The 56,026-nt window shown below is 42.5% G+C and overlaps 3 protein-coding genes, 1 long non-coding RNA gene and 1 other non-coding gene across 5 annotated transcripts; all 5 read left to right on the forward strand.

Moving 5' to 3' along the window:
• Nucleotides 1-14,928: 14,928 nt before the first annotated feature.
• klf11a (Kruppel like factor 11a) lies at nucleotides 14,929-27,028 on the forward strand. The gene is made up of 4 exons (XM_020455142.2): nucleotides 14,929-15,106; nucleotides 17,076-17,327; nucleotides 24,965-25,928; nucleotides 26,069-27,028. The coding sequence occupies exons 2-4, from the start codon at nucleotides 17,085-17,087 to the stop codon at nucleotides 26,353-26,355; spliced, it is 1,494 nt and encodes a 497-aa protein (XP_020310731.1). The 5' UTR covers nucleotides 14,929-15,106; nucleotides 17,076-17,084; the 3' UTR covers nucleotides 26,356-27,028.
• Nucleotides 27,029-34,614: 7,586 nt separating this feature from the next.
• On the forward strand, nucleotides 34,615-40,731 carry rrm2 (ribonucleotide reductase M2 polypeptide). The gene is made up of 10 exons (XM_020455146.2): nucleotides 34,615-34,929; nucleotides 35,184-35,252; nucleotides 35,854-35,997; nucleotides 36,099-36,215; nucleotides 36,309-36,442; nucleotides 37,022-37,116; nucleotides 37,192-37,325; nucleotides 37,521-37,625; nucleotides 38,169-38,282; nucleotides 40,231-40,731. Exons 1-10 carry the CDS (start codon nucleotides 34,837-34,839, stop codon nucleotides 40,381-40,383), a joined length of 1,158 nt encoding a protein of 385 aa, XP_020310735.1. The 5' UTR covers nucleotides 34,615-34,836; the 3' UTR covers nucleotides 40,384-40,731.
• LOC116356264 (small nucleolar RNA SNORD94) lies at nucleotides 39,941-40,075 on the forward strand. Its single transcript, XR_004204749.1, has one exon. It is a non-coding gene; the product is annotated as a small nucleolar RNA SNORD94 (small nucleolar RNA).
• A 1,499-nt stretch (nucleotides 40,732-42,230) lies between the features above and the next one.
• lgals8a (galectin 8a) lies at nucleotides 42,231-51,993 on the forward strand. Its single transcript, XM_020455038.2, has 9 exons — nucleotides 42,231-42,495; nucleotides 43,093-43,181; nucleotides 43,336-43,546; nucleotides 48,280-48,399; nucleotides 48,630-48,683; nucleotides 48,905-48,931; nucleotides 49,429-49,517; nucleotides 49,710-49,875; nucleotides 50,382-51,993. Exons 1-9 carry the CDS (start codon nucleotides 42,457-42,459, stop codon nucleotides 50,529-50,531), a joined length of 945 nt encoding a protein of 314 aa, XP_020310627.1. The 5' UTR covers nucleotides 42,231-42,456; the 3' UTR covers nucleotides 50,532-51,993.
• Nucleotides 51,994-52,086: 93 nt separating this feature from the next.
• Nucleotides 52,087-55,816, forward strand: LOC109866519 (uncharacterized). The gene is made up of 3 exons (XR_002251700.2): nucleotides 52,087-52,272; nucleotides 53,330-53,434; nucleotides 53,530-55,816. It is a non-coding gene; the product is annotated as an uncharacterized LOC109866519 (long non-coding RNA).
• The last annotated feature ends 210 nt before the right edge of the window (nucleotides 55,817-56,026 follow it).

A 56,026-nucleotide genomic window follows, 5' to 3' on the forward strand; every position in this document is an offset into this window, starting at 1 on the left:
CAGCTCTTTTAGTCCTATCCTGAACATCATGCAGTCAGGCTGTCCCATGCTACTTGTTTCAAAAACACCTAGGCCCGTACACATTAAGTTGTACACTTTTGCCACAATGGTTGTGATACAACAGAGAGATAATCGGAACCAAAAGAATGACAAAAGTGCTGTAGAGACCCATCGGAATGGTTGTGTAATAATCTTTGCACACAGACGAAGTCTATTGCAGCCATACTTAACAGGCGGATCTTGACCCGGAACAGTGTCAATATGGACCACGGGTCCTGACTTTATTTTTGTTATATTATTTATTTTTGGGAAATCAGTCTTGCTTTTTAACTTACTGATGTTGCAATAGTAGAAGGCAGACGGTGCCTTGAAAATTGGTAGTGCATGGGCAGTTTTCCTCTTATGTCATTCACTGACTGTCTGACCTTAGAGAGCTTTTACTAACTTGTCAGCAGAGATGGGCAGTATTTCAATTACTTCTGAGTATTCTGTCATTCGTATTACACTGGGTTGAACTACAGTCCAATGTATTTTGTAACAAGATACTTCTGAGAGTTGTAATTTGTATTTTCAATACCATTTTGTTTTTAATGGCAGTTCAATTTTGTGGACCCCTCTCACCCTGCATTGGTATCAGAACCCTGATGGCACTATGGTGTGATTAGAGCATCTTATAAAATAATGAAATATAAGTGTAAATGTAAAAATGGACAATTGCAATTCAATGGGGCACCTTAAATTACATTTTGTGGGAAAAAAGCCAACTCGGCTCCTTCATTCATTGAATCAGATGGCTCATTCTTCACAAAGCCCACTGATATTGCAAACTACTTTAATTACTTTTTCATTGGCAGATAAGAAAACTTAGGGATAACATGCCAGCAACAAACGCTGACACAACACATTCAAGTAAATCGAACCAAATTATGAAAGACAAGAATTGTACTTTTGAATTCCGTAAAGTCAGTGTGGAAGAGGTGAAACAATTATTGTTGTCTATCAACAATGACAAGCCACCGGGGTCTGACAGTCTGGATGGAAAATTACTGAGGATAATAGCAGACGATATTGCCTCTCCTATTTGCCACATCTTTAATTTAAGCCTACTAGAGAGAGTGTGCCCTCAGGCCTGGAGGGAAGTTAAAGTCATTCTACTACCCAAGAATAGTAAAGCCCCCTTTACTGGCTCAAATAGCCAACCAGGTAGCCTGTTACCAACCCTTAGTAAACTTCTGGAAAAAATTGTGTTTGACCAGATACACAATCACAAAATGAAAACAGAATTTCAGCATGCTTAGGGAAGGACACCTCAACAAGTGCAGCACTTAAACAAATGACTGATGATTGTCTGAGAGACATTGATCATACAATGATTGTGGGGGCTGTCTTGTTAGACTTCAGTGCAGCTTTTGACATTATCGATCAGTCTGCTGCAGGAAAAACGTATGTGTTATGGCTTTACAAACCCCTTGCTATAATGTGGATAAAGAGTTACTTGTCTAACAGAACACAGAGGGTGTTCTTTAATGGAAGCCTATCAAATATAATCCAGTTAGAATCAAGAATTCACCAGGGTAGCTGTTTAAGCCCCTTGCTTTTTTCAATTTTTACTAACGACATGCCACTGACTTTGAGTAAAGCCAGAGTGTCTATGTATGCGGATGACTCAACACTACACGTCAGCTGCTCACTAAGCCCTAAACCTGAACTAAATCTTATAATAAATCATGTGGAAATAGAGCAAGTTGAGATGACTAAACTGCTTGGAGTAACCCTAGATTGTAAACTGTCATGGTCAAAACATAATGATGCAGTAGTAGCTAAGATGGGGAGAAGTCTATCAACAAGGCAGGTCCTACAGACCCTAGTTTTGTCGCACCTTGACTACTGTTCAGTCGTGTGGTCAGATGCCAAAATAAAGGATTTAGGAAAATTGCAATTGGCTCAGACCAGGGCAGCACGGCTGGCCCTTGGATGTACACAGAGAGCTAATATTAATAATATGCATGTCAATCTCTCCTGGCTGAAAGTGGAGGAGAGAATGACTTCATCGTTACTTTTATGTATGAGAGGTATTGACATGTTGAATGCACCGAGCTGTCTGTCTAAACTACTGGCACACCCATGCATACCCCACAAGACATGCCACAAGAGGTCTCTTCACAGTCCAGAACAGACTATGGGAGGCACACAGTACTACATAGAGCCATGACTACATGGAACTCTATTCCACATCAAGTAACTCATGCCAGCAAACGAGATTTAGGGAACCGATTAAAAAAAACACCTTATGGAACAGCGGGGATTGTGATGCAACACAAACATTGGCACACACACACACACACATGGATTTAGTACTGTAGGTATGTGGTAGTGGTAGAGTAGGGGCCTGAGGGCACACAGTGTGTTGTGAAATCTGTGAATGTATTGTAGTTTTTAAAATTGTATAAACTACCTTAATTTTACTGGACCCCAGGAAGAATAGCTTCTGCTTTGGCAGCAGCAAATTGGGAACCATAATAAATACAAATACAAATGCTGAGTATTATTCTAATGAGCTCCGCCCAACATAATGCCAATAATAATACCCAGTGTGCTTTGCAGTTCATTTTGATATGTTCATTTTCATTTATACATTTACATTTTTGTCATTTAGCAGACACTCTTATCCAGAGTGACTTACAGTCAGTGCATTCAACTAAGGTAGATAAACAACAACATATCACAGTTATAGCAAGTAAAATGTTTCTGTAACTGTTACTGAGAAGGTTGACATGGCAAAATGTGTAGAATTGTAGGAAAATAGCTTTAATAAAACAGCAATATTTTCTCTCCACCCCATGCCAAAATATGTAGAATTGCAGGAAAGACTTATTAAAACTGTAAAACTTTCTCTCAACCAACAAGAGGGGTGTTAACAGTTTGGGCTTACCTGTGTTGCGAGGTGGTGGTTTGTTACTACGCCAATAAATAACAATATCTATCCGGACCTTCTCAAGTAGTAGTACACCTGAGTACATTGTATCACAAAAATATCAGTTGTATAAGTCACAGCCATTGTGTGAAGTACATTGTACAGCTAGCCATATGATGAGCCTGAGTACCAGGATGTACTGTAGGCAGGGTTGGGTAGGTTACTTTCTAAATGTTAGTTACTAGTTACCTGTCCAAAATTTCAATCAGCAACGTAACTTTTGGATTACCCAAACTCAGTTATGTAATCTGGTTACATTCTGTTACTTTTAGATTACTTTCCCCTTAAGAGGCATTAGAAGAAGACAAAAGTGTATGTTACCAATTGAATGACATCTATTGCAGGATAAATCAATGTTAAAGTTTACATAGCTGGCCATATATGGATGTAAAATGTTACTTTATGGGTTGGTTATGTAGGCTTCTTCTAACCCATCGCTTTCTATGACATAATAATACGATTCAATTATATCTTTACATTAAAAACCAAAGTCTATCAGAATTCCAGTCATTCCAATAAATGTTATACCCCTTGATCTTCAAGAATAGGACTTGAAACTATGGAAGTATAGATTAGCCAAATTGTTTAACCTGAGCATGACCCCAAAACTAAGGACTTTTTAGCCAACCCTACTCTGTTGTTTATGATTTTATTGTGTGGGAGATTGTTATAATACTGTTTATGCATTGAATAGCTTTGATGAGTACTTCCTCTTCTGTGTCTATGGGACTGAGTTGGGCCCTCTGGAGCTTGAGCTGACAATTGATTAATGACTTGGTGATTTAAAAAAACTACAGCTATGATTCCATATATAAGATGTGGTGTGTGTGACCCGAGATAGAGATAGCCTGGAAAAGTAGAACAATCCCTTATTGTCTCTAATCATCCTGGTATCTGGGAAACTAAGCCAGGGTGGGATTAAAACAAGACCAGGAGCAGATGACCACAGGATGGACCCAGGATGGCTTGTGGTGTCCCCCAATATGCATGGGAGGGAGGGAACCAGCCATGACTAAGCATTTCTTCATCTACTATATAAGAACTCTGCATTGTCTGTATAACTTCAGCTCTCGGCAACACACTTGCCCGAGTGTGTGATCGACCAGCTTCATTATTGCAATAATTAATCAATATTAAATCAAGATAAATATTTGAAGAAATTACAAAGTCTCTCTCTGTATACATGAATTTCCATGACAGTTGTCATGGAGGACTGATTGGGCTCATTGATTCGAGTTGGCATGCTTTGAGCTCTACTGAAAAGTGCTATTTACATGTGAAAAATGAATGCCATATGCTACATTTGCATTAGGCCTATTGTTGACCTTTTTGTTGGTGACACTTTGATATCTTGATAATGTGCAGCTGTTAAAAAAGGGCAAATCCACAGATAACCAAACGGTTGCCCCGCCTGTTTTGGTAAAAAATAAGCTGAGGGATGGGCCTGGAGAAATGGAATCACTCTCAGATGAATAGACAGAGCTATGGATGCAAGGACTGACCATCCATGATATAACAATTATTGTTTTAACCATGTAATGAGGCTATACAGTATTTGTTTACATTTCCAATGTTTCCAAACATTGGAGTAAAACAAACTTATATTTTGGGTTCTCATGGAGTGTGACAGTTAAACTAAACTCATGAGGCATTTATAAGTTATATTCTTCAATAATCAATGGATATATATATATACAGTACCAGCCAAAAGTATGGACACACCCACTCATTTAAGGGTTTTTCTTTATTTTTACTATCTTGTACATTGTAGAATAATAGTGAAGACATCAAAACTATGACATAACACACATGGAATCATGTAGTAACCAAAAAGTGTTAAACAAATCAAAATATATTTTATAATTCAGATTCTTCAAAGTAGCCACCCTTTGCCTTGATGACAGATTTGCACACTCTTGGCATTATCTCAACCAGCTTTACCTGGAATGTTCCACTCAGCGCAAACCAGATGGGATGGCATATCACTGCAGAATGCTGTGGTAGCCGTGCTGGTTAAGTGTGCCTTGAATTCTAAATAAATCACAGACAGTGTCACCAATGAAGCACCCCCACACCATCACACCTCCTCCATGCTTCATGGTGGGAACCACACCTGCGGAGATCATCCATTCACTTCCTCTGCACCTCACAAAGACACGGCAGTTGCAACCAAAAATCTCAAATTTGGACTCATCAGACCAAAGGACAGATGTTCACCGGTCTAATGTCCATTGCTCGTGTTTCTTGATAAGTTCATTAGAGTTAACTGCACCTCAGATTGCAGCCCAAATAAATGCTTCACAGAGTTCAAGTAACAGACACATCTTAACATCAACTGTTCACAAGAGACTGCGTGAATCTGGCCTTCCTGGTCGAAGAAACACCTTCTAAAAGACACCAATAATAAGAAGAGACTTGCGGAAATATGTCCTTTGGTTGAAATTTGAGATTTTTTGTTCCAACCTCTGTGTCTTTGTGAGACGCAGAGTAGGTGAACGGATGATCTCTGCATGTGTAGTTCCCACCATGAAGAATGGAGGAGGAGGTGTGATGGTGTGGGGGTGCTTTGCTGGGGACACTGTCAGTGATTTATTTAGAATTCAAGGCACACTTAACCAGCATGGCTACCACAGCATTCTGCAACGATATGGCATCCCATCTGGTTTGCGCTTAGTGGGACTATCATTTGTTTATCAACAAGACAATGACCCAGCACACCTCCAGGCTGTGTAAGGTCTATTTGACCAAGAAGGAGAATTATGGAGTGTTGCATCAGATGACCTGGCCTCCACGATCACCTGACCTCAAGCCAATTTAGATGGCTTGGGATGAGTTGGAGCACAGAGTGATGGAAAAGCAGCCAACAAGTGCCCTTCAAGATTGTTGGAAAAGCATTCCAGGTGAAGCTGGTTGAGAGAATGCCAAGAGTGTGCAAAGCTGTCATCAAGGCAAAGGGTAGCTACTTTGAAGAATATAAAATGTAAAATATATTTGGATTTGTTTAACACTTGTTTGGTTACTACATGATTCCATATGTCTTATTTGACCGTTTTGATGTCTTCATTTTCATTCTACAATGTAGAAAATAGTTTTTTTTTAAAACAACTACTGAATGAGTAGGTGTATCCAAACTACTGACTGGTACTGTATATAAACTCAGCAAAAAAAGGAAAGTCCTTTTTTCTGGACCCTGTCTTTCAAAGATAATTTGTCAAAATCCAAATAACTTCACAGATCTTCATTGTAAAGGGTTTAAACACTGTTTCCCATGCTTGTTCAATGAACCATAAACAATTCATGAACATGCACCTGTGGAATGCTCGTTAAGACACTAACAGCTTAAAGACGGTAGGCAATTAAGGTCACAGTTATGAAAACTTAAGACACTAAAGAGGCCATTCTACTGACTCTGAAAAACACCAAAAGAAAGATGCCCAGGGTCCCTGCTCATCTGTGTGAATGTGCCTTAGGCATGCTGCAAGGAGGCATGAGGACTGCAGATGTGACCAGGGCAATAAATTGCAGGGAGACAGGATGGACAGGATGGACAGCTGATCGTCCTCGCTGATCGTCCTCGCAGTGGCAGACCACGTGTAACAACACCTGCATAGGATCGGTACATCCGAACATCACACCTGCGGGACAGGTACAGGATGGCAACAACAACTGCCCGAGTTACACCAGGAACGCACAATCCCTCCATCAGACTCAGACTGTCCGCAATAGGCTGAGAGAGGCTGGACTGAGGGCTTGTAGGTCTGTTGTTAGGCAGCGCAAACTGTCTCTAACCAGAATAGAAAGAGGAGTGGGAGGCCCTGGTGCACAACTGAGACAGAGGACAAGTACATTAGAATGTGTAGTTTGAGAAACAGACGCCTCACAAGTCCTCAACTGGCAGCTTCATTAAATAGTACCCGCAAAACACCAGTCTCAACGTCAACAGTGAAGAGGCAACTCCGGGACGCTGACTGTAGGACTCCTGACTGTAGGCCTAGGGATGCTGACTGTAGGCCTAGGGATGCTGACTGTAGTCTTAGGGATGCTGACTGTAGGACTCCTGACTGTAGGCCTAGGGATGCTAACTGTAGGCCTAGGGATGCTGACTGTAGGCCTAGGGATGCTGACTGTAGGCTTAGGGATGCTGACTGTAGGACTCCTGACTGTATGCCTAGGGATGCTGACTGTAGGCCTATGGATGCTGACTGTAGCCCTAGGGATGCTGACTGTAGGCCTAGGGATGCTGACTGTAGGCCTAGGCTATGTGCTGAGGGTGGCAAACTACAGGTGAGCAAGGTAGCCTTGTCTGTGTGCAGTCTCAAATGGTCCCTATTTAGTTTAGTTCACCACTTTTGACCAGGGCCCACAGGGAATAATGTGCCAATTGGGACACATCCCTTCTCCTTGTGTAATCAGAGCCAGTCTCTGGCCTCACTTCACCCCACCGCAGGGCCGTGGGTTACATTCATCCCAGTGTGTTTTAGCAAGGCCTTGTAGGTCTCTGCTCGGGCCCAACTCTCCTGACTGTGTGAATTGTTAGGTGCATGGTCTAACTGGCAGTCACAGTGCTGCCTGCCTGCATGCCTCAGCTAACCGAAAGCGCATGTGAGGGTGTGAGAGACATCCCACTGGGCTAAAACTGGTTGAATCAACATTGTTACCTGGCCATAAAAATGTTTTTTTTAAATCAATGTGATGATGCTGAATCAATGTGGAAACTGAATGGATTTGAAAAAAGTAATCAACCTAAGTAAATGTACCATTTTTTTTCACAGAAATTTGAACCTAAATTTTTTTGCGGATTACCCGTTGACAACTCAACCAAATGCAAATCAAACTTGTTGTTGAAATGATGTTGAAATGCCCAGTGGGATGCTTGGAGTGCTGTGTAATTGTTTGGTGTGGTTAAAATCTGAACCAAAGAGATATTTCACCTCATGGGTCAACAGAGAAGCATTCCCCACATACACTTCCACTAAGGGAGTTTGGGGTGAGAGAGAGCGTGGACAGTATGCAATACAGCAAGCATGTTACATCTCAGTGCTTGAGTCAAGCCCTCCCTTTTTTTGGGAGTGGGGTGACCAACATTCCAGAACCCCACCCACCACAACACACTCCACTCTCTGTTAGTTAGGCTCGCTGAAGTGATGTTCATTTTCCTGTGTGCATGTTTGTGTGTGTGGTGTGTGTGTGTGTGTGAGTGTGAGTTCCCCCTTGGTTGGTGAGCCCACCACTGTTCAGTGTCCCTGGGGGACGTCACATCTGTTGCCCAGAGCTCTCAGCAGCCTCTCTCTTCTCACACCCACCCACTCTGCATTGCCTCTGGGCTCACTGCGGACCAAATTAGTGACAACCTTAAAAGTTTATTTTCTGAAGTCTCTCAATCATTTGGGGATCAGCAGGGCTCTGGTCAAAAGTAGCACACTATATAGGGAATAGGGTGCCATTTGGGATGCAAGCCTTTGTGATGAGTAGGATGAGGATCCACACCTGTGAAAATATAGTGCGTATTCTGTAGCATTACACTACCAAAGTTGAAGGATATTGATTGTCTGAGTTCCTGGGCTTTAGACGTTCTAAAGGGCACAAATGTGGGGTTGGGAGTAGGCTTGAAAGCGCGACCTCTGACCTCTGGGTAATGTGCACAACTGCTAGGACAACAGAACGTGACCTTAAGCACCCCTCGAGCATTCCACTCACTAAAGTCCTAATTTGCACACAACCCAACAGGTCAGCTCAATAACTAATGCAAATGATCCATTATAGATAATAAACAAACCTTGATATGGACAGCAGCTTATGATTCCATCCCTTGCCTCCTTCCTTTCTGTTTTTTTCTCACCGTAATAAGTTACTATCCCATCACATGCCAAAACACCAATCAAGTCTCCCCATTAAGTCTAGGTGGAGTCTAGCAAGCAAAGTGTTAGTTTACTCCATATTCCAGCGTTTCCAAGACAACAGCCACCCAATTAGAATTTCCTGTAGCTTGGGGTGATGTCATGTGTTGATGTCATTGTGGGATATTGGTTCATATATCTCTCCATGTTCTAGAATTCTCATTTGATTCACAGAAAAGACCATCCACTTAGCTTAACATGACATGCTCCTATATAGCAAAAGCATGAGGTAAGGTAAAACAATTGAAATGTAGGTTGCTCACACTCAGAAACTGGGGTTGACATTTGGCTGTGTTGAACAATGACTTCTTTGTTCGTAAGAAATTGCACGACTTTCGTCTCCTGGCCCCCAAAGGATGTCTTGGAAAACACTACATTTCATATGTGATCCTATTGAGGTCCAAATGAATTTGTTTAAAAGCAAGGCAATGCTTTAAACATTCTGTGGTTAGAAAATACCAGAAGTGTATATATGCTGGGTCAGGAGGTTAGTGGAGGAGCCAGATCTGTTATCCCTCAGTGTATTTTAGCATGGAGGGGCTGTCAGCTAAAGAGGTTATATATGTGCACTACACTACACTACCGCCCCTCTACTGGAGTCTGGAGGCATTGTGTGTGTGTGTGCATGAGGGTGTGTGCATGAGCGTGTGTGCGTGAAATGAAAGTTCATTCAGTTTACCTCCCCTCCCACCAACCCTCTCTTTCTCTCTTTCTCTCTAGGTCTCTTGGCTATCAGCTGCCTGCACAGCGGCCCCTTGGCTTGCAGTGTGGCGTCACCCTGCAACTCCCTGCCAAACAGCTTCCCTGCTCCCTGCCCTACACACAACATTACAATGCCTTCTACACCCACAGCCTCAACAGGTGCTATGCGTTGCCTTAAAACAACACAATCTATAGAACAAACTCACTGTGTGAACAAGGTGAGACTGGATTGATCTGGAACTTAGTGAGAAGAAAGTTGCACAATGAGAGAAAGATATGTGTGTGTGTTTGTTTTAGCGCTACAGTCTAACCCCTGCATATACATCCTCGCATGAACCGCAGGTACACTATATATATACCTGGGGTGGCAGGTAGCCTAGTGGTCAGAGCGTTGGGCCAGTAACCAAAAGGTTGCTGGATCAAATCTCCAAGCTGACAAGGTAAAAATATGTTCTGAACAAGGCACTTAACCCACTATTCCCCAGTAGGCTGTCATTGTAAACTAAGAATTTGTTCTTAACTGACTTGCTTACTGACAGTTGAATAGCCCTTCTAAGGGTAGCTTTTCCACTCTCTATTTAATATTGCTACTGGGTTCGAAACAGGTCTCCTGCATGTCACAAGACTGTGTTAGCCCACTTAGCTTAGCTAAAGCCCAAAGGGATGAGTTCAGGAAGCTTATACAAATCTTCAAGTCTCCAGCAAGGTTACTCAGCAAAAGAGCTTGGACCTCGGTTACATTTCACCCCCCTTTGACCTCATACTCAGAGATCACAGCACCAATATAACTGACTGGGTTAGAACTCAGGCCTACTGCACAAGAACACCTTCTGTGTCAAACAGAAGCAGAAGGATCTGTGCGCCCCAATGAGAGTGCAAAATAGGTGGTTTTCTGATCCATGCATTGTGATGAACAACCTTATAAGATAGCATGGTAGCATGCTATCATGGTGAGCCATTTTTGTCAAGGGTGTCAATAATTGTGGAAACCAAAGATAATGAAATTGCCATTTATTTGACATGTATTCAGGTGTTTGACAGCTTTTCTGTGTTTTAAACGTGTAGATCAGGGGTACTCAACTCTGACCCTACAATGTCCGGAGCCTGCTGGTATTCTGTTCTACCTCATCATTAATTGCACCCACCTTGTGTTCCAGGTCTAAATCAGTCCCTGATTCGAGGGGAACAATGACAAACCTGTGGTTTTAATTGAACAGAGCAGTCATTAAGTGCATACAAAGGATATCAAGGATTCTGTATGGAGGAATGGTCTAAGATCCTTTCCAATGTGCTCTCCAACTAAATTTTTTTTTTTGAAAAAGGCTAAAATCAAAATGTATTCGTCACGTACAGTTTACAACAGGTATAAAAGGTGCAGTGAAATGCTTATGTGGTAGCTCTCTCAACAATGCAGTACATTCATGAATAACAACAATTGAAATTAGTCAAAATAACAAGTAATAGAAGTAATAGAAGGAGTAGTATGCATAGTAATAATGGATGTATTTACAGTTTGTGTAAGTTTGTGTGGAAGGATTGGATGTGTGGGTAGTCAGTGCAAATAATTTCTAAGGTGTATATAGTCTCTCTGGTGCAAATAGTCTCTAAGGTGCAGGTCTGTGACGAGAAACAGCTGGGTTTAGCTTTTCAGAAGTCTGATTGTCTGGTGGTAGAAGCTGTCTTGGTGACTGTTGGTTCAAGACCCGATACTCCGATACTGCTTGCCAGATGGTAAACAGAAACAACAGTCCATGGCTCCTTGACGATCTTTCGGACCTTCCTCAGGAACCGCCTGCTGTAGATGTCCTGGATCTCAGGTAGCTTACCCCAGTTATGTGTTGGGCCGTCTGCACCACCCTCTGTAGAGCCTCCTGGTTGAGGGTGGCGCAGTTGCCATACAGGCGGTGATGCAGCCGGTCAAGATGCTCTCAATAGTGCGGCTGTAGAGCTTCTTTAGGATTTGAGGGCCCCATGCCAAATTTCTTCAGGCACCTGAGGTTGAAGTGGCGCGGCTGCAACTTTTTTACCATGTGGTGGTGTGGTTGGACTATGTGAGGTTCTCTGTGATGTGCACACCGAGGAACATTTTATTATACCCTCTCCACTGCAGCCCTGCCCGTTTCCTGAAGACCGCGATCAACTCCTTGGTTTTGCTGATGTTATCCTCAAAAGGGGAGGTATTGAAAGGTATTGAAAACAGAGGAGTCAATATTTCTGACCCCTACCTTTTTGAAAAAATATATATATTACATTGTTAAACAAAATCTCTTGCTTCTGAGCAATTGTATTAGTATAAAATAATATAATTTCCAAATGTTTTGGTGCATACAATATAGCTCAGTATTTGTATTTATTCTATAAAGACATTTTTGCTCATCTTTATCAAGGGTGTCAATGAATTGGGATCCCACTGTAGATCGAAATGAGGGTTATTTCTGTGAGCTTAATACAACCTCCAGGGAGCCGGTGGGGAATGAGAAAAAGCTCTTTGTCTGCTGCCTCTATCTCAGACTGAATGACTGATGTATTCTCTCTCACCCCTCCAAGATCGCACAACATGGAAGACTTCTGCTGCATCTCTTATTTACACAAGTGGTGCTCATTTTCTGTGCTTCAGTTCACTGTCAAATGGAGCAAAGTCCATTGGACCTGGATGTGCTCAAGCCTGGGCAGCACCAAGTGAAATCAAAAAAGTAATTTTAAGGGTTAATGTAATGTACAACCACAACAAAAGGGGTGAAGCGAGCTCCCTTCCAGGCCCCACCCTGAAATTATTTATAGGAAGCCTGTTACCAACCTCAATGAATAGGAGTCCTTGGGTTCACCAGCTGGAGGGGAGAAAGGAGGGAAAAGGGGGCGGGAGAGAGGGAAAGAGGGCAGGAGAGTGGGGTGCAGATTCGGGATTCAGTCATAAGAGACTGGAGAGGAGGAATACGGCACAGCGCACAGGAAGACAATAAGAGACACAGAAACAGTGTAGGCTGCTGAGGGGAGGACGGCTCATAATAATGGCTGGAATGGATTCTATGGAATGGTATGAAAAACATCAAATACGTGTTTTCCATTTGGTTGATACCATTCCATTGACTCCATTCGAGCCATTATTATGAGCCGTCCTCCCATCAGCAGCCTCAACTGCATAGAATGTATATACCTAAACTGAAATATACACTCACCCTGTTTTACGAAAATGGTTCTACAGACAGTGAGTCATGTGCCTGTGGCTTGCTATATAAAGCAGGCAGACAGGCATTGAGGCACTCAGTTACTGTTCGATTGAACATTAGAATGGGCAAAGCGAGTGATCTAAGTGACTTTGAACATGGTATGATTGTCGGTGCAAGGCACGCCTGTTGTAGTATCTCATAACCAGCCTCCTGGGCTTTTCACGCAAGACAGTGTTTAGGGTTTACTGAGAATAGTGAGAAAAACTAAAAACGTCCAGTCAGTGGCAGTCCTGTGGGTGAAAACAGCTTGTTGATGAGAGATCGAAAGAGAATGGCAAGAATCGTGCAAGCTAACAGCGGCCCACAAACCGGTAAATAACGCCGCAGTACAACAGTGGTGTGCAGAATGGCATCTCGGAACAGACAACTCGTTGGTCCTTGTTACGGATGGGCTATTGCAGCAGACGACCATACCGGTTTCCCCTCCTATTTGCTAAAAACAAAAAGAAGCGGCTCCAGTGGGCACGCAATCACCAACACTGGGCAATTGATGAGTGGAAAAACAACGCCTGGTTTGATGAATCCCGGTTCCTGTTGTGTCATGCTGATGGTAGAATCAAGATTCGGCATAAGCAGCATGGCCCTTTCCTGTCTGGTGTCAACAATACAGGCTGGTGGTGGTGGTGTAGCAGCATGGCCCTTTCCTGTCTGGTGTCAACAATACAGGCTGGTGGTGGTGGTGTAGCAGCATGGCCCTTTCCTGTCTGGTGTCAACAATACAGGCTGGTGGTGGTGGTGTAGCAGCATGGCCCTTTCCTGTCTGGTGTCAAAAATACAGGCTGGTGGTGGTGGTGTAGCAGCATGGCCCTTTCCTGTCTGGTGTCAACAATACAGGCTGGTGGTGGTGGTGGTGTAGCAGCATGGCCCTTTCCTGTCTGGTGTCAACAATACAGGCTGGTGGTGGTGGTGTAGCAGCATGGCCCTTTCCTGTCTGGTGTCAACAATACAGGCTGGTGGTGGTGGTGTAGCAGCATGGCCCTTTCCTGTCTGGTGTCAACAATACAGGCTGGTGGTGGTGGTGTAGCAGCATGGCCCTTTCCTGTCTGGTGTCAACAATACAGGCTGGTGGTGGTGGTGTAATTGTGTGGGGAATGTTTTCCTGGCACACGTTAGGTCCCTTGATACCAATTGAGCAACGTTTCCATGCCCCAAAGAATTCAGGCTGTTCTGGAGGCAAAGGGGTCCGACACGGTACTATATGGGTTTACCTTATAAACTGGCCACTGAGTGTACATTTATATTTAAATATACATTGAAATAAATATAAATTACATTTCAGTATATTATACGTTCTGTAATTTGTGAATTTTAGAAGTGTTTCAGTGGGCCATTTGTTGATATTTTCTATTCTTCCACACACTACTCTGTGATCCTATTTGATCATGTTGCATAATTTCATTATTTACTTAAAAAATTGTGGGATTGTTTTTGTTTACTATGGGTATTGACGTAATTGTTCAGAATGTCATAACGATGAAGCTCCATTTATATTTCAACATATATTCCCATAGATCAGAAAATGAAAACTATCATAATAGCCTAATTGTATAATCTTATTACTGTATATATAAAATAAATGTCAAATCTGTAATATGAATTTTATGACCCGGTTGATTCACAACATTTATTTACACTTAGAGTAACATCCATTTAATACACCAGATTTTTACAATGCAATTACACTAATCGATAATAAAACAATTTAGACGCTATAAGATATTATCGGATTTATAAAATAAAAAACACAGCTAATTCTTTATTTCGAAGCCAACGTATTGCATTCTGCAGTTTCCCTATTAATTTCTTTGTGCCCATTTCGCGCATGCCCGCTTAGCGCGCGCTCTCGTTCCAAAGCAAGCCAGACGCGTGCAAGTATCTCACGATTCGCCGTTTCAACCTTTCCCCTAGTTCTCGAGCATTGAGTTCACCGGGTTTACTCTGACACCACTGACTCCTTCGTCACCGCCTTCCAACAGCCACGCACCCTCTTTGCTCCAATCGCGACGCAGACACGTCCTGATCACGCGCTGCTTGCGATCTGATTGGACGACGTCCGCTACACCTTTGTTTTTGATTGGTAACATGTTACCACCCGCCAGTCTGCTCTGAATTTTGTTTCTGTTTTTTTCGTCTCCCCTTTTGATTCACTCAGCTAAGGCCAGTCTCAACAACTGGCAGCGGGAATACTTGTGTGCTCAGGGCTCGTTGAGTGGTTAAATTGCTACTGTCTCTACTATTATTGTTTTACTCATACTTTCCATATGGTGACTTTCACATCACCCCCGAATTCATAGCAATCTTGTCGGGTAAGTTGATTGATTTTTACTTTAAATGTTAAATCTTCAGGTATTTCAAGACCATCGATAAGTTACACACACACACAAACACAAACACACACACACACACACATTACAGCATTATATAACTTGAATTGAATGCATTGAAGCAAGCCGCCCAAGTTGAACGTGATGTTCTTTTAACCCAGGCAGTCTGGTTTATTTGAAGTCAGAATGAAACTAGTGTATCCCCGCGCAACGGCCAGTGTATCAACTGTGTAATCACACATTGCTACATTATATCCGCCTTATATCACTGCATTGTTACATTGTAATAATACTTTTTTAAATATGATTATACGTTGTTATTTTAAATTGTTACACACACACATTGTTACACAAACACACACATGCGCTCAGAACTCTCTCTCTCACACACACGACGCTGCTGTTCTATTATATACTATTTATTCTACTGCGTGACCAAGTCACTGCCCATTTTATATTTGTAAATACAGTCCATTATTAATATGCATACTACCTACTCCATTACTTGTTTTGTTTTTGACTTATTGTTATTATTGATTAATGTACTGCATTGTTGCGGGAGCTAGCGCATAAGCATTTCGTTGCACATGATATTATACCTGCTGTAAACTGTATGTGACGAATAAAATTTTATTTGATATCGTGTTACATTTTAATTGTGGCCCCTAAAAGCCAAATGGAACTGTACATCTCATTTAGCATTTTAGCGGGGCTCAACTAGACTACTGTGTTTGCTGTATTACTATGTGCCATTTATCAGTCTGCTTGGTTGAACATTTTGGACATAAATTGACGATTGATTCATAGATTAGCTAATTGATAAAAGCATGAAGATTGGAATTGGATTATGAGCTGCTTCCATGTGTGTCAATAAAACAAGTGGCTGGTTGTTATTGCTGGAGAGTGTCCTCAAGCAGTTCAATAAGAGGCGGGGGTTCTCAATTCAACCCAATACTTCCTGATGCGGCCCACACCCCCTCCACAGTTCTTGCATGTTAATCAAATCGACTATTCTGGGTTTTTGTTGTTGATGTAGCACATTACTCACATGTCTATTTTTGGTGATGTCCAATGTTATGTGAGCTACTGGGAACTGGGAGGATTGGATGCACCCACCTGCCCATCCACCCGCTCAAATGGCTGCTGTTAGCTTAGCGTTGCAGTGGGGCCCCTCTCTCTCTCCATTCCTCTAAAGCAGCTAGCAGCCTCACTACGTGCAGCTGAGCATTCAGCGGATGACAACAAACTGCACTACATAGCTACATGCACATCTAGAAGAATACCCAACCCTTGTTCATTGACTACTGTCTATGTGTTTTCCACCATTTTGAGGCTTATATGGTTCATAACTTGAGCTAAAACCATCTGAGGGAACCATTGCAGTAGTAGGACTCTAGATATATTTAGTGAGATAGATGTCAGCGTTGAAAAGAGTCTGCAGCCATCAGAAGCTATTGAGCTGTAATTGTGATCAAATTGTATTTGTCACATGCACCGAATACAACAGTGACATGCGTACTTACAAGCCCTTAACCAACAATGTAGTTTCGAAAAATAAGAGTTAAGTAAAAAAATAGATAGGCCAATTTTTTTTTTTTTAAAGAGCAGCAGTAAGAAGTGGACTGGCTAATGGGCAGTTTGGGCAAATACCAGATGGGCTGGTCCATCTTCATTCCACTGGGCCAGTCTCAATTTAAGTTTTTGCACAGAATTTTCTTTATTTGGGGGGTGGGGGAATAAATAGACTTGAGTGCATGTTAGTATTCCTTAAACTGATTTCTGGTCTGATTAATGGTGCATCCTCGCTATGGACTCATTCTCTCCCACACTCCGTCTGATCTAATGGCCCATAGGGCTCTGGTCAAAGGTAGTGCACTATATAGGGAAAAGGGTTCCATTTTGGGACACAGATGGTGATTGGCGGTGCATTTTCCCTGTGGCCTCCCATCAGGCTGATCTAATGGACATCAGGGTGATGATGATGGAGAGGAACAGGTACGACAGTGAGCAGTCCTGCTGCAGCACCTTTGAGTACCACGACCTGGAGGCCGCCGAGGCACTCGTCAGCATGAGCTCCTGGGGTCAAAGGTCACCAAACCACAAGCCACGCCCCCTGACACCTACCTCTGACTCCTGCGACTCTCTCCTCCTGCACCCTGAGAGCATGGAGTCCCCCAAGGATCTGATCGCACTCTCATCACTGGTGAGTTGAATCCCATTATGTAGGCCTCAGTGGTTTTGAATTTCTACTGTAAAATATCACTTTTCTATGCTAACGTAGTTAGTCTAGTAGCCTGAGTATAGAAAAATGAGTGGTTGGGACTAACCAGCGGCTGCCATTTTATTCAAAACTACAATCAGCTTTTTTGCAATAGAGAATCGAATGGGTTTGTGTCACATTTGAGAGTTAAAATGTTTAAAGCAGGGATCCGCAGGTGGTGGGCAACCTTATGCCGCCCCACTTCTTGTGTAGTGGGTTCAAATGGAACGAAAACAAGGGGATTGAGCCCTGAGTCGTTTTGGGCTGGCCTTCTGGGCTAGGTGTGTCTGGCTAATCCCGCTGCCCCGGAGCTGGAGAGGAAGTGAGATTCACTTGCAATCTAACATTACAGCTGCCAGACACAAACAGAGCAGACATAGTCAACAGGTATCATTCTCTGTTCTTGGATCTGAATCAATGACCCCAAAAGAGAAAAAGAAGCGAGAAAACGACTGTTCATGACCAATCCAGAAACCGGATTAACATTGGAGTTAATTTTGAAAGGTGAATGAGTGACGCCAACATGGCCACCGCTCTCATGGACTGGTAACGTTATGTACAGTGCATTCGGAAAGTATTCAGACCCCTTGACTTTTTCCACATTTGTTACATTACAGCCTTATTCTAAAAATGTATTAAATAGTTTTTTTCCTCACTAATCTACACACAATACCACATAAAGATAAAGCAATAAATAAATAAATTAATATCACATTTACATAAGTATTCAGACCTTTCACACAGTACTTTGTTGAAGCACCTTTGGCAGCGATGACAGCCTCGGGAGTCTTCTTGGGTACGACACTATAAGCTTGGCACACCTTTATTTGGGCAGTTTCTCCCATTCTTCCCTGCAGATCGTCTCAAGTTCTGTCAGGTTGCTGCAGCGCTATTTTCAGGTCTCCAGGGATGTTCGATCGGGTTCAAGTCCGGGCTCTGGCTGGGCCACTCAAGAACATTCAGAGACTTGTCCCGAAGCCACTCCTGCGTTGTCTTGGCTGTGTGATTAGGGTCGTTGTCCTGTCTGAAGGTGAACCTTCGCCCCAGTCTGAGGTCCTGAGTGCTCTGGAGCAGGTTTTCATCAAGGATCTCTATCAACTTTGCTCCGTTCATCCCTCGATCCTGACTAGTCTCCCAGTCCTTGCCGCTGAAAAACATCCCCACAGTATGACGCTGCCACCACCACGCTTCACCGTAGGGATGGTGCCAGGTTTCCTCCAGACTTGACACTGGCATGCAGGCCAAAGAGTTCAATCTTGGTTTCATCAGACCAGAGAATCTTGTTTGTAACAAATGCTTTAACAAAATGTGGATAAAGTCAAGGGGTCTGAATACTTTCCGAATGCACTGTAAGTGTTAGTTGCATTTTTAGCCTGCTAGCTACATTAGCTGCTAACCGTAGTGTGTTCAGTGTTCAAGCTAGCTAACACATACTTAGCTAGCTAGCTAACATTTTCTGTATTCTGACATTTTTGGTTGGAAAGGTCATTGACACTTGCGCAAATAAGGATTTCAATTTATTTGAGTGATATTACTTTTTCTTTCCAATCACCATCAACACTGTCAGTGTAACAGAACCATGTATAACTTGGACTACTTTACTGCATGATAAAATGACCACAAATCTGTTATGTAAAAATCCACATTTACATTTGAATTCACAATTAAAAACAAAAATGTTACTGATTTCTAAAAAGAAATGGGACAATTACAATGACAACTGAACACTTGTAGAACTTAAATGAAACACACACACAAGGCAGGCCATGTACAGCTAGCTACCAGCTCCCAGGAATAACGCCTCAAATTTGCTGAAGCGGATCACGGGAGGCCAGTACTTTCCACACACAGCAGCTTGGAATAACAACTCTGTTGCCAGGTCCCTCACCTCCAGGCCACAAACTGTTATGTGGTGTTCCTGGTTCCCACCTTTCATCTCCTACTAGAAGGTCATCAGAGCCGGTATAACCACAATGCATCCTTACTGCTCTGCTACAGAGGGTCAATTCTCAATGGCTGACACAAAACCTTATTTCTATCTTGAATTGAAATGTTGATTTGGTTGGGTTCTGGTGTAGCAGGTAGAACGTCACATGGACACTGCTGATGGCGACGCATGTATTGTAGCTGAAGGGTTAGGATATTCACATCTATGGCTGACTATCTTTCCTCCATCCAACAAGTCCAAGCTATCCTGTGCATTATAGGTTGACATTGGGAAAACATGAAACAAATTGTTATTTCATAGTACATGGTACAATACGTCATATCCCCATATGATGAACATCCTGCATATGCCAAAATAAAAAGGGATTTTGATTTGATAACTATACTGTACTCGCTAAATAGCCCTTACCCAGCTATCCAGTTAGCTAAACACTCATTCAAATAACTCAGTGAGAAACAGGGTGCCGTTTTGGAAGTTTACTTGAATCACAGTGTGAAACTGCAACAAACAGTAAAGTATGTTTTCAGTTACAGTAGTATAGAGCACAGAATGTATTCCACAATAACTGCACTAAATATAAGGAATAAGAGTACTCAATCTAGAGTCAAATATAAAATAAAGTTACTAGAATGCAACTGTATGCTTGATATTACTCAGCTAGATGTCCCTGGGGAGAAATAGCACTGAAGCTAATGCAAAGTAGCTAACCGTTAACTCAATTTTCAATCTATTACAGAAGCATGAAAATGATATGTGATAAACATTTATCTTGTGTTAATAAACAAATGTACTTACAGACATGGTGTATTACAAAGCTTATATAGAAGGATGTTGAAGGATTATAACTACTCTGTCAAACATTGCTTCACTTCAGAAACTGCTTCCTGTCACATGACACAAACAGTTAAATTCCACCCTGCTGCACTTAAACTGCCACTAGGGGGTGCTAAACAACTAACAGGTCCAGAACAATAACATAATATTGATAAAATATGAGTACATTAGTGAGAACGTACTAGAGGTCGACCGATTAATCGGAATGGCCGATTAATTAGGGCCGATTTCAAGTTTTCATAACAATCGGAAATCGGTATTTTTGGACGCTGATTTTTGTTTAGATTTGTTGAAATTTTTAACAAATACATTTTTTACAACTTTATTTAACGAGGCAAGTCAGTTAAGAACACATTCTTATTTTCAATGACGCCCTAGGAACGTTGGGTTAAAACGGCCTTGTTCAGGGGCAGAACGACAGATTTGTACCTTGTCAGCTCAGGGATTCAATCTTGCAAACTTACGGTTAACTAGTCCAACACTCTAACCACCTGCCTCACGAGGAGCCTGCCTGTTAAGCGAATGCAGAAAGAAGCCAAGGTAAGTTGCTAGCTAGCATTAAACTTATCTTGTAAAAAACAATCAATCAATCATAATCACTAGTTAACTACACATCTTTGATGATATTACTAGATTATCTAGCGTGTCCTGCGTTGCATATAATCGATACGGTGCGCATTCGCAAAAAAGGACTGTCGTTGCTCCAACGTGTACCTAACCATAAACATCAATGCCTTTCTTAAAATCAATACACAGAAGTATATATTTTTAAACCTGCATATTTAGCTAAAATAAAGGTTAGCAGGCAATATTAACCAGGTGAAATTGTGTCACTTCTCTTGCGTTCATTGCACGCAGAGTCAGGGTATATGCAACAGTTTGGGCCGCCTGGCTCATTGCGAACTAATTTTCCAGAATTTTACGTAATTATTACATAACATTGAAGGTTGTGCAATGTAACAGCAATATTTAGACTTAGGGATGCCATCCGTTAGATAAAATACGGAACGGTTCCGTATTTCACTGAAAGAATAAACTTTTTGTTTTCGAAGCTGGTGGTTCCTTTTAACATGAGTCTTCAATATTCCCAGGTAAGAAGTTTTAGGTTGTAGTTATTATAGGAATTATAGGACTATTTCTCTATACGATTTGTATTTCATATACCTTTGACTGTTGGATGTTCTTACAGGCACTTTAGTATTGCCAGTGCAACAGTATAGCTTCCGTCCCTCTCCTCGCTCCTACCTGGGTTCGAACCAGGAACACAACGACAACAGCCACCCTCGAAGCATCGTTACCCATCGCTCCACAAAAGCCGCAGCCCTTGCAGAGCAAGTGGAACAACTACTCCAAGTCTAAGAGCGAGTGGCGTTTGAAACGCTATTAGCACACACCCCGCTAACTAGCTAGCCATTTCACATCGGTTACACCAGCCTAATCTCGGGAATTGATAGGCTTGAAGTCATAAACAGATCAATGCTTGAAGCACAGCGAAGAGCTGCTAGCAAACCCACGAAAGTGCTGTTTGAATGAATGCTTACGAGCCTGCTGCTGCCTACCATCCCTCAGTCAGACTGCTCTATCAAATATCAAATCATAGACTTAATTATAACATAATAACACACAGAAATACGAGCCTTTGGTCATTAATATGGTCGAATCACACAGTTCGCAATGAGCCAGGCGGCCCATACTGCTGCATATACCCTGACTGCTTGCACGGAACGCAAGAGAAGTGACACAATTTCCCAAGTTATAAGAAATTCATATTAACTAAATATGCAAGGTTTGAAAATATATACTTGTATATTGATTTTAAAGAATGGCATTGATGTTTATGGTTGGGTACACATTGGTGCAAGGACAGTGCTTTTTTCGCGAATGCGCTTGTTAAAATCATCACCCGTTTGGCAAAGTCGATTATATGCAACGCAGACACGCTAGATAAACTATTAATATCATCAACCATGTGTAGTTAACTAGTGATTGTGTTAAGATTGATTGTTTTTTATAAGATAAGTTTAATGCTAGCTAGCAACTTACCTTGGCTTCTTGCTGCCCTCGTGTAACAGGTAGTCAGCCTGCCACGCAGGCTCCTCGTGGAGTGCAATGTAAGGCAGGTGGTTAGAGCGTTGGACTAGTAACCAGAAGGTTGCAAAAACGAATCCCGAACGAGTCGTTCTGCCCCTGAACAAGGCAGTTAACCCACCGTCCCTCGGCCGTCATTGAAATTAAGAATGTGTTCTTAACTGTTAAATAAAGGTGTAAAAAAAAAAAATACAGATTACCGGTTGTATGAAAACTTAAAATCGGTCCTAATTAATCGGCCATTGACATCTACTTTGTTTACTACAGCTAGGGGGGGGGGGGGGGGGGGCATTGCCACCAAATAAGCCAGTCACAACAGTATATTTTACATGCAGTGCATTCGGGAAGTATTCAGACCCTTTTGACTTTTTCCACATTTTGTTACATTACAGCCTTATTCTAAAATTAAATAAAAACTATTCTATACACAATATCCCATAATGACAAATCAAAAACAGTTGATTTATTTTCGCAAAAAACAGAAATACCTTAACATAAGTATTCAGACCCTTTGATCTGAGACTCGAAATTGAGCTCAGTTGCATCCTGTTGTTCCCATTGATCGTCCTTGAGATGTTTCTACAACTTCATTAGAGTCCACCTGTGGTAAATTCAATTGATTGGACATAATTTGGAAAGGCACACACCTCTCTTTAAGGTCTCACAGTTGACAGTGCATATCAGAGCAAAAACCAAGCCATGAGGTCGAAGGAATTGTCCGTAGAGCTCCGAGACACAATTGTGTCGAGGCACAGATCTGGGGAAGAGTACCAAAAAATTTCTGCAGCCTTGAAGGAACCCAAGAACACATTCTTAAATGGAAGAAGTTTGGAACCACCAAGACTCTTCTAGAGCTGGCCGCCTGGCCAAACTGAGCAATCAGGGGAGAAGGGCCTTGCTTGGTCAGGGAGGTGACCAAGAACCCGATAGTCACTCTGATAGAGCTCCTCTGTGGAGATGCGAGAACCTTCCGGGAGAACCTTCCAGAAGGACAGCCATCTCTGCAGCACTCCACCAATCAGGCCTTTATGGTAGAGTGTCCAGATGGAAGCCACTCCTCAATAAAAGGCACATGAGAACCCACTTGGAGTTTGCCAAAAGGCACCTAAAGGACTCAGACCATGAATCTCTGGTCTGATGAAACCAAGATGGAACTTTTTGGCCTAAATGCCAAGTGTCACGTCTGGAGGAAACCTGGCACCATCCCTACGGTTAAGCATGGTGGTGTCAGCATCATGCTGTGGGGATGTTTTTCAGCGGCAGGGACTGTGAAACTAGTCACGATCGAGGGAAAGATGAACGGAACAAAGTACAGCGAGATCCTTGATGAAAACCTGCTCCAGAGCGCTCAGGACCTCAGACTGGGGTGAAGGTTCATCTTCCAACAGGACAACAACCCTAAGCACACAGCCAAGACAATGTAGAAGTGGCTTCGGGACAAGTCTCTGAATGTCCTTGAATGGCCCAGCCAGAGCCTGGACTTGAACCCGATCGAAAATCCCTGGAGAGACCTGAAAATAGCTGTGCAGCAACCTGACAGAGCTTGAGAGGGTCTGCAGAGAAGAATGGGAGAAACTCTCCAATACAAGTGTGCCAAGCTTGTAGCAGCATATCCAAGAATACTCAAGGCTGTAATCGCTGACAAAGTACTGAGTAAAGAGTCTGAATACTTATATAAATGTATATTTAAGTTTTTTATTTTTAATAAATTAGCAAAACGTTCTAAACCTGTTTTTGCTTTGTCATTATGGGGTATTGTGTGTACATTGATGAGGGGAAAAAAATATTTAGGCTGTAACCTAACAAAATGTCAAGGGATCTGAATACTTTCCGAAGGATGTGATGTTGCGCTGTAACCAGTTTAACATGTGTAATGCTAATGTGACCATCCTATGACTTTATGGCCCATAGTCTACCAATGTGTCATGCAGATGAGCCATTGTTAACTTGTCTGACCACGCTGGGTATTCAGTCTTTCTGGTGGGTAGTTCACACTAGGTAGGAATCAATGCTTTATATAGGCAGGCAGTGTGCTCAATAGGCAAACATAGCTAACTATTTTGGTTGATTACCAACAAAATGACTATTGAATCACAAAGCATAACAAAAAATACCAACTATTTTTCAGTGAGATCCACTATTGGCTCCTTGATTAAGCTAGAAGTCGCTAGATCACGTTGCTGCGATGACATCCCAGCACCAATTTGCCTTGATGCGGCACAGCTGCAGTCCCTGACGTAGCGTTTCACCCCCTCTCCAGCCGCACACCCCCTCCCCTTGTGCTTCTCTGTCTGTGTATGCACCATTGATGTGACTTCTATTGCACAGACAGTTTCTCCCACTCACGTTTTCAGCAGAATTGAGTGGGGAAAGTCGCTAAATGCTATCAAAACCATAGAAACCCTCTGTGTCAAAACACTCCAAAGGCAACCTGAAAAGTAGCTGAAATTTTCGCGAGAAACCTTTCCTAGTAAAAGTTGCGAAATGTAACGACAAAGTCACTAAGTTGGCAACACTGGCTCCGGGGCAGCAGGGTCATTCGAGTAGGCGGTATTAGCGCAAAGACACACCTAGCCTAGAAGGCCAGCCCAGGGCTCAACCCCCTTGTTTTCGTTCAAAGTGAAAACACTACACCAGAAGTGGGGCAGCATAGGGTCACGGACGACCTGCGATTCCTGCTTTAATTCATCTTTCTCTTTCTTTTTTCCAGTGCATGACCCCCCCTCAGAGCCCCATCTTTGCCGAGACCTCCACCTCCACAGCTGTCCTCACCACCACAACCTCATTGGCCAGCTCCAGCTCAGGCCCCAGACCAGTCTTAACCCGGCCAAGACTCTGTGCAGGTCTGCCCCACAGGAATGCCCCTCTCCTGGGCCAACAACTTGGCACGGCCCCCCTCTTAGAGAGCTCTGGAGCTCAAGAGCTAGCCAGCAGAGCCATGGTGACCAGCGTTATCCGTCATACTGCTGACAGGGCCCTCTCACAGCACAGTATCAACATTCCACCTCAGTCCCTCATAGGGATACAACACACCTCCTCCAACAGAAACCCTACAGCAGCCTCTTTGGCCGAGACCATTCCCATGCAGACTGAACCACAAAGCTGCAGCACTGGTCCATGTGTTAAGGTAGAGAAGGACGTTAGTCCATCCTCACCTGACAGCAGCACAGGCCCCTCCACTCCTCCCACTGAAAGTTCCCCATCCCAAGCCACAGCCACCTCCCGGTCCTCACTCCCCATCCAAAGCTCCCAGGTCCTCTGCCAGGTGTTTCCAATCAATGGGCGGACAGGGATGATCTCTGCGTTTGTCCATCGGGGTCCGGTGCAGATGCAGACACAGGGGGGGCCCAAGCCAATACTAGCCCAGTCACCATCCTCCTTCCCCCAGCCACTGCAGCTGGTGGGCTCCTCAGTGACTCGCGGGACGGTGATGTTTGTGGTACCCCAGTCCCCTGTTTCCCAGGCCTCATCATGCCAACAGACTGTCATGACCCTCGGGAACACCAAGCTCCTGCCCCTGGCCCCAGCTCCAGTTTACATGCCCTCAGGGCAGAGTAGTAATGCCACACAAGCTGACTTCTCCCGCAGACGGAACTACGTCTGTAACTTCCTGGGCTGTAAGAAGACCTACTTCAAAAGTTCCCACCTCAAGGCCCATCTCAGAACTCACACTGGTAGGTACTACCTCCCCACCACAATTGTTAGACAATTTAATGGATATTCTAACCAATGGCAATTTGATTAATGGTCATGTTGAATAGGTAGTGGGGTTATCTTCTACTGATATAGTTTCCATTTGTCCCATGCCGTCCAGGTGAGAAACCATTCAGCTGCCACTGGGAGGGCTGCGACAAGAAGTTTGCCCGCTCCGACGAGCTCTCCCGCCACCGGCGAACACACACCGGCGAGAAGAAGTTTGTGTGTAACATGTGCGATCGGCGCTTCATGCGCAGCGACCACTTGACCAAGCATGCTCGCCGACACATGACCACCAAGAGGACCGCCACGTGGCCGACTGAAGTCAACAAGATGGCGGCATCTAAGGGTCCGTCGAGTAACTCCAGCCTTTCTCTCAGTGTGCTGGTCCCTTCCCCTAATTAGCTGGGTCTCAGGCCGTACGGTCATCTCAGGACAATATACCACCACCAACCACACAAGACCAGGGGTTTAAATTAAACAAAAACTATAGGCTGCTACTCATTCATGGACGGAGACAAACTGACCTTGCACTGGATTTTTTTATTATGCTTGTTTTGTACTTTCGATCTGTAATATGTATACAGTATGTAATGTTTAGCAAAATGTATGCACTCTTTTTGCCAAAGCCTTTGCATTGTGCTTTTCTGTTACTATTTGTCTCTGTGATTATAAATATGTATATATTAATATCTGTATATGAATGTTACGTGTATTCCAATCTGCATTTATTGAATATATGTTATTGATATTTTAAAATGTGTCAGTGGACATTATACCTCACTGTGATACTACCTACTTTCTTGCTTTGCATATTATTTAATAAACATTTGTCTTAAAAAGTGCTGTTTTTGATAGCTTGATGGTTTTTTTGAATTACAGATACAGTATATTATTACTTAATAAATACTTTATAAAGCCTCACCATACTAATAATATGAGTAATCAATTTATGAATGAATTCTATAGATATGCCATGTCCCAATGTGTAGTTTTACTAGCTTTCAATGTAGCCAATTGTAATTATTATGAGTCCCATTGTTTTTTCCCATAATAAAATACAACATAAAATACACTAGTAAACTTGGTCTCTATATTTTCTCAATAACATGATGATGAAACACCCAATCTTGCTATTTCTCATTCTCAGCAGTGTTGGCGACAATATTACGTATTCTGTTACACAATTGCACTCGATCCCCTTTGATTTCGAATACCAGTCTCATCCCACCACCCAGTAACAACATTCCTCAAATCACATTGCAGTATTTTAGAGTGCTAAGGGGGCGTGACCAATTGGAAAATGTCCATTCAGCTGGAATATGATCAGAGGATTTTAACTGGCTAACACAGTACCCGCCCATTTGCCTTACTGACCGACATTCACATAAGCAAAATATTGAAAGGTCCCTGTAAGCGCTCCCACTAAAATATAGGCCAACAGCACCACTCAGTGGAAATAAATACTTCACAACGTGTGTGAATAAAGTAAAGCCTTGTCAGGTTTCCAGTTCTTAACTTTATCGACACATGACACACCAGGTTGGGCATCCTCATCAACCGGGCCACGGTGGAGACGCTCAAAAACGTCAAGTTCCTTGGCGTACACATCTCTGGGGAGTTGAAATGTTCAAACCACACGGACACCATGGTGAAAAAGGCACCACAGCAACTCTTCGAACTCATGAGGGTGAAGAAATTCGGCTTGTCCCGGAGGACCCTCAGTGTTCTACAGGAGCACCATCTAGAGTATACTGTCGGCCAGCATCACAGCCGGATACGGCAACTCCTCCGCCACTGACTGCAAGGCGCTACAGAGGGTGGACACTCAGCAAAACACACAATTGGGTGCACACTGCCTGCCCTCCAGGACACCTACAACATCAGGTGTCGCAGGAAGGCAGCCTTCCCGGCTTCCATCACTCAGACACGGGCAGTCATGGCCTCATGGCAAAAACTAACAGACTGGCCAATATCTTCTACTCCCAGACCACCAGGCTGCTGAAAAGCCACCACTAGTCAGCAATCTTGCGACACCTGGTGTCCTGTACTCCCTGTTCACCCATGACAGCGGGGCCAAGCACGTCTCCAACTCAATCATCAAGTTTGCAGACGACGACAGTAGTAGGCTTGATTACTAATGATGACGAGACAGGCTACAAGGAGGAGGTGAGGGCTCTGGGAGTGTGGTGCCTGGAAAATAACCTCTCACTCAACGTCAACAAAACAAAGGAGATGATCGTCGACTTCAAGAAACAGCAGAGGGTGCACCCCCCTTATCTACACTGACGGGACCACAGGGGAGAAGGTGGAAAGCTTCAAGTTCCTTGGTGTACACATCACTGACAATCTGAAATGGACCACCCATACACAGTATGGTGAAGAAGGCGCAACAGAGTCTCTTCAACCTCAGGAGGGTAAAGAAGTTTAACTTGTCACCTAAAACCCTCACAATTTTTTTACAGATGCACAATTGAAAGCATCCTGTCAGGCTGTCTAACCGCCTGGTACGGCAACTGCAACCTTCCGCAACCGCAAGGCTCTCCAGAGGGTGGTACGGTCTGCCCAACGTATTACTGGGGGCAAACTATTCGCCCTCCAGGACACCTACAGCACCCGATGTCACAGTAAGGCCCAAAAAATCATCAAGGACAACCACCCTAGCCACTGCCTGTTCACCCGGCTATCATCCAGAAGGTGAGGGTCAGTAACAGGTGCATCAAAGCTGGGACCGAGAGAATGAAAAACAGCTTCTATCTCAAGGCCATCAGAGTGTTAAACAGCCATCACCAGCACATTAGAGTCTGCTGCCTATAGGCATAGACTAGGAATCACTGGCCACTTTAAGGAATGGAACACTAGTTACTTGAATAATGTTTACATATCTGGCATTACTCATCTCATATGTATATACTGTATTCTATACTATTCTACAGTCTCTTAGTCACTTAATGTTGACATATCTGGCATTACTCATCTCATATGTATATACTGTATTCTATACTATTCTACAGTCTCTTAGTCACTTAATGTTGACATATCTGGCATTACTCATCTCATATGTATATACTGTATTCTATACTATTCTACAGTCTCTTAGTCACTTAATGTTGACATATCTAGCTTTACTCATCTCATGTGTATATACTGTTTTTCTATACTATTCTACTGTATCTTAGTTCGTTCCGCTCTGACATCGCTCCTCCATATGTAAACTCAGCAAAAAACGAAACGTCCTCTCTGTCAACTGCGTTTATTTTTAGCAAACTTAACATGTGTAAATATTTGTATGATCATAACAAGATTCATAAACTGAACAAGTTCCACAGACATGTGACCAACAGAAATGGAATAATGTGTCCCTGACCAAAGGGGTGTTCAAAATCAAAAGTAACAGTCAGTATCTGGTGTGGACACCAGCTTCATTAAGTACTGCAATGCATCTCCTCATGGACTGAACCAGATTTGCCAGTTCTTGCTGTGAGATGTTACCCACTCTTCCACCAAGGCACCTGCAAGTTCCCGGACATTTCTGGGGGGAATGGCCCTAGCCCTCACCCTCCGATCAAACAGGTCCCAGGCGTGTTTGAGATCCGGGCTCTTCGCTGGCCATGGCAGAACACTGACATTCCTGTCTTGCAGGAAATCACGCACAGAACGGGCAGTATAGCTGGTAGCATTGTCATGCTGGAGGGTCATTTCAGGATGAGCCTGCAGGAAGGGTACCACATGAGGGAGGATATATTCCCTGTAACGCACTGCGTTGAGATTGCCTGCAATGACAACAATCTCAGTCCGATGATACTGTGACACTCCGCCCCAGACCATGACGGACCCTCCACCTCCAAATCGATCCCGCTCCAGAGTACAGGCCTCAGTGTAACGCTCATTCCTTCGAAGATAAACGCGAATCCGACCACCACCCCTGGTGAGACAAAACCACGACTCGTCGGTGAAGAGCACTTTTTGCCAGTCCTGTCTGGTCCAGAGATGGTGGGTTTGTGCCCATAGGCAACGTTGTTGTCGGTGATGTCTGGTGAGGACCTGCCTTACAACAGGCCTACAAGCCCTCAGTCCAGCCTATCTCAGCCTATTGCGGACAGACTGAGCACTGATGGAGGGATTGTGCGATCCTGGTGTAACTCGGGCAGTTGTTGCCATCCTGTACATGTCCTGCAGGTGTGATGTTTGGATATACCGATCCTGTGCAGGTGTTGTTACACATGGTCTGCCACTGCGTCCTGTCTCCCTGTAGCGCTGTCTTAGGCGTCTCACAGTACGGACATTGCAATTTATTGCCCTGGCCACATCTGCAGTCCTCATGCCTCCTTGCAGCATACCTAAGGCACGTTCACACAGATGAGCACAGACCCTGGGCATCTTTCTTTTGGTGTTTTTCAGAGTCAGTAGAAAGGCCTCTTTAGTGTCCTGAGTTTTCACAACTGTGACCTCAATTGCCTACCCCCTGGAAGCTGTTAGTGTCTTAACAGTTCCACAGGTGCATGTTCATTAATTGTTTGTTTGTGCTCCATTGAACAAGCATGGGAAACCGTGTTTAAAGCCTTTACAATGAAGATCTGTGAAATTATCTGGATTTTTAGGAATGATCTTTGAAAGACATGGTCCTGAAAAAGGGACGTTTCTTTTTTTGCTGAGTTTATATATTCTTAATTCATTCCTACTTAGATTTGCATGTATTGGATATATGTTGTGTAATTTGTTAGATATTACTTGTTAAATATTAATGCACTGTCAAAGCTAGAAGTACAAGAATGTTGCTACACCCGCAATAACATCTGCTATTCACATGTGGCCAATACAATTTGATTAGATCTTGTCCAGACATTTACCCTACAAATTGTGAATTGTAAATAAGAATAGAATGTTTCTAAATACTTCTACTCAACTTGTTCTACATTAATGTGAACGCCACAATCATTACAGATAGTCCTGAATGGATCGTGAATAATGATCAGTGAAAAAGTTATAGATAAATATCATACCCCCCCCCCCCAAAAAAAAAACGCTAACCTCCCCTGTTAATCACTGTAACGCTCCGGGTGTCGTGGGTGTGGAGTCAGACGCAGGAAACAGAGAGTGCAATACTGTCCTCTTTAACGCACTAACGCAACACTGGGTGCTCAAAACCAAATGCCCCAAACACGGGGGACGAACATAGTACAGCAGAATACAGGCCCCAAACACGTTCCTCTACTACATAACCAAAGGTAACAATAATGAATCCCGCACAAAGGAACAGGCGGGCCTGTCTAATAAAGCCCAACTAATGACTCACTAACAGGTGCAAACAATAAACATACAAGGAGGGGGAGGAAAGACAATCAAAAGCTAATAGGCCGGCGACGATTCATTCCGCACTATCCGTAATCATGGTAGCATCCACATTAATGTAATACTGTTTAGAAACATTATATTCTTATTTACAATAAACCTGACTCCAAAATGGCACAATACATTATTTACCATTCATTTCCATTGTGCACAAAATAATCTGAAACACAAAACAAACAGCAAATGCATCCAGTTTGTAGAGTCACAAGCTTGATGTAATCATTGGTGCTAGGAATTTGTGACAAAATACTGTACAATAGTGAATTTGTCCCAACACTTTTGGTCCCCTAAAACAGGGTTTCCCAAACTCGGTCCTGTACAAAATGGGCTATAATTTCTAAACGGTTCACCCGATATTGATGTAGATTGAAATACCCTCAAATGAACGTTTATAGTCTGCACTTTAACCTCATAGTCATTGTATCCTTTCAAATCCAAAGGCCTGGAGTACAGAGCCAAAACAACAAAACATTTCACTATCCCTATACTTTTGGAGCTCACTGTATGTCTCGGAAAACGTACCTCAATCCAGGGATGAGAAATGCGTTGTACTCTGAACTGTCCCATTATCCTATCTGTTACACGGAGAAGATTGAAGTTAGTTTGTCCTTTCATTCACAAAGGGGGATAACCGAGGTTATATAGCGGTTGTTGAGAATGCGTTTGCATAATCATTTCAGTCTTTGTTTTTTCTATGAGGTAAACACATACACACCCGGGAAAAAAACAAACTCTGTTCAACAGCACCATTTTGTTAGAAATAAATGTTATCACGATCAAAGTCGAACTGCATATATGTATTTCAATAAAGTAAACAGTGGTAAGACAAATAATACGTCTTTATCTTAGTTTTCAGAGCAACTTTACCTCCCAATCAATGATGAGTTTAATTCCAAACAGGACTTTGGCCAACTTCACTATCTTGACAAAATTTTGTCTACTTTTTACTCTTTTGCGTCCAGCAGCAGCTGACAAAACAAACGAGCAGTGTCAAAATAGGTACATGAATATGACTTCAATGAAACCAAAATAAATGTTAACAACTGTTTCAATGGAACGTTTTCATATTTATTTGGTTTCTTCCAGGTCTAATTATTTATTTCCAACTGTCATCGTGTTTGAGGACTACGGAAAAGATAGGTAAAGGCACGATTGGTAAAGGCATGCCAATCTTGCATGTTGATTTTCGTTTTTTTTTTTTTTTTTTGGGGGGGGGGGGGTGCTTTGTGCTTAAAATATCAGCAAATTTGTTACAAAGTATCAGCAACTTGTGAAAGTCGTCTTTTGTCTGCCATGTACTGTAAACAAACATCTCCCTGTTAAAAGCTACCAATTTTCATAGATAACAAAACTAGCTAACTACAGCCATTTATTTGTCGACTAATTAAAATGTAGGTTTGCTAAACAAGCCAGCTGGCTACGTCAACAGAATTGATTACATCAGTAGGCAGGAAGATAAACACAACTTGTGTGCAGGTTTAGCTTATTCTATAATGACCATTAATCAAAGTTGCAAGCAAGTAAGCTAACTAGTGTTACGAAATACCTATAACATGAACTCAGCAAAAAAAAGCAATGTCCCTTTTTCAGGACCCTGTTTTTCAAAGATAATTTGTAAAAATCAAAATATCTTCACAGATCTTCATTGTAAAGGGTTTAAACACTGTTTCCCATGCTTGTTCAATGAACCGTAAACAATTAATGAACATGCACCTGTGGAACGGTAGTTAAGACACTAACAGCTTCCAGGGGGTAGGCAATTAAGGTCACAGTTATGAAAATTTAGGACACTAAAGAGGCCTTTCTACTGACTCTGAAAAACACCAAAAGAAAGATGCCCAGGGTCCCTGCTGATCTGCGTGAACGTACCTTAGGCATGCTGCAAGGAGGCATGAGGACTGCAGATGTGGCCAGGGCAATAAATTGCAATGTTTGTACTGTGAGACACCTAAGACAGCGCTATGGGGAGACAGGACGGACAGCTGATCATCCTCACAGTGGCAGACCGCGTGTAACAGCTACCTGCACAGGATCGGTACATCCGAACATCACACCTGAGGGACAGGTACAGCAATAACAACTGCCCGAGTTACAACAGGAACGCACAATCCCTCTATCAGTGCTCAGACTGTCCGCAATAGGCTGAGAGAGGCTGGACTGAGGGCTTGTAGGCCTGTTGTAAGGCAGGTCTTCACCAAACATCACTGGCAACAACGTCGCCTATGGGCACAAACCCACCGTCGTTGGACCAGACAGGACTGGCAAAAAGTGCTCTTCACTGACGAGTCGCGGTTTTGTCTCACCAGGGGTGATGGTCGGATTCACGTTTATCATTGAAGGAATGTGCGTTACACCGAGGCCTGTACTCTGGAGCGGATCGATTTGGAGGTGGAGGGTCTGTCATGGTCTGGGGCGGTGTGTCAAAGCATCATTGGACAAGGCTTGTTGTCATTGCAGGCAATCTCAACGCTGTGCGTTACAGTGAAGACATCCTCCCTCATGCGGTACCCTTTCTGCAGGCTCATACTGACATGACCCTCCAGCATGACAATGCCACACGCCATACTGCTCGCTCTGTGTGTAATTTCCTGCAAGCCAGGAATGTCAGTGTTCTGCCATGGCCAGCGAAGAGCCCGGATCTCAATCACATTGAGCACGTCTGGGACCTGTTTGATCGGAGGGTGACGATGGGGCCATTCCCCCCAGTAATGTCCGGAAACTTGCAGGTGCCCTGGTGGAAGAGTGGGGTAACATCTCACAGCAAGAACTGGCAAATCTGGTTCAGTCCATGAGGAGGAGATGCACTGCAGTACTTAAAGCAGCTGGTAGCCACACCAGATACTGACTGTTACTTTTGATTTTGACTCCCCTTTTGTTCAGGGACATATTATTCCATTTATGTTGGTAACATGTCTGTGGAACTTGTTCAGTTTATGTCTCAGTTGTTGAATCTTGTTTTGTTCATACAAATATTTACACATGTTAAGTTTGCTGAAAATCTTGTTAGTTAGCCACTAGCCAGCCATCCAGCTTGTTAGTAAACTTTTTTTACTTGCTGTTCTGTCGTATTTTTCTACACATTTCTAACTTTATATATGTTTTGTAATTCAACGTTTTAAAAACATAGTACAGTCAACGTTTTTTGGGATAAATAATGGCATAATTCTATTGTTTCACTTTAGCGCGCCTTTCCTGACATTTGAACTTTTTCCTTTCTTGGTTATGTAACAGTATCAGCAGTTTTCCCGCAATCTTTAAAATGACGCGGGAGAAAAGTCAAATCTGATTGGCTGCACCCTCTTAGAAATTTAAATACCAACAAATGCTTTGACTCTATTGACTGCTTGGAATCGACCGCCAGAAATTCAATAAATACGGGGAACTCGAGTCGTTTGCGTTTGATTGTGGCGTTGATCTAGGCAATGGAATTGTGCTGTTGATAGTTGTGAATATATATATATATTTTTTGCAATTTTACTGACGTTTAACTTATCCTCAAATTGTTTCTGTTGTGTAACTCGTGTGTCTTTAAAAATGTTTGCAACTCGTTCACCACTCGTCAAGAAAGATGAAAACGCTATCACCACTCAAATGGACAACATTTCACTGGTTGACAAGGAAAACACGGTACGTTTGAAGTCGACGTGAACTCTATTTATTTTACCTAGCTATTTTTTGATGTCGTTGGTTTTATTTAAAAGGTGGTTAGGCAAACTCGCCTCAGCTGGTTTAGCTAAATGACGTTACTAGCCGTAACCTAACTAGGCAACGTTAACCTGTCACGTCTTACTTTCTGTCCAGCACATTAATCAATTGAATGTAAATTAAGGAAGCCAGTTATCTAATTTGTCAAAGGTAACGTGTCATTCCTCCCAATGCAGCCTCCCAGCCTGAACATGACCCGGATTCTGGCCTCGAAAACCGCGCGCAAAATCTTTGCAGATTCTGAGGTGCGTGAACAATGGCTACTTTTGCTTGAAGTTGTCAGTTTATGCAGTGCTCATTTTTGTAGCTCATCGACATGCGTAATTAACGTTAACATGGTAATTGGCTAGAATGTGTCCGAGGTGTTCATTTGCCGAGAATAATGTCGCCTATTCTAGCTACCTGCCGAGTCATCAAATCATGATGTCGCCTATGTCAAATGTAAGCTAGCAATCGAGGAACTCAAGTCAAGCATATGTTTGAATGGTTAGTAGTAGTTACACAAGCTGTCTACTCAAGTGTTTCATAAGGCTAACGTCAGTTGCTAGCCAGTAGCCTTCCATTCCAGCCATGTCACGAAAGCCTTTGTCTTGACTAGGTCACTAGCTAGTTACTGGTAACAAGCTAACTAATGTTACATAGCATAACTCAACCGTCTAACGTTGTGTTGTGGACAATATTAACATTCTACATAAACTGGTATGCCTTTTTGTCTTACTACATGCATGTATTTCTGCTTAAATGATAAGCACATTCTGTTTTTCTAACCATTGAGGAAAGTTGGTTTTTACCTCTGCAACATTTGACCAGTAATGAGATTAAACTATTTTTGTTATACTTTGTTAGCCTAAAGATGTCGAGAAATTCAATGCTGAAGAAGAGCCACTCCTGAAAGAAAATCCACGCCGGTTTGTCATTTTCCCTATCAAGTATCATGACATCTGGCAGATGTATAAGAAGGCAGAAGCTTCTTTCTGGACTGCAGAGGAGGTATGTCTAAGTTGCTGCATCATTAGTGGTGTTGGCATAAGTAAATGATATGTGAACTGGTTCATGAGATTTTAGTTAATTTTGTTAATTTTGTTTTCCAGGTTGATCTGTCCAAAGATACACAACACTGGGAGTCTCTGAAGGAAGAGGAGAGATACTTCATCTCTCACATACTGGCTTTCTTCGCTGCTAGTGATGGCATTGTCAACGAGAACCTGGTAAATTTCTTGTGTGTACAATACAACAGTCAATATTTAGCTATCTACACAAGAAATCACTGATCTAATGGGAGTCTCCTGTTTCTCTACTAGGTGGAGCGCTTTACACAGGAAGTCCAGGTGACAGAAGCAAGATGCTTCTATGGTTTCCAGATCGCCATGGAGAACATCCACTCTGAGATGTACAGCCTGCTCATTGACACCTACATCAAAGACCCCAAAGAGAGGTCAGGCTGTCAGTCAAGCTCTTACTTGGTAGTGCAGGGAAGTTCTGTATTTTCTGGCAGTGGTAAGAAGCGCTGGTTTATGTACCTCAGCTTTTAATGGGAGCTGAGTAGCTGCTAGTTCTTAGCTCGGTGGGCATGTGGTCTGCTGACTGGGTGGGGTCCCAACATGATATAGATGCCAGACTGTGCCTCATGATGATAAAATATACACCACCAATGCCCTTAATTCAAGACCCTACTGCAATATGTAGCTTTTAGGGTTACCTGACCAAATCTGCATAGGAATGAGTTACAGATCAGGAAATTCAAATTGAATGTGAGTCAGTTGCTGTTATATTTGCATTTTCTATGCTTCTGTTAGTTTTAATCTTATTTTCAGTTTTGTACACAGCTTCAAACTGAATAGTTTGAAAGTACAATACTATACGTTGCATGTTTTGTCACATAAACTGAAATTAGTAGACCTTAGTGTTCTTAGCAACCAGAAAATGGCAGTGATTTCTACACTTAACTTTTTTGAAGTCTTAAGCATTTTATTTTGTGACAATGTTGCCTAATTGACTTTTCTTTGTCTTACAGGGACTACCTCTTCAATGCCATTGAAACCCTCCCTTGTGTGAAGAGGAAGGCGGATTGGGCCCTGAACTGGATCGGCAACAAAAGTGCCAGATTTGGTATGTACATAACTTTTTTCCTAACCTGCACATGATTGGGTGGCCAGTTGGTAATGAGCGACGTTTGTATTCCAGGTGAGCGTGTGGTTGCCTTTGCAGCTGTTGAGGGGATCTTTTTTTCTGGCTCCTTTGCTGCCATTTTCTGGCTAAAGAAGAGGGGGCTCATGCCTGGCCTAACCTTCTCCAATGAGCTCATCAGCAGAGACGAGGTTGGTGTTTCTATTGCGTTGATTTACCTATGATCCCAGTATGCTAACCTAATTGAAATTAAATAATTACAACTATTTGGTTACTAAACTGCATAACGTTGGATACCTTTCATGTGCTTGTTTCACTGAAAAAGCAACGCTCTTCATGGCTAGTTGACATGACTAGTCTTATTAACTAGTTCCATATGAATACAGGGCCTGCACTGTGACTTCGCCTGCCTCATGTTCAAGCACCTGGTGAATAAGCCCTCAAAGGAGACTGTCACTAATCTGATCAGGAATGCAGTGGAGATTGAGCAGGTATGTTGATTAAAAGTGAAGGACATGTTTCCCTGATAAAAAAACTGCATTGGACTTTCAATCATTTCTGGGTAACAATTAATTATCTTACTGTGATTTTCAATTAAAATTCTCAAATGCATGGCTTCTTAGCAAACAGCTATTTTTAAAGCAGAGAAATTGCTGGGAGTGGTCTGGGGGGGACAACTAGCTGTTGGCAGAGGTTTGGTAGTCTTATTGTTCTAACTAATTTACTGCCTGGTGACATCACTGGGCTGGCCTAAACTCCATTCCACCAAAACTGGCTAACATTTCAGTCTTTTAAAATGATTACACTAAAAGGGCATAATTTTCAGTTATTCCAAACTGTGTATATTAAACAGGAAAATCTCGTTTGACTGCACTTGGCCTTTAAACCTACTCCTGGGCTGAGGCCTAAATTGCACATTTTGACCTAAACTGCACTACTTTTCCAGATCTATGGTCGTGCCGTTTGGGACATTAGCTTTTTGTACCCTGCTTATAATTATTTTATTGTCTGATTGTTAATTTTGTTAATTTCAGGAGTTCCTGACAAAAGCCCTGCCTGTAAAGCTGATTGGTATGAACTGTGACTTGATGACTCAGTACATTGAGTTTGTCGCTGACAGGCTGATGCTGGAACTGGGCTTTGACAAGGTGAGATTATGGTTCATGGCTTTGTCTCCTCATGGTACCTTAATCCCTATGTATTTTTTAAATTTTATTTATTTATTATTTCACCTTTATTTAACCAGGTAGGCAAGTTGAGAACAAGTTCTCATTTACAATTGCGACCTGGCCAAGATAAAGCAAAGCAGTTCGACACATACAACGACAGAGTTACACATGATGTAAAACAGTCAATAATACAGTATAAACACGTCTATATACGATGTGAGCAAATGAGGTGAGATGAGGGAGGTAAAGGCAAAAAAAGGCCATGGTGGCAAAGTAAATACAATATAGCAAGTAAAACACTGGAATGGTAGATTTGCAGTGGAAGAATGTGCAATGTAGAAATAATGGCGTGCAAAGGAGCAAAATAAATACAGTAGGGAAAGAGGTAGTTGTTTGGGCTAAATTATAGGTGGGCTATGTACAGGTGCAGTAATCTGTGAGCTGCTCTGACAGTTGGTGCTTACAGCTAGTGAGGGAGAAGTGTTTCCAGTTTCAGAGATTTTTGTAGTTCGTTCCAGTAATTGGCAGCAGATAACTGGAAGGCGAGGCGACCAAAGAAAGAATTGATTTTTGGGGTGACTAGAGATATACCTGCTGGAGTGTGTGCTACAGGTGGGAGATGCTATGGTGACCAGCGAGCTGAGATAAGGGTTGACTTTACCTAGCAGGGTCTTGTAGTTGACATGGAGCCAGTGGGTTTGGCGACGAGTATGAAGCGAGGGCCAGCCAACGAGAGCGTACAGGTCGCAATGGTGGGTAGTATATGGAGCTTTGGTGACGAAACGGATTGCACTGTGATAGACTGCATCCAATTTGGCTATTTTGTAAATGACATCGCCGAAGTCGAGGATTGGTAGGATTGTCAGTTTTACAAGGGTATGTATGGGGCGGCAGGGTAGACTAGTGGTTAGAGCGTTGGGCTAGTAACCGAAAGATTGATAGATCAAATCCCCGAACTGAAGGTAAACATCTGTCGTTCTGCCCCTGAACAAGGCAGTTAACCCACTGTTCCTAGGCTGTCATTGGAAATAAGAATGTGTTCGTAACTGACTTGCCTAGTTAAATAAAGGTAAAATAAATAAAAATGTGGGGAATTGGTTGCCATTTGGGAAACGCACCGTGGGAGACTTGGGTCCTCTCTTCCTGGAAACGAGTGTTTGTCAATTAGACGAGACAGTATGCGAATGGAGGAGTGTCCTCTCCTGCTGAGGAAACGAGTATTCTACCGGAGTCATTCGCAGAAGAGGTTTGATCTGCCTCACTCCCTTTGAATCTGCTGAAAAAGCATACACATTTGAAAACTACCCTAATTTTATCTATAAAAGGTCTTACACAACTAGCTAAATTTGTTTTTCACTTCACACTAAACTTTAAGATTCCACCCCTGTAAATGTAATTTGCCTGATGCATGCGTGGAGCAGGAGTCTTATTTCATACAAGCCCATTTGTTTCCTCTTTGCCCTTTCTCAAAAGGAGGGAGGATGAGGACTGAGTTGAGCCTAACAATTGATAATCTTGTCCTTTGAGACAAATGTGTCTTTTGACATGACGAGTTTCAATCAATAACACCCCATGTTTGAGTTCTAACTATTTCCGTGGGTCCATGCACTTTGTTTAGAAATTCATTCTGAAATGGGCTAGCAATGATGAAAAGCGCAGGGGTACGTACCTCAGCTGATAATGGGAGCTGAGTGTTGGTGTTCTCAGCTCAGTGGGCATGTGGTCTGCTGACTTGGGGTGCCAACACGATACAGACGCCTGACTGAGTCTTGCCTGTAAAGCTATAGTAAAAGCATGGACATGTAAAATGTAGGAGCTCACTACTGTAAGTCTGGAAACTTTGCTATATGGCAGATGTACAGTATTTAATTTGGTTTTGCCTCAAGCAGAAGCATTTAACAGACTTTACACTAACTCTTCATTTTAGATCTACAGAGTGGAGAATCCATTTGACTTCATGGAGAACATTTCACTGGAGGGCAAGACTAACTTCTTTGAGAAGCGGGTAGGGGAGTACCAGAGGATGGGTGTGATGTCTGGCACCACAGACAACGCCTTCCGGCTGGATGCTGACTTCTAAAGCTCTGCTAAGCTCTTGAGACATTGACACTTTCAACACTTGAAGAGGACATGGGCCTAGCTACATGTTACTGGACCACCTCATTGTAGCTCCTCATCAATTCCTAAGAATGGTTCTCAAATGGCTCACTATATATTGCATAGCTTTTGACCAGAGCTCCCATGGGTCCTGGTTTTGGGAGGCAGACTAAGTCTTAATTGCTGGGTCCACAGACATCACCATGCACATTACCATTCTCAACCCACATCTCCTCTCCAGTGTCTGGTTTTATGATGTATTTGTATAGTAGCTTTTTAAATTGTTTTTATCTAGGTTTCTATTTTGTAATAAATGTACAAATTCAACATATGCAGCGGCTATTTTTATAATAATTTTAGCCTAGTGTTTTCTTTTAAGTTTACAGATGGTATTACTGAATAGTCAACTCTTGGAATTAAAGTTAAATTCAGCTGACCCCTGTAATTACATTTGTGTTCATTTGGAGTCACTAATTTTGTTTCAGTGGTGGATCTGTACTTGAATAACTTACTCCACTGAATTCCTAAAGACAATACTTCATAATTTTCCCTGACTCCAAATAAATACAATTTCGAATGCTCAGGCAGGACAGCAATATGGTCCCATTCCACACCAATATAATGTTTTGTAATTGTGTTGCCTCACTAAACTGCATTTTGAAATGATATTTGAGTAACCCTGGACAGTTGTGTGGGAGGAATGGACTCAATTGTCATACTTGAGTAAAAGTAAAGATGCCTTCCTATAGAAAATGACTAGTGAGAGTCTCCCAGTAAAATACTTGAGAAATCATAGATTGTCAATACTTCAGTACATTAAATATAATTGCAAAAATCATTTCAAAATCCTTAAGCAAACCAGTTGGCAAAAAAAAATATGGATGCCAGGAGCACACTCCATAAGACTTTACAGAGCATGTGTTTGCGTGTCAGATCAGGGGCCGTAAGGATGACCAGGGGTGTTGCGTGTGAGTGGACCATTCTATCCTGCTGTGCATTCAAAATGTAACTTCTGGGTGTCAGGGAAAACGTATGGAGTAAAGTGTTCCTAAGGAATGTCAAAAGGTGAATTACAGATGCCCCAAAGCTTAACTTGTAGTACTTTAGTAAAATACCTTAAGTACACCACTGCTGTTCCAAAGCAATTGTGCCATCTGGTTTGACATTTTAGGTATAGCGTTTCCTTTTGTTACTATTACTCTGGCATTTGAGTACTTTATCCATCTCTGTACTGTGCAGTTAAAACGCTTAGTAGTTTTCTGGCTGACACTTAACGGAGTAATTTTCTATTAAGGTCTACTTTTACTCAAGTATGACAAGTACTTTATCCACCGCTGGCGTTTTCATAAAGTGACAAAATGAGTGGCAAGGAACACTGGCATATCACCAAATTTGAGCCAGAAGTTGAGCAGTATAAGCAGGCTACTAAACAGTTCAACATTTACAATGGATGGGTTGGCTGAAAACTCCAAGAAAGCTGAGCGCTTCCATTTGTCAGAAGTCCGCCTGTTTTGATTTTGGATGGCCAGATTGCTAGCAAGAATGACACATTTCCAGGTGCGTAATCGTAAAGTTATTATTATTATTAATAAGAGTTATTCTTATTAATAAGGTCTTGTTTTGATTGCTTTAATGCTAATATGTCTCAAATTCACTAGCTATGATGTATTTGAGACGTGGTCATTGTTCAAACGTATTTGTTTTCAATAAACATCGGAAGAAGATATAGTTTACATGTCAATCTTAGCCAACCTCATGTTTTGCCCCATGTTTTTGCGCACGTCGTTTTTGTTGCTAAACAACCAAACATGGACCAAGCCCCCCCCCCCCCCCCCCAAAAAAAAAAATGTTGCAAGAAAGAAAATGTAATAAAGCGCAATCTGAAAACCGTGCTTCGACCCCAGCTGTCACATAGCGAAGGCGGGGCGTTGAATGTCATTGGCTGAAAACCGTTTGTTTTTACATCGTATGAGGAAGTAACCGGACGGTTAATGAAAAGCTCGGGACGTTGGCAATCTTGGGCCCATTTGAACGCTTTCTGCTTAACCACTCAACTATGTCGACCACGAACCCGAAACAAACTGTTCTGAATCCGGTGAGATGCTTTGAAAATATATATTTTTTAATTGTGATTCATACTTGCACTTGCTCATACATCAACTAAAGCGAGATAATATTGAATTCAGCTCGGTCAGTTAGCTAGTTATCAGCTAACGTCAGTTATACAAGCGATGTCTCTCATCATTTATCAGGTTGATATGAAGCTGGAAAACATGGTTTGATGACGTTTGTTACACGAACAGTCCCATAAGTACTGAACCTTTCTGAAGTGTCTATGTAGGTCAGGCGCGTGCGTGCAATGTTTTTGACAGCAGGAAATAGTTCATGGATCTCATGCCGCGTTCATGACAACTGGGAAATAAGCTCAGTGTTTCCCACTTAGAAAGTGTCCGTTTCAACCAGTAGGAAGCTCTATGCAAAAATTGCAAGCACATTTTAACTCGGAGGTTCAAGAGTTTCCATGTCTTGAATGCCGCATCAGGTCATACTTTCACTTTAGTTTTGTAGAATATGTCTATTATGAGTGTTTCAGTTTGACATAAATTGTCATTTCATGCATTCAAACAACAACCTAGTCTTGCTATCTTGCTATAGTTTTGCTATCAATAAACACATTCTACTCTATTCACAGACCATTCCCTTTGCTGGGACAATCCTGGGAGGTTTACAGCCGGGGGAGATGGTGCTCATTCAAGGCACTGTTCCCAGTGATTGTGAGAGGTATGGGGTTGATTATGGATACACTACACACACATCTCAAGAATGACATCACATTACCGTCACGTGTCTCTAGACATGCAGTCATATGAAAGAACATTTTATGGAAGTTGATGAAGTCGCTTAGGGCAAATTACAGCTGTGTGCGCGTGTCCAGGTTTCAGGTGGACTTCACCTGTGGGAACAGCACAAAGCCCAGAGCGGACATAGCCTTCCATTTCAACCCTCGCTTTAAGAGATCTCCCTGCATCGTGTGCAACACACTGGAGAGAGAGAGCTGGGGCAAGGAGGAGATCCTGTATAAGAACGCTTTCACACTGAGGTCAACGTTTGAGATGATCGTCCTGGTGCAGAAAGACGAGTTTAAGGTCAGGATAACTAGTGATCAGATTAGATGCCTTTAAGCCCATACTTGTAAATCGTCTCATAGTAGCGGTGCTGATCTAGGATCTGTTTTGCGTATTACTAATCACAGTTAATAAGGTTAAATGGACTATGGGTATCTGTTCCTAGATCAGCACTCCTACTCTGAGATGCTTGATACATACAACCCCAGATTCCCTTGATCTATAATAGCCTTTGCCCTGGATCAATGTTCAGGTCCATAATTATTCATAACAATATTGTTAATTGAAAAGACTGGCTCGTGGTTCTGTGGGAATAGGTATAGGTGCTTTTTGGCCTTTTTGAGAGTTTTCAACATGCAACATACTTTTCATGTAGAGAAAGGGATGCTCTTGAAATAAACGTTTTCCTCATGATCACTTCCTTTCCCTGTATCAGGCATAAGCCCGTGGACACGTCCCAAATGGCACCCTATTCCCTATTTAGTGCACTACTTTTGACAAGAGCTCATAGGGCCCTGATCAAAACTAGTTCACTATATAGGGAACAGGGTGACATTTGGGACATGGCCTGTGACTCAAAGATTCACTTTCATTTCCTTGTTTTTTGTGTCACTGTTCAGTCCGGTGGTTGTATATTAAGCATGGGGGAAGGTGCTAAGTCAGTTTTGCCTGCAAGATGTGTTAATAATTCAGTATAATATATTTTTCACTTCCCTTAGTGGATGAGGTTGGCTTCAGAAGGGTTCTTATATTCTTATGGCTAAGGTAAAAGCTAAATACAGTGCATTCGGAAAGTATTCAGAACCCTACCCTTTTTCCACATCTTGTTATATTATAGCCTTATTCTAAAATGTATTAAATAAAGAAATGTCTTTGTCAATCTACACACAATACCCCATAATGACAAAGCAAAAACAGGTTTTTAGAAATGTTTGCAAATATAAAAAAATAGAGAGCCTTACAGTGGGGAGAACAAGTATTTGATACACTGCTGATTTTGCAGGTTTTCCAACTTACAAAGCTTGTAGAGGTTTGTAATTTTTATCATAGGTACACTTCAACTGTGAGAGACAGAATCTAAAACAAAAATCCAGATAATCACATTGTATGATTTTTAAGTAAATAATTTGCATTTTATTGCATGACATAAGTATTTGATACATCAGAAAAGCAGAACTTAATATTTGGTACAGAAACTTTTGTTTGAAATTACAGAGATCATATGTTTCCTGTAGTTCTTGACCAGGTTTGCACACACTGCAGCAGGGATTTTGGCCCACTCCTCCATATAGACCTTCTTCAGATCCTTCAGGTTTCAGGGCTGTCGCTGGGCAATACGGACTTTCAGCTCCCTCCAAAGATTTTCTATTGGGTTCAGGTCTGGAGACTGGCTAGGCCACTCCAGGACCTTGATGCTTCTTACGGAGCCACTCCTTAGTTGCACTGGCTGTGTGTTTCGGGTCATTGTCATGCTGGAAGACCCAGCCACAACCCATCTTCAATGCTCTTACTGAAGGAAGGAGGTTGTTGGCCAAGATCTCACAATACATGGCCCCATCCATCCTCCCCTCAATACGGTGCAGTCGTCCTGTCCCCTTTGCAGAAAAGCATCCCCAAAGAATGATGTTTCCTACTCCATGCTTCACGGTTGGGATGGTGTCCTTGGGGTTGTACTCATCCTTCTTCTTCCTCCAAACACTACGAGTGGAGTTTAGACCAAAAAGCTGTATTTTTGTCTAATCAGACCACATAACCTTCTCCCATTCCTCCTCTGGATCATCCAGATGGTCATTGGCAAACTTCAGACGGGCCTGGACATGCGCTGGCTTGAGCAGGGGGACCTTGCGTGCGCTGCAGGATTTTAATCCATGACGGTGTAGTGTGTTACTAATGGTTTTCTTTGAGACTGTGGTGCCAGCTCTCTTCAGGTCATTGACCAGGTCCTGTCATGTAGTTCTGTGCTGATCCCTCACCTTCCTCATGATTATTGATGCCCTACGAGGTGAGATCTTGCATGGAGCCCCAGACCGTCATCTTGAACTTCCATTTTCTAATAATTGCGCCAACAGTTGTTGCCTTCTCACCAAGCTGCTTGCCTATTGTCCTGTAGCCCATCCCAGCCTTGTGCAGGTCTACAATTTTATCCCTGATGTCTTTACACAGCTCTCTGGTCTTGGCCATTGTGGAGAGGTTGGAGTCTGTTTGATTGAGTGTGTGGACAGGTGTCTTTTATACAGGTAACGAGTTCAAACAGGTGCAGTTAATACAGGTAATGAGTGGAGAACAGGAGTGATTCTTAAAGAAAAACTAACAGGTCTGTGAGAGCCAGAATTCTTACTGGTTGGTAGGTGATCAAATACTTATGTCATGCAATAAAATGCTAATGAATTACTTAAAAATCATACAATGTGATTTTCTGGATTTTTGTTTGAGATTCCGTCTCACAGTTGAAGTGTACCTATGATAAAAATCACAGACCTCTACATGCTTTGTAAGTAGGAAACACTGCCGATTTTGCAGGTTATCAAATACTTGTTCTCCCCACTGTACATAAGTATTCAGACCCTTTGCTATGAGACTCGAAATTGAGCTCAGGTGCATCCTGTTTCCATTGATCATCCTTGAGATGCGTCTACAACTTGATTGGAGTCCACCTGTGATAAATTACATTTTTGGACATGTTTTGGAAAGGCACACATCTTTCTATATAAGGTCCCACAGTTGACAGTGCATGTCAGAGCAAAAACCAAGCCATGAAGTTGATGGAATTGTCCTTAGAGCTCTGAGACAGGATTGTTTCGATGCACAGTTCTGGGGAAGGGTACCAAAAAATACATGCAGCATTGAAGGTCCCCAAGAAGACGGTGGCCTCCATTATTCTTAAATGGAAGAAGTTTGAACCACCAAGACTCTTCCTAGAGCTGGCCGCCCGGCCAAACTGAGCAATTGGGGGAGAAGGGCCTTGGTCAGGAAGGTGACCAAGTACCCGATGGTCACTTTGACAGCGCTCCAGAGGTCCTCTGTGGAGATGGGAAAACCTTCCAGAAGGTCAACCATCTCTGCAGCACTCCATCAATCAGGCCTTCCTTTGGCCAGACGGAAGCCACTCCTCAGTAAAAGGCACATGACAGCCCGCTTGGAGTTTACCTTAAAGGCACCTAAAGGACTCAGACCATGATTCTCTGGTCTGATGAAACCAATATTGAACTCTTTGGCCTGAATATCTGGAGGAAACCTGGCACCATCCCTACAGTGAAGCATACTGGTGGCAGCATCATGCTGTGGGGATGTTTTTCAGCGGCAGGGACTGGGAGACTAGTCGGGATCGAGTGAAAGATGAACAAAGCAAAGTACAGAGAGATCCTTGATGAAAACCTGCTCCAGAGCGCTCAGGACCTCAGACTGGGGCGAAGGTTCATCTTCCAACAGGACAACAACCCTAAGCACACAGCCATGACAATGCAGGAGTGGCTTTGGGACAAGTCTCTGAATGTCCTTGCGGTGCCCAGCCAGAGCCCGGACTTGAACCCGATCAAACATCTCTGGATAGACGTTTTGCAAAGGAAAACTAAAACAAGTGTTTCTCATTGGACAAGGTCTTGTAGTCCTTGTCTGTCCCTTTTTCAGTCTGCTTTCTTCCATTTGCCTAGTGAATATGACCCTGGCAAGCTAACTAGCCATCCTGCTGCTCCTATTAGGAATCAGCTTGTTACTTGGTAACCAAGATTTAACATGTTGCTTATGTTAGAGCAGAGAGACTATTGAAGCCTTTTAGAGCATGTGTCAAACTCATTACACGGAGGGCCGACTGTCTGCGGGTTTTCGCTCCTCCCTTGTACTTGATTGATGAGTTATGATCACTAATTATACTGAACAAAAATATAAACGCAACATGCAACAATTTCTAAGATTTTACTGAGTTACTGTTCATAGAAGGAAATAAGTCAATTTGAAATAAGTAAGGTAGGCCCTAATCTATGGATTTCACATGACTGGGCAGGGACGCAGCCATGGATGGGGCTGGGAGGGCATAGGCCTACCCACTAGGGAGCCAGGCCCAGCCAACCAAAATGAGTTTTTCCCCACAAAATGGCTTTATTACAGACAGAAATACTCCTCAGAAACCCCTTGTCCATAAGATGATCCCACAGGTGCAGAAGCCAGATGTGGAAGTCCTGGGCTGACGTGGTTACTCGTGGTCTGTAGTTGTGAGGCCAGTTAGACGTACTGTCAAATGACATTGGAGGCGGCATATGGTAGAGAAATGAACATTAAATTCTCTGGCAGCAGCTCTGTTGGACACTTTGTGCAAGTCAGCATACCAATTGCATATGGTCCCTCAACTTGAGACGTTGTGTGACAAAACTGCACGTTTTAGAGCTGCCTTTTATTGTCCGCAGCACAAGGTGCACCTGTGTATTGATCATGCTGTTTAATCAGTTTCTTGATATGCCGCTCCTGTCAGGTGGATGGATTATCTTGGCAAAGGAGAACTGCTTACTCACATGGATGTAAACACATTTGTGCACACGATTTGAGAGAGATACGCTTTTTGTGAGTTTGGAAAATGTCTGGGATCTTTTATTTCAACTCATGAAACATGGGGCCAACACTTTCAATGTTTTATATTTTTGTTTAGTATAGTAAAGAACTCATCACCTGGTTGTCTAGGTCTTAATGGAATGGAATGAGTTTGACACCTCTGCTTTAGAGGATTCTCCCACTGTTTGTCTCACTGTTATCTACCTCTCTAGGTGGCAGTGAACGGTGCTCATGTACTGCAGTATAACCACAGACTGGATCTGGATAAGGTGGACACACTGGCCATTTCTGGAAAGGTCAAGGTTCAGGCCATTGGCTTCTTCCCCGGCTCTGTAAGTAATTCATCCTAACTTCATTATTATATGTCAGATATGAAACATTTCATATTATCTAGCTATAGCCTAACTGGCTTTATGATTTCAAGGCCTCCAGCCATATGTTATGCACCTCAAGTTGAATTCTACACAAGACTTATATGTCCTTGCTGGAGATTTAAGTTCTGAACAACAGTTTGACCTGTTGTGACCCATGGGTGTAAAGTTTTTGTCACTTCAAATTGTAGAACTCCGGTCCACCTCCACCTGGTGTTGTGAACAACAGAGGCCCACAAGCCAATGTAAGGAAGTTGCTTTATCAACATGAAATAAAAGGAAATCTATTGTTGCTAAGACTGCTAACGCGGTTGTGGTGCTTTCGGATGGGAGCCTTTTTGACTCCAAGCGATGGGATTGTTTAACACACTGCGTGGACTCTATATGCCAACATGTATAACATTAAATTCAAGTCAAGTATGCTTTGCCTCTAATGAGTGCAAAACATTTACTTTCTTTCTGACAGGAAGTGCTTTCAATGTCAGATGACTTGGTAAGTTGTTATTACATAATATATTATATGATTGTAATATGAAGCAGCTGTGCTGCCGATGTAATACATCACACATTTGATTAGAACAACATTTGTCAACTCGTTTTTTACATTTTTAAAATTTCAAATCAAATTCAGCCCACTGGTGCCACAACAACTGGGCCTTTGGAAGTTGTCTTATTGAATCACCTATTCCAGACATGGACAAATATCCCAATAGCATTACAGCAGCCTCTGAGGGACTGTGATGTACATGTCATTTTCCACAGCGTCACGGTCATCCGAGTCTGGAAGATTTAGTGCCATGTACTGTACTACCTAGAGCCTTATATTTGCAATACAACGCTCTGCTACTACCTAAGGTTCATCACATGTTTCTCCGTACCAAGTCTGTTTTGTGATGCACCATTTTGAATACTTTACTCGTCTGACATGAACTGTGCTATTTATTTGTGTGACCTACTGACAGAAGTAATTTGTGATTTTTGTTGTTGCAGAGTCTGCCCTTCAGGGGCAAACTGACCAAGGGGTTGAGTGTAGGACACACCATCACAATCAAAGGACAGACCAGCCTGTACCCACACAGGTATGTATGTAGCAGGCTAGGGGACATGAAAGGATTGTCCAAATATAAAATATAGTTCACATTACTCTGTTCAAATCCCACACCATTCTTTATCCACAAATTCTCTGAAATTTAGCAACCGTTCAATTAACATTGATGAAATGCAGCGTTTTGTCATTCGCTGCTAAATTTACTTTTGTATTTAACTTGTAGCTTCTTGGTGAACCTGAGAGTCGGTAACACGGAGGACATAGCGCTCCACCTGAACCCCCGTATGAAGGCCGCCGTGTTCATCCGTAACTCCTACCTGTCCGAGTGCTGGGGCCCCGAGGAGAACACCCTGCCCAGCTTCCCCTTCTCCCCTGGGGAGTACTTTGAGGTAACCCTTCCCCACCCTCTCCCTCTGTACTCCACTGGAGTGTATTCATTATCAAAATGTTAGGCAACAGAAAACATTTTGCGGGTTTCTTATTGGTGAAGTTCAGGTAGTCCCTCTCTGTTTCTTTCCGTTTTCTTCTGTTTGGTGTCTAGTGAAACCGATCCTGGATACACTTGGAATGTCTGGGGAAACGCCAGTACCACTTTAGGGTTTCTTGGCCTTGAAGTTGTCATCTTTCATATCAATAGTCTTAAGACAGAGAATTTTGGTCTGAAACAGTTTTATTGTCTGCCTGGAATCATTTTTGAATGACAGTATCTGCATTAATTCACAGCAAGGCCCAACAATAGAAAGATACTGAATCATTCTGAATCCCATTGTTTTTTGTCAGATAGCATGACTTTCATTCCATTATGTAGGAGTGATGCTGCCTGATGCAAGACCATGTCTGAATACTACATCTGATTCTACCCCTCATACCCTTGCCCGTTTGTTGCTCGTTCTAGATGATCATCCTGTGTGAGGCCCACCAGTTCAAGGTAGCGGTGAACGGGGTCCACCAACTGGACTATAAGCACCGTGTCCAGGACCTGAGCCGCATTACTGAACTGGAGATCCTGGGAGACCTGCAGCTGCTGGATATCAAGCTGTGGTGATCCCTGACCTCCAAGATCTGTTTTATGTCCCAATTGTCTCTCCTTCCTCCCAAAGTGTGCTTTTGTTCACATTCCTTCACTGATTTGAAAGGAAATGACCGGCATGAGAAATATGGTGGTTAACTTCCTCTAGCTAGCCTATGCCTTCATCAATCCAATGCTTTTAAGGATATATTATTGTGACACACTGCTAACCTCCAAGATCTGACCCCAGTCACCCTTAGAATGACCTCCAACTCTGGCTACGTCACAATTCACAACCCTTTTCCAGAAATGTAGTAGCAGTAGCAGACCTTTCACACTCCCCTTCATGGATTTAAATGGATTGGTGCAAGCATTGGCTGGAGGAAGTATCCACCATTGTAAAAGCCATGCAAGAAAGTGTGCAAGTGTGCATTTTGGGAGAAGCATGGAGAATGGGCCATAGCCACCTCAGCCAGGGACTCAATATAGCTTCGCTGAAAAGCATCTTCCACTGCATGTCCTCTACCCATTTTATTCTTGATATTCCTCCTATGTGCGTGGTCTGGTTTTAATTTGGGACTCTCAGTACATTAATGGACTACTAATCAAGTATCTGACAACATATTAATTCATTTTGGGGCAGGTTGAATGTAATTGGCAAATTATCTGCGGAAGCAGGTATGGGTAACGTGACAAACGGGTAGGTAAACAGAAACACCTTTTTATTCATTTGAGGCAACGTGGGCAGGGTGATCAGGTGGCTATTGTGATAGTATCACTATGATCCGTTTTGTAATAATCATTTGCAGCCTAACTTATCAGAATAGCAATTCGTTTGAACCTTTTCATCCCTGGCATGTGAAAGCGTTCCTATTAGCAGGTTATCTAATTTACTAGACTCTACGGTGAAATATTTTATGCCACGGGCATAAAATATGGATGAAAGCTGATCTAATTTATTATAGCTCTAAGCTGTTGCACTGCTACCACTTCTCCAATCTAAAAAATCGCATAATGTGATATGTTATACAATATACCATGTAATACAAGAGTGAGCTTGTATGGTTTTGAATGACATTCTTGTTTACCCTTTTGCCTAGTTAAATAAAAATACCCTTGATAACTGAGCAAAAAGGTTTATTTTATGTTTACGATATACTGGGAACGGTGGCTAAACTGACAATGGCTTATATAGCAACTTAACCACTATCTGTGCAAATATACAATTTATCAGGGAGCCTCTTTAACAAAAAGTTGGGTAGTCATCAACTTTCCTATGCAAGTTTCCACATAGATATTCGTGAGCTATAATTTTAAAGTTGGATTTTGTGCATATGCTACTGTGTGTTGAGTATTTTCTGTCCCCAAAACTGAAGTTTTATATTTGAATATCAACCAAGAACAACTGTAAGCAAAAGCCTACAAGCTTTACCATAGGAAATGACTGAAGTGTGTGTAAAGTTGTGTGATCGTAATAAACTAACAAATTAAAGTCGCACTCCAGTCTCCTTTTTACTTAGTTTATCACCTGATTTACTTAACAAAAGGCACATCTCAAAAGGTCTAGGTGTAGGGGTGTGTGTGTGTGTGGTACCACAGAATGAGTCATAATACCCATAAAACCTCGTGTTCAAACAGAGAAATGGTTACAATCATTTATCCCATAGGGGATTTTAAGAAACACTTCAAATGAGGGCTGTTTTGTGTAATTACCTATCATCATAAAGAACTACAAATGCAATGATGGTCTGGACGAGACTGACGAATCGAGACAAAGGTAAGAATCTCTGGATTAAGTGTCTGTTAGCTAAATGTAGTACACCTCTTTAAATGGACAATTCTGTGAACTGTCTTGTGCAAGTTTTAAATGAACACTACCTGTTAGCAAAGATGTCAGCTAGAGATGACGTGCAGGAGCTTGCAGAGATTTTTTGTCTTGCATGATGCCGACTTTGATACTAATTAGCATTTTTGAATCTGAGCGTAAATAGAGCCGAAAATATTTATTAAAGTCACCTTGTCCGAGAGAGATTTACCAGTGGTATAAAGTACTTAAGTACAAATATTTAAAGTACTACTTAAGTAGTTTTTGGTGGTATCTGTACGTATTTATATTTTTGACAACTTTTACTTCACTACATTCCTAAAGAAAATAATGTACCTTTTACTCCGTACATGGTTTCCTTAACCTCCTGAAGCTAGGGGGCACTATTTTCATTTTTGGAAAAATAACGTGCCGCTAGCTATCAATAAATAAATAAAAAATAGAAAATGGTGCCGTCTGGTTTCCTTAATATAAGGGTTTGTAAATGATTTATACTTTTACTTTTGATACTTAAGTATATTTTAGCAATTACATTTACTTTTGATACGTAAATACATTTAAAACCAAATACTTTTAGACTTTTACTCAAGTAGTATTTTACTGTGTGACTTTCACTTTTACTTGAGTCATAACTTTACTCAAGTATGACAGTTGGGTATTTTTTCCACCACTGAAATGTACATGGTTATCAAAACATCACGTCAGGGTAAGCCTGCACGAAACACAGACCTTATTTAAAGTGTTTCTAAAATTCCCTATGGGAAAAATGAATGGTGGAAAATTGATTGGAACCATTTCCCTGTTTAACCGCTGGGCTACATGGGTATTATGACATCTCCACTGTTGGGCTGTACTGTTCCTGCAAGCTAGGAGCGAGGTTGATGATATTAGAGGGCACCTTCAGACCTACTCATTGAATGACTTACTCAATGAAGTGTAAAATTTATATTTTGCTCACAACACTTTTTTATTTTATTACCCTTGTGTGTGTACATTCCTGTATTTATAGGTGGGACATTCTTTTGCAGTGAGTCTTTAATCCAGCACCACTACCGCCCTTGTGAAAGCTATACACTCCTGTCTGACAGCTACAGACTCCAGAAAACCAGTAATGGTGAGGGTGTTACTTGAACATGTGTCCAAATCCATTGTTCGAGTAGATCAGGCAAAGCTCTCACAACATCTGTCTGACATTGAACTGTGTCCTAGGTTTACTAGCCTGGCTCAGCAGCTACACCACCAGAAAGAAGGCAGAGAGTGATGGCAAATGGCACATTTAGGCCTTGGTCAGAGGTCACCTCTGGTGTGCCACAAGGGTGTGTGGTTTCACCACATCTGTTTCTCCTTCACATGTCCACCTGAAAAGTTGTCTTCAGTGACACTCTGGATACTGGGTATGCGGACAATGTAGGGTTGTCCCGAGGCATACCATTAACCAGCATTCAAGAGGACACTTCCATGGGCTTGGAGGCAAAGCAGCTGGAAGAGTGGACCCCATCCAACTACATGCTCCTGAACGGATAAAAAGTCTGTGGAAATTCTGCTATGTTCCTAAGTACCAGCGGTAACAATGACCAAATATCTTGGTTTTTATCTGGACTCTAACCTCAGTGGTGACACGTGGCGCAGTCAAGGCCTCAAAACACCTGCACTTTTTGACTGTCCTTGTCAGAAATGGCCGACCCAATGAATATCTGGTCACAGTATACACTACACTGGTCAGGCCTTCTCTGGAATACAGTGGAGTGCTGTTAGTTGGATGCAGTAAAAAGCAGCCAGCCCAAATAGACAGGTTGCAGAGGGCCTTGAGGTTCATCTCCAGAGGTTGAGCAGTGCAGCTACAGCTCCCGTCACTGCAGAGCAGGCGACAACAGGCTGCAGTGCACGCTTACTTTAAAACTGCACCATTTTCTCTCCTCCCCAATGGAAATGTTGAATACTTATTTTTGTTTATCCTCGATGATTCTTAATCAAGTGTATCATTTTGTATGTGTACCTTGTTTTAAATGATCAAATACATTAAACTCCAAAAGAACATGTGTAGAATTGCAGGAAATGTACTTTAAAACTAAAAACTCTGGTGGTCTGCCAACCAAGTCTCGCTTAGGTCCCCAAAAAAGGCTAGGGCTGGCCCTGAACTGGCCTGCAAGCATTCAGTCGTACACTTGTGAGAGAGCACGATACATAGTCATACACTTGTTAGCATGGTACAGAAGAAGCTGTTGGAATGGCATTGTCTACTCCAAATCAGTTTTGGTCAACAGATTACAGTTGCAAAAAGCCAGTAACCTTCCCTAAATTCCCAGGTTTTCCTGAAATCCTGGTTGGAGGTATCCAGATGTCCTTCATATTCCTCCTGATTCTGGGAATCTTCCAATTGTGACGTCTGGAAAACCTGGGAATTTTGTCAACAGTTGTACCAGATTTAGCTAGCAGCTCATTTCCGTCTGCAAAGGGTATTCACTGAAAAGGGTATTGGGTATTGTGTTGCATTTCTGCCAAGTGACTGCGCACCTGGTGAAGGACATGCACACTCTTGACCACCCACTGAATGACCTGTTCCCTCCAAAAAGTGGTAAATGTACCACCAGGCTCCTGAGAAACAGCCACGAACTGTCCTGTATAACTGTCCTGTATAACTGCTGTCTGATCAGACTGTGAAACACCACTCTACCCACTGCTATCAGACTGTGAAACACCACTCTACCCACTGCTATCAGACTGTGAAACACCACTCTACCCACTGCTATCAGACTGTGAAACACCATTCTACCCACTGCTATCAGACTGTGAAACACCACTCTACCCACTGCTATCAGACTGTGAAACACCATTCTACCCACTGCTATCAGACTGTGAAACACCACTCTACCCACTGCTATCAGACTGTGAAACACCACTCTACCCACTGCTATCAGACTGTGAAACACCACTCTACCCACTGCTATCAGACTGTGAAACACCACTCTACCCACTGCTATCAGACTGTGAAACACCACTCTACCCACTGCTATCAGACTGTGAAACACCACTCTACCCACTGCTATCAGACTGTGAAACACCACTCTACCCACTGCTATCAGACTGTGAAACACCACTCTACCCACTGCTATCAGACTGTGAAACACCATTCTACCCACTGCTATCAGACTGTGAAACACCACTCTACCCACTGCTATCAGATTGTGAAACACCACTCTACCCACTGCTATCAGACTGTGAAACACCACTCTACCCACTGCTATCAGACTGTGAAACACCATTCTACCCACTGCTATCAGACTGTGAAACACCACTCTACCCACTGCTATCAGACTGTATAATAACTCTAGCTCTTAAATGGCCTTTCCTTAAAATTCTCTTTTTAACAATCACACATTAACATTTCAATTTCCATCATGAAAAATGTCCTTTAACGTTTCAAGTGTCCTGTATTCTATTCCTGTCACGTGTTATGTATTTTAAATGAGAGTTTTGCAATTCTTAGTCATGTCAATTCTGCATTTTATCTGTGAGCAAGAATAAATGGAAACTTAATATATCCTTCATTGATTGTGTGTTGTGTATTCTCTTTGACGACAGACTGAGTGCCAGTCTGTTTGTGCTATCATGCCAACTCCCTAGCACTGACTGTCTTGACAACGAGCAATGGCAAGAGCACCAACAGATTTGGGACCAAGCTACAGTACTTTCAGTACAGACGATA

The sequence above is a fragment of the Oncorhynchus kisutch genome, linkage group LG21 (genome assembly GCF_002021735.2).
Source record: "Oncorhynchus kisutch isolate 150728-3 linkage group LG21, Okis_V2, whole genome shotgun sequence".
Classification (NCBI taxonomy): Eukaryota; Metazoa; Chordata; class Actinopteri; order Salmoniformes; family Salmonidae; genus Oncorhynchus; species Oncorhynchus kisutch.

Bases quoted from the DNA above. Each gene is read 5' to 3' on its own strand.
- klf11a (XM_020455142.2), top strand. From the start codon at position 17,085: ATGGACATCAGGGTGATGATGATGGAGAGGAACAGGTACGACAGTGAG. The intron at 17,328-24,964 runs GTGAGTTGAATC...TCTTTTTTCCAG, and splicing joins TGATCGCACTCTCATCACTG to TGCATGACCCCCCCTCAGAG. The intron at 25,929-26,068 runs GTAGGTACTACC...CATGCCGTCCAG, and splicing joins CCATCTCAGAACTCACACTG to GTGAGAAACCATTCAGCTGC.
- rrm2 (XM_020455146.2), top strand. From the start codon at position 34,837: ATGTTTGCAACTCGTTCACCACTCGTCAAGAAAGATGAAAACGCTATC. The intron at 34,930-35,183 runs GTACGTTTGAAG...CTCCCAATGCAG, and splicing joins TGGTTGACAAGGAAAACACG to CCTCCCAGCCTGAACATGAC. The intron at 38,283-40,230 runs GTGAGATTATGG...TCTTCATTTTAG, and splicing joins TGGAACTGGGCTTTGACAAG to ATCTACAGAGTGGAGAATCC.
- lgals8a (XM_020455038.2), top strand. From the start codon at position 42,457: ATGTCGACCACGAACCCGAAACAAACTGTTCTGAATCCG. The intron at 48,684-48,904 runs GTAAGGAAGTTG...TCTTTCTGACAG, and splicing joins ACAGAGGCCCACAAGCCAAT to GAAGTGCTTTCAATGTCAGA. The intron at 48,932-49,428 runs GTAAGTTGTTAT...TTGTTGTTGCAG, and splicing joins TTTCAATGTCAGATGACTTG to AGTCTGCCCTTCAGGGGCAA.